The sequence below is a fragment of the Ixodes scapularis genome, unplaced genomic scaffold, assembly GCF_016920785.2.
Source record: "Ixodes scapularis isolate PalLabHiFi unplaced genomic scaffold, ASM1692078v2 PGA_scaffold0__279_contigs__length_252992795, whole genome shotgun sequence".
NCBI lineage: Eukaryota > Metazoa > Arthropoda > Arachnida > Ixodida > Ixodidae > Ixodes > Ixodes scapularis.
The window spans coordinates 27390983-27463071 of record NW_024609835.1 but is presented as its reverse complement, the minus strand read 5'-3'; the positions used below and the strand labels follow the sequence as shown (position 1 = coordinate 27463071).

The following is a 72089-nucleotide window of genomic DNA, read 5'->3' as shown; positions in this document are numbered from 1 at the left end:
TTTTTGCGGTAAAAAAGACCGTGTAAATTTTCTTTTGTGACACCCTGTATATTTAAGATAAGGTACAACAGGCTTCACCTAAACAAGAAGTGTTACGCCTACTGCAGTACGAGTGACGAAGTTTATGAAATTTCTAGTGCTACCAGTGCTACTAATAGAGGTGCCGAGTCACTCCAATCGCAACACGTGCAAGAATCAGCAACGTCATAACAATCGTGCACTCTTCCAGTCAAAGATTCGACGGTAAAAAATTTTTCTGTTTTCTTTACAGATATCCGAAGCGTAATAAAGAAACGCGATGAATTGTGCTCCGCTTTTGATTCTGCTTCTGCCGACATCATTGTGTTGACCGAAACATGGTTCTCTAGTAAAATACGTAACGATGAACTTTTTTTTTTTTTTTTTTTGTGATAAGCAGTACAAATTCTATCGGCATGATAGGGATTCGCGGACGGGCGGAGGCGTGCTAGTTGCAGTTACTGATTCCATTGAGTCATTTCATATTAACTTAGCATCTAGCTTAGAAATTGGATGTGTACGTTTCCAACTAAGTCACAGAAACATTGTTGTCTGTGCATGTTACCGCCCACCTAACTTTACTATGAATTTTGTGGAGTTATTACATGACACACTTAGCAGGATTGTATCAAGGTTTCCCAACTCGCAGCTATTTATTTTTGGCGATTTTAACTACCCAAATATTAACTGGTCACAAGATATTTCTATTTGCGTGCCTTATTCTTCTGAAAGCAACGATTTCCTAAATCTCTGTGCAGATTTTAATCTTTCGCAATTAGTAACGGAGCCCACGAGAATTACGTCCTCAACAGCCAACGTTCTTGATCTTATTTTAACTACGTCTAAGGACCTCGTAGAGCCGATCTCTTATCTTCCAGGTCTTAGTGACCATTTAGCCTTGCTTTGTTTCCTAAAAATTCCCAAGAACAATTCTGCTGGGTGTGTCAAACACATCCGTGATTACGCCAGAGCCAACTTTGAATCCATAAACCGCGAGCTATGTACATTCATGGACTCTTATATGCAGAATTTTTCAGAGCGATCGGTTGAAGGCAATTGGTGTCTGTTCAAAGATAAAATTATTTCACTGATCACCAACTACATTCCCTCTCGTGTTGTCAAATCAAACTCGAAATCACCTTGGTATAATACGACTTTAAAAAGGCTGTCTAATAAGAAAAAGCGTTTCGAACAGCTAAAGCATCAATGTCTCCTGATCGCTGGGCCGCGTACCATTCGGCAGCTGAAGTATACAAATTGGCCGTCGATGAAACTAAAAATAACTTCTTCAGCATAAAATTACCTTCAATGCTCACTAACGATCCAAGGCAGTTTTGGAACTTAGTCAACCCTGCCTACAAACATTTAATACAACTTAAAAATTCAGGCGGAGAGGTGATTTCCGGTGAAGATTGCGCTATGACTTTCAACGAATGTTTCATCAGTGTCTTTAGTGGTCTCTTAAGTGCCGACCATCCCATACTACCATCTTCTGATTTTTGCCCATGTTACCAATTGTGTTTGTTCCACCCGGTATTGTTAAAATTATTGAAAACCTCAAGCTGTCGTCGGCATCAGGTGTCGACGAGATAAACGCGAAATTTCTAAACAATACCAAAATGTACTCATCGATCATCTTGTCATCTTTGTTTCAACAATCACTTGATCATGGCGTCTTACCTGAGGACTGGAAAGTAGGGAAGGTTGTTCCAATTTACAAAGCTGGTGACCGTTTCTCCCCTTTAAATTACAGGCCAATATCTCTTACTAGCGTACCCTGCAAAATTATGGAGCACATAATTTCTTCACAGCTCTCGCGTTTCCTGGAGTACAACTCCTTCTTTAGCCCTTTTCAACATGGATTCCGCAAATCTTTCTCATGTGATACTCAGCTCTTGGTTTTCACCCACAACCTCCACTCGGCTCTGGACCGTGGATCTCAAACTGACTGCATCTTTCTGGACTTTGCAAAGGCTTTCGATAAGGTAAGGCATAAACGACTACTATACAAACTTAGCCTACTCAGTATTGATCCATATATCTTATCTTGGTTAGAGTGTTTCCACACTAACAGATCGCAATTTGTAACTGTCAATAACAAAAACTCGTCATCGTCCCTCGTTGAGTCCGGTGTACCACAAGGTTCTGTCCTGGGCCCCCTCTTATTGTTAATATATATAAATGACCTACCTACTAGCATTTCCTCCTCCGTAAGCGTAGTTGCGGATGATTGCGTTTACCGTGAAATTACTAATGACTCTGACGTACACATAATTCAATCTGATTTAAATGCAATTTCTTCCTGGTGGCATGCTTGGCACATGAAACTAAACTTACAAATATCTAGGTGTTCATATCTCTTCTGACCTATCATGGAAAACACCTACGAATGTAGGTGTTTTCCATGATAGCACCTACGAATGTCAGCCATTGACACTGGCGAAATTCGGGGTGCAGCTTCGTACATAAGCTCATGAAAGGTTTAATTAATAACGGGAGATCATATACCAAAATAAAAATGACGTTTGTCTATATGAAGGCTCCCTCGATGTAACGAGCGCAACAACTTAAGTACTTCCGGTTTTGACCGGACAATCCCTTTAACGAGTTGAAATAAACCGGGCCCATCGTGTGGAGTGGGCCCTCTGACCCCGATATGCCTAATAATGTCGGTTAACGTAATTTGGCCTGCAAAACACTGTCGGCTAAAGATTAACTATACTGGCAATAATCAAACACTATCAAATCAATTAATGGGTGTGTCCATACATATACTACGTTTGTCGTTTCCTACTACTTTCAGCACGTTGCTTGACGATTTCATTAGAAACCGTGGAATGGACGACCGCGCGAGCGATTACTTTAACGCACATCTCGAGCTATAAACGCGGTAAAACAACGCACGAAAGAGACCATCGGGCCAGCATGTCACTGTTGCATAGTGGGGGTGGATCTGTCTGAAAAAACATACACAAACTCGATTCTATCACACATACGTGCGCATGGCGACTTTCGTTTTTGCGGCATTGGCTAAACAACCCCTTATACGGAAACTCGAATGTATAACAATTTGTGGCTCCACTATACTTCGCATCACTAGAACACTGTAGTATCACCTTAGCATATAATTATTGTGAGCCGCACATGCTAAAAGCGCGAGCTATAGTTGCTTTGGATGAAGGCTCGGCGGCTGCACGAGCGCTCCTGCAGCGGCTGCTCCAGTCAAGGCAGTCAAGGCTATCCGCGCTCGCGCTTGCAGTGCCTTCGCAATTAGTTCATGCCACGGTGTAAGATACACTCTTTAAGGGGTATTCACACGAGGGAGAAATCCCGGGGATTTCTCCACGGCACGCGCATCCTGCGACTAAAATGTCAGGCTTTGCGATGTGCAAAAGCCTCGCGTTGTCGTCTCGTGATGCGCGCGCGCCGGGGAGAAATCCCCGGGATTTCTCCCTCGTGTGAGTACCCCTTTAGGTGAGGACATGGCGGGGCTGAATGCACGGCGCGAGGAATCAGATAGTGTTCGTTCGACGGGCATCCGAAAGGCTGCATCATCCCGCGGCCACCGTGCCCGCGGCTGACAGTGTCGCCGGTGGCCAAACGGCGAAGCTGTGTGAGAGCGAAAAAGTTATCTCGTTGCCATGACACCCCCGTGCACCGCGGTCTTTCTGCACGTGCGACAACCTCGCTGGAGCTCTGCGCGTGTGGAGCATGAGGCGGCACGAGCCGTCTTTGCCGTGCCCGCGGGTCGACGAGTCATCGGCCGGCGCCGCTTGAAACCATAGTGTGAGAGAGAAAGAGGGAGAGTAAAAAGCGAACTTTATCTGCTCTGCGCGAAAACCGCGCTGTCCTCACCTGAAGAGTATTATCTTACACCGTGGTTCATGCTAAGGTAAGACGAAGTATAGACTCCCCTTCCTATAAAATGTATGAGGTGGTTTTTATGCATTCACTGTTTTTCTCTGTTTGGGTGAACTAATTACGCCTGGATTTATTGCCAGCGAAACCCGAAAGCTTCTTTTAAAGCATTTAATTATAAGAAATGACACAGCCAGCCCTTATTTGCTGTTGGAAATTGTATTCAGCAAAGTAGATATGTTAATCTGCACTTATCACTTTTTGCAGTCTCCTGCGTGACATTTAAATAGAATGCTTCGTTTTTTTTGTGTTTTTTTTCTGGTAATGTTTTATTTTCTTTTTAGTAACAGCTGTCGCTTGGCACATGTGGCGTCGAGCAAAAATGTCCCTTTTGAATCCTTTTTCAATTTTACTAGCCTATATATAACTGAAAGTCAACAAAAAAAGTTACGAAAAAATTCCAATTTTTACGGTTGGATATCAAAAGGATGGTTGGTATCTTATTAATATAATAGGCAGCACTAAAAGTTGTGACAAATGTAAATACGTTGCTATTTTCTAAAGAAAATGCTGATAAAGCCAGATATATGTTCGTGCGATTTTGATGTTGATCCTATTTGTTTCCTGATATTGCATAGCAAAAAGAATTGACTTCTCGGGATAAAAGTGAGAAATAATTAAAAACTTTTGGTTTATTTTATGATGTAACTTCGGCATAGAAGCAGTAGGTACATTTTACAGAAACATGAACCGGGCCCTCGTAACTGTTAATATGGCCCTGTTTGCCATACCTATTGCTTTCACTGTCAGGTACCACTCTTTGTAATATCAGATATTCCTCTTTGGTGTTTTCCACGTGGCACTTTTCGGTAACGCATCTTCTACGACATCATTGCCATAAGTCAAGAGAACTTTAACATCGGCAAACAATGAGTACTCCTGATTTTATGAAAATAGTTTAAACCACCGAGTGGTCAATCTCACTTCTTTTAATCTCAATGACATGTTTTACATTGTGAGCGGCCTCCAAGACTTCATATATTACGTATGGTTTAGCAGCGTTCGCTTTACTTTTGCATTTTTGAATGGCCAGGGAATTTAATTTAAATAGTCAAGAAAAACCCGCCGAGTCGGGAAATATCAAATGTAATTCAATAGACACCCGCATCAGAAGCAAACTGCGGTGAGGCGGTAAGAGGTGCCTTGTGTCATTCTGGGTTTAGTGCTCAAGTTTCGACACACTGCTTACCCTGCCTTGGCTGGGAGTGGTTTATATTTTCGCACTCTGGACCAAGCCCAATCCATCGCCTCATTGTGTTACCAGCTCTTACCTTTATTCGCCGGTTGGAAAACTATCTGGAGAAGTTGGGACAAAATAGACAAAGGTTCTGTTTGCCGCGATTGTGATCAAATCGTACGGACAAAGGAATCAGTGTGACCTCGAATCTAGGTAGTAATCGAAATAACTTTTGGCGCTGCAAAAAATAATAAAAAAAAAATAAAAAAAGCTGAATGTTTTAGGCATGCTTTATTTCGCTCGAAAAACATTCCACAAAAAAAAAGTGTGTGCGTGCGCATGTGCCTGTGCGTGCGAGTGTGTGCACGGGCGCACGCATGTGCTTGTGTGTGTGTGCGCGCGCGTGCGTGTATGTGTGTGTGTGAGAAAGAGAAGGGTGATTGGCACATGTAAAAAGTCTCCTGTATGAACACAATCGCAATCTTCCAAGTGCGGCCTGAACTGAACAGCCATACAAACTGGGGGCGCGGCTCCCATAGGAACCGTGCGGATCTAATTCAAGCCCCGACCAGGGCGCCCCTAGCGGCAAACGGGTCCGTTGCATCAAGCATCTTCTGCCAGTCGCTGCGTTGGTTGTGCGTTGTAGTGGGATAGCGCTGTAATTTCTGAGATGGCTATTCCGCACCAAGAAAGCCGCAACAATTGCTGCGTGGTCGGCAAGATCGTGGCACGGCACGAAGTACTACATCGTCCCTTCGAAGCCGTACGAGACGGAGTACTGCGCGACCAGGGTACGACTTGTGCGTCCATACAGGTTAGTGGTGTTTCTTACCTTCCAGTTCGCGCTTTGTTTAAGCTGCTGACGAATAATACAGTTAACTTCTTTTTCTCTTCTAGCGACGATGGAACAGCATCGACACCGACGGCAAACTCTAAAGTATGCAGCAAATACTTCACCGGAATCGAGAAGCGGAATGCGGTCGACCTCCTAAGCCTACCGTTGGATGTTTCCATCAGCCTACAGGAAGATAGTAAAGAGAATCGCGGAACGGCGCGAAAAAAAAACCGCCCAGTTATTGTCACGTTGATTCAGAAATAAACGTACATAATTACCGCAGTCCACTCAACGCCAACAAAAAATTTTTGCGGGCGCGCTTAATTTTGTTTGCAGAGTACGGCGCTCCGTGATATCCACTTGTCCGTCGAAACGGATCTCCTTCACGTCGCACACGCGGCCAGATTCATGAAACAGTTTTCTCTTGGTCATATTGGCACCACGGAAGAAGCTTTCTGGATTCGTAACCGCCTTAAACCCCGTCGTAATCACCCCGGGAACACTGTCCGCTGTGCTGCTAATCGCCACTGCTTCCCCCCGATGATTCTGTACCGGCTACCGAAGAAGCTTTCCGGATTCTTAGTCGCCCACTGTCCTCTGTGCTGTTCGTTGCTATTACTTCGCGATGATTCTGAGCCGGCGGCACCGGCTTCCGAAGGAACTTTCCGAACTCGTAACTGCCTTAAATTTCGTCGTAATCACGACGGGGACACTGTCCGCCGTGCTGTTCGTCGCCATTGCTGCCCGATGCTTCTGCGGCGGCTACCGCCAGGTCGCGGCGAACAATAGGCGACCGCCGCGACACGGCCGGCTTGCTCGCTTCCTATAGAGTTCCGGCTACCCGGACCAGCCGGCCCTGTTTCGGCGGCCGAGCGGTGGCCATGCAAGAGCGCCATGCCACGGGCACCTCGCGTGCATCACCTTGAAACTAATTACCGCCGAATTCAGAAACCTCACTCAAACTACATTCAAACTGAAGGGCCCCTTCACTTCCTCAAGGAAGGCGCGGGGGCCAGCGCTAGCCAATCGCGACGGCGGATCTGTCCTCGCGATTGGCCAGCGCCGGCCCTCGCGCCTTCCTCGCGGAACTGGAGGGGCCATTGAGTTTGAGTGCAGTTTGAGTGAGGTTTCTGAATTCGGCGGTAAAGCCCCTCGATGTGTTTGAGTTTGTCTTTCAAGTATATAGCGTCCAATGCGCCTATGAACGAGTCCCGTGTCTCGAGCGGCGCTTGGAAGTAAATGGCTGCGCAGCGCTGAAATGAGCGGTCCTTGGAAGCGATTGGCGGCAGAGCACCTCTCGTGGCGCGTGTCTTGCGCGTTTCCACAACAATGGTTGGCGGTACTTTTAATAAACGCCTTTATCGAGGCGATTTTCTCGAAACGACAGAGCTGGCGCGCAGACACGCGGGGACTGACTGCGAAGTGGCAAGGTCACGTTGTTACCCGATTCGTCGATGTCTAATTAAATGCAGTTCCTCGTTGCGGAGACCGTTTTCTCTGCGCTATTCTTCCGGGTCGGGTGTGCAGCAACGCAAACCGGCTACAAAACGCATAGAATGTCCTTGACCTAATCAACGCGATACTCGTGTCTTTGTTTATTTTTTATTCATTTGCTCGTTTGCTTAGGCGAAGTCTAAGAATGTCGTGTGTTTCTGTAACTTTTTTTTTTGTACGTTTCGCTTTTGAAAGTATATCTCGAAGACGGACCTTCGTCAGGAGTGGCAGCCGATATTTCAGATTGAGTTCCTTTGGGCTCAATGAACTAATGCTGGCTGTCACGAGGCTTTCTACAAAGTTTATTTTCGACTCAAAATGACAAGCAGTGATGCGAATATTTTCGACTGAACTCTGTCGACAGGTGACGACGACAGGTGACGGCGGAGTAAGTATATTTTAGGCCCACCTATGACGACAGCTGAGCTCAGATCGAGCAGCCCGAGCTCAGGCGTTCAGGAATGAAGCATCCAAAGAAATCCGAAAGAAAACGAGTAGAGAGGAAGAGCATCTCGGCGTACCTCGCACTGTAAAGACTGTACGTTCCGTGTCAATATAATTCGCGAAACGTGAGAGGGAAGCGCACACCTGTCAAGCAGTGCCACGTGCCACGCTCCGCCGCTGTTATCAGACAGTGCTATAACGGGCGTAAACTTTGCCATGCTACGTTGTCGAGGCTATAGCGTAGTTTCGGCAAAACTGTCAAGGCTATAACTTGCCTGAGCGCTCGTGAATAAGACAATACTAAGCCACGTGCTCGCACAGCAGTGCGGGTAGGGACAGCGCAGTGGAAATTAAGTAGCGCAGCAATATTAGAAGCCGAGTTCTTATAAGGCCGTAGCTTTGACAGTTGGCCACTTCATCTTGAAACGTAGTAGGGTGGCGTCGTTCGGTTCCAGTCAGTGTTCGCGCGCCCCGACTTAATTTGAGTAATTGCATTGCTTACCTCAGGCGTACGATGTGATGACACGTTATACTGTCCCGACTCCAGAAAATGCAGAGCTCACAAGTTTCTGCGGCAGTTGACGCGTCTTAAGCTGCTCGTATCTTGTTTGGAAACGAAGACGAGTGTGGTGCCTCGATATCTTCGAGTACTGGCGGAGATATCAGGGGACAAGGAACGTGGCTTGGTATCCGCTGCTCAGCGAAGGCATCGGTGGCTCCTTGTTGCCATCTCTGCTGGAGTTCTTCTCCTATCTCTCCAGACACGTCACTTTTAACAACAACAGCAAAATACTACTACTACAACTACTACTACTACAACAACAACTACTACTACTGCTACTACCGCTACTATACTACAACAACAACAAACTACTATTACTACTACAACAACAACAACAACGACATACTACTCCTAGTACTGCTTCTACAACAACTACTACTACTACAACTTCAAATACTACAGCTACTACAACAACAACAGCAACTACTAAAACAACTCCTACAACAACTACTACTACTACCACAAACACTGCTACTACAACTACTACTACTAAATAATAATAAGGCTTTTATTTTCCTTTTTTGGTTTATAAAATATTAAAGATAGGACATAAAGCTGCATCTTGACGAGGTCCTGGCGCTCTGACACACTTTGGTGGGAATGCAGGATCATAAACAAATTCCCCCCCCCCCCCCCCAATCTACAATAGAAACATAAGCAAAACTACACAAATTATTGCACTAATAGACACTTGCAAGGCAGAGAAGATACACTTCATAGACAAGAGGCAAAAGCTAAAACCGAAACACAAGAACAACTATGCTCATAATATTACACGGATAGAATGCTTGCAAAGACGAAAACAATTGCAGCATCCATACAGATATACACTGCAGGTGACACATGAAACATTATATTGTCTATAATGCAATTTTAGTTAACACTCGATTTGATTTCCCGAAAGTGTTTATATTATTGACTTTCAGATGGCAAGGAGTATTTTAATTATGTCCTATTTACCTTTCATCCCGCTTCGCAGTCAATGCAATCTCCAAATCCCTGCTCCTGGCTAGATGAAACATTTTACGAATGCCTTACTTGGCAGTCTATATGGTAAGTGGAAAGCAACGTAAAGCTCCAGGCCCTGTAGTCGAGAATGGCGGTATAATCTGCGTCTAAGTTGATGCCATGATAGTGACTTTCCAGCTTGTTGTTCTATGATTCATTCATAATACCGCTTCAGACCATGCTTGTGCCATCTCCTGATACACATCTTTCAATAAAAACATGATTAAAAAATAATTGTAATCACAGCGTTCGAGAGACACAGGTTATTGCCGCCACACGCAAGATTTGAATGTGACCGCGCTTCCAAGCAAACCCTAAGAGCTATGCCCCAAGGATTGTCGAATATTAAAAAAAGAAGTGGGTACACACACACACAAAAAAAAAAAAGTTATAAGTACGGATCAGGTGTTTTCGGATAAATCCGAAAAACACTCGCTCGTAAAATTTTCGTCAATATAGACTTCGCCAGCCGGTTTCGATACGCCACCGCTGCCGCAATGCATTGCGGGAACTTGTAGTCTCTCTGCACGTGCCACAACCTCACTGGAGCTCTGCGCGTGGTCGAGCAATGCCGTCTGCCTCTCGTGAACTAAAATTATGACGGCTTCACGTATCCGTCAATTGTCCTGACAAAAATGACATTCCAGTTCACACTTAAACTCTCAGATCATTGACAAAGGGGTTTTTACTGATTTTCTCGTCGAGGTTCATTCAGGAGTCAGGACAACAGCTCATTCTATACCTGGATCACGACAAAAGCCACTGTTACGTTTCCCGGTTTGGACCAAACTATTTGTGATTCTTAGAAGAAGGAGGGATTGTATTTCTATAACAGGTGTAAGCCATGAACCATAAAGATTTCTTAGAATGGCGAAAAAAAAAGGAGGGGGGGGGGGGTTGAAGCTTCTATATGACAGTCTTCAGTTAGCACCGTGCAGCCGCGCAGGGTACGGTTGTGGAATAAGACGATGGAAATGGGTTTCCCAGCGACTACATCCAGGAGGTTAGAGATTTTAACTTATCGACGTTCATCGAAGCAGCACTTGTTTGCATGTTTTGTACAAATTAGTATTGCCAATGGCAAAGGTGCCAACGCAAAATCCAGCTGAAGGAATATTGTTCGATACGAGCGCGTTCTTTTGAATCTAGCATAACTTTATACCAAGTTGTTTTATGTTTTTATTTTTGAAAAATAGAAGACACTGAAAAATTAATCTCCGGATTTCGGAGCATTGTTAATCTAAGAAAAATAAACTCCGATAAGCTCGGAATTTCCGGCAAAAAAAACTAAACTAAAAAACAAAACGGGCGGCGGGCCATTCGTCAAAAGATAATTCGTAACTTGGCAACTCGTAGCGGGCAGTTGGTCCCATAGGACAATTCTCCACTTGGTCAACTGGTCCAAAACCGGAAAGGAGGAGCATGGAACATGTATGGGTAGAAGATAAAGTTTTAAAGACCCCTTTGTTGGAGCGTTTTTTTTTTTTTTTTTTTTTTTTTTTGGGTTTTGGAGCGATCAGTCGCTTTTGTTTTCTAGGTTCCGTGTTGAACCCTGTTTAGGAAGTTCACGATGCTTTGTTGCGTTCAAAAGCTTTGAAGACTCGTTGTTGCCTACATCTTTTTTGGCTCTTGTCTGCGGCCGGTTTTCTCTGTTTTATCCAAAGACTTCCTGGGGTGGTGTCTACAGGCCGTTCGCCGAAAGACAATTCGAAGCAGGGCAGTTTGTCACTTAGGGCATTTTATCATAGAGCAATTGTTCACGGTAGCCGTTCGCCAGACTATTGAAAGAACTTTGATGATAATGCAAATAATGCAGAGGGGCAAGCGCTGGACAAGAATGACGATAATAATTGTTTTGGTCGCGCACCAGTCATTCGGCTGTGTTTGGAGATTTGTGATTGTCCTTTGTCCCCCTTTAAGGATTATTATCGTCGAAAGAACTTTGTTTTTCCGTGCCTCACGAACATCTGGTGGACTAGTTGGTTGATCATTATGTCGAATTAACAGCGCAAATACGAGGAGGAAGGGTAAACGAGAGAGACAGGATAGAGCACTGACTAACAACGGACTTTTAATGAAAAAGAGAAAGAGGAAAAAGAACCTCAGAATGCTTTTAAAACATGCATAATGAAAACCCGCAAAAACATAGCTACGGTACTCCCATACGCTGCCTAAAAATTGAATTTCTAGGGATACTAGGCTTTAAGCGGCGCGCTTAAAAGACTCCCTCTTTCTTTTCGATAGCGAAAAGAAAGAGGGAGTTTACGACTAAAATATTCACAGTAGCCAAAGATCTTTAAAGATCGCGACTTAAGAAATAAAGTTATTTTGGTGATAAGGCCACGGACGGCGCGCTTACGCCGGCATTCCCACTGGACAGAATAATCTGTGCCTCGTAGAGCTCGCGAGTTCGTCGTGCTCCGAAACGTTTCAGGATTTTTCTTTTAGACCTGAATAAGGCGGCGCACTAACAGTCCCATACATGTGTGGCAAAGCGGCCTGCTGGCGACGACTTTTAGTGACAGGGCATGTTCTCTTAGACGATCGTTGACACACCGTCCTGTCTGTCGTACATACACATTTCCACAAGTAAACGGTATCTCGTATACGACTGCACATTGGCAATTGACGTATTTTTGTTCATGTTGAACTCCGCAATCGCCGTGTTGCTGCTGCTTGTTGTTAATTTTAGGACATAACTTCTTTAGTTTGTCCGGTGCGGATAACACGACCTTGACGTGAAACTTCGATACAATCTTCTTAAGGTTGTGGGAAATGCGGTGAAGTATGGAAGCACAGCCGGTCAGATATTTGTCTCTTTTTTATCTTTTGTCGTCCGCGTGAGGTGATAATGGACTCGGCGACGTCATACAAGATGGAATTTGGTTAGCCAGAATCCTGAAGACGCTGCACTTGATCATAAAAGCTGTCCCCCGCTGAATGTACAGGATTTCTTAGTGCCGCATGCATTTAGGGAGTTTTCTGCAAGTCCTCTTTTAATAATCTTCGAATGTGCCGAATCACGTTGCAGGAGGCCTTTTTTGGAATTTGGGGCGTACTTCCAACAAGTATGATGTTCAAAGAACGACAGTCGTAGATCCAAGAATTGAAGGACGGTATTCACCAGTGACTCATGTGTGAACTTGAGCCCTTGTCCTTTTTTTTTTTTTTCTCAAGAAGGTGGATTGTCTGCAGGACCAGGAGAATCAGGCAGTCGTCTACGTACCTAAAAATGCGGGAGACTTGACCGGTGGGCATGTGCATTTACTATTGCCCGATCACACTGCGATAGAAAAATATCGCGGTGGACTGGAGCCACGCACGACCCTGTACAAATTCTTTTCTTTTGCAAGTAAGTCTTGCCCTCAAACGCAACGACCGTTGCAGAAAGGTAGAATTGCAAAAGTTCTAGAAATGATTCTTTCGAAATTCCACCATCGTTTTGAAAGGACGTAGTTTCCTTTTCCTTAATACACTTTTTGACAGCTGCAATAAATCTTGAATGTGGGATCAAATAAAACAGGTCTTCCACATCAAGCGAAAATCCATGCCATTTTCTCTGGTGCCGAACATATTGCTCCCAAATAAAAAAACGTCGGGTGTTTGGAATTTATTATATGAATAGCTGGTTGAATTGCTGTTACTTTCGCAATAGACGCTGTCTGATTTCCCGGGACTCCAACACAATCCGGGAACGAGTCGTCCCTGTAAATAATTGAAAGACAGCGGCAAATATGCAAGTTTGTTCAAAGGAATTTAATTAGAAATGATAACTGTATACCCTATAGACACATCTACTCATAGTGAAATGTTTCGGGCGGACGTCTCCAGGATGTCTGTGCTGTCGGTTCCGTCATAGCGTTGAAGAATTGCTTGAAGGCGCTTGTTCCAAAATTCTTGCTTCCTCGACACCCTTGTCGAGACGACTGCACCTGCGGCTTCGCTTAACTTCCTTTCGGCCAGTGCCTGCTCTCTGTTGAGCGATGCACAACCAACGTTGCTCTGCAAAATTATAATAGGGCCATATACGCCTCCACACGCTGAAGAACGGGATCGTAGATTCCATGGTGTACGGTATACTGCCCAACAAAACCGAGGAAACATGCCGCAGGAAAGTGACTTTATTTTTTACTTTAATAGCAGTGATTTCAACGTCTACCGTATGGTGGTACAAATTGTACTCATTACTTCATAATGTTTGCTTTTCTTTGTTTAATTATTACCATACGTGTAGCCGCTCGTTTAAAAAGATTTATCTGAGCTACAAATTGTTCTTAAACATCAACTGGGGATACAGTTAGTAAAAAAGAATTCCTGTCATGCTCCGTTTTTAGTTTATAAAAGAGCCTAGGGTCCACAATCGAAGTCTTTATCAAAGACGATAGAAGTCGAAGTATTAGGTTGTGATAAAGAGTAACAAACAAAATAATGATCGACAAGTTTAGTTTCTATTAATGCCCAATGTACTATGAAGTTCTGTGCTCGAACATTTATATGGTCGATTCTGGATATCACCACTTTTCCAGATAAGAATTCTTCGCCTGTGACTTTGCTGATTGTAGTTATGAATCCCCACTTAGACAAAACGTACAGATAGTCCAGATATGTTTTTTACTCCAATTCCTGCGTATATACTCAATTGGTGATTATGTAATGGTTCTCATATAATTTTGCAGAGCAACGTCGGTTGCGCATCCCCGAATATCTGGATGTTCCTGCCGCGAGCGTCCGGAGGAGGGTGTCGAGAAAGTAAGAAGCACGGGACAAGCGCCTTCAAGCAATTCTTCGTCACTACGACGGAACCGACAGCGCACAAACCCTCGTAGAGTAAGCCAGAAACATTTCACTGTGAAGAGATGTATCTGTAGGGTATACAGTGATATTTTTTTTTCCTTTTGACAAGCTAGCATATTTACCGCTATCTTCCGATTAGTTACCGGGGCGACTGGTACCCGGATTGTGTTGGAGTCCCAGGTAATCAAACGGCGTATATTTCGAAAGTAATTACCGCGATTTAACCAGCTATTATTAGAGACTCCAAACATTTGTGTCGATAGGGGCCTCGCCCGAGGTTTTTCATTTTGAAGAAATATGCTCGGCGCGAACAAAATGGCGCGAAAAAGACAAATTTTTTAATAGTCCTACGAACTGTTACAGCGACGAATTGCCCTATAGTGAAATGCCCTATGTAACGAACTGACCTGCTACGAATTGTCTTTCGACGAACAGTCCTACAGCCATATAAAACATACGCACTTTATACCTTACTCTAATCTATTTTAACATATGTGGTGTTTTTGTCAGTATTTTGACCTCAAAAATGTTTTTAAGTGAACTCAGAAAGGCAGGCGTGTAAGGAACAACGTAGCTGTTCACCATAGTAAAAAAAGGGAAACTAAGCACTGGTTCTTTTTTCTTAGTATGTACAGACGTTCAGGTATAGGTGAATCATTTAACACAAATGCGCAAGGATTGCTCTTTCTTTATGTTTCTTTCGCAGCTGTAGGTCTCGCATCAAAACAACTAGCTGCCGTAGTTGGATGTGCTCATGTGGAGTTGCTCCTATGACGTTTTCTGGTCCGAAGCCCGACAACAGATCAATATATTCTACAACACCATATTTAGATACGTTCATAACATGGATGTTGAGGTTTCCTGCAAGAACCAGCTGTCTGTTATTGACAAATCCGTTCAGAAAATATTCCTATTTGTCGTAAAATAAAGGAAGATTTGAGCTCGGTGATCTCTAAATAGCTCAAATTATAAATGACGCTGCAGGTTTGAAAATTGTAACAGCCAAAACCTCAGCATGACTAGGGGAGACTGCAACCTGCTCGGAGAGCCAGCTTTTTTTAATGACCATAAGTATTCCGCCTCCCCTTTGACTTTCTCTGCATAAGGAAAATGCGTGAAAACCATCCGAATAAAACAAGTTACAGGCCTCTATGTCAATATTTGTTTCTGTTAGTATTAAAACATCCAGACCATCTAGTCGATCTGTTAAATAAACCAGTATTTGGTTCCAATGCTTGTGTAAACTTTTTACATTAATGCCCACCAAGTTTAGGGCCACTTTAGTTTCAACAGACTGCCAAGGTATCCTTCCGGTACTCGTCCCACTGTGAAAACGATTCGAGCGAGGTTGTTAACATTGGGACACTTCTTTGATTTCCGCTTCATTAGGAGATTTTTAACAGATCACCGTCATTTTCAATATGAAAAGTGGCTCTGTGCTTGTTCTAACAGACAAAGATTTTTCCTTTCTTTACCCACACGAAATTGTAACACTTTTTTCTAGCACGCTGCTTTGCACTCCGGAGCAGTTGCCTCAGTTCCCTGGTCAAGTTCTCAACAACAAAGATACGATCGTCCCTGTGCGCCGCGCGTTTAGCAGCCCCACGGTCACGCACAGAACGGTCCCTAACTGCTGGGATTTTTCCTTCGCGAGGACCCAACCTGTGCACTGCCTCGATAGCATCAGCTGTTGGCAAGCTGCAGTTGTAGTTTGGTGGCTAGGCACTTAATGATCTCAAACAGGTTCTCATTTTAATTCCCGTGGACACCAAGTATTTCAATGTTCTTCCTTCCGGTGTACTGATCCATGCTGTCCCCAGATGTCTTTATGTACCGAATCTCCGAGTCCTGCTTCGAGATCATCGACCCAATTTCTGCGTTTTCTTTTTTAGGTCCATGTTTTTCTGAGTTTTTACGTCTTTTTTTTTATATTTCGTCATACAGGGAGCTTAGCATCGCCAACGACGCCTCAATGGCCGGGATTCTCTTTTCTTAATCTGCTTTTCAATAAAGGCAATCGTACTTGACAGACTGCACTCCCATCACCTTGTTTTGTAGCGTTAGCTACACTGGCCGAGGTTGAGCAGTTTCGCGTCACCCTCATAATGAGCCATGAGCACGGCTCGCATAATAAGCACGGCTCATTATGAGAGCCACACGAAGCCGCCGCCACGCGCTCCGCCGCCGCCGCGCCCACCTCGCCCGCCTCGCCGGTCTGGGCATTCCAGAGGAGTGGCGTCATAGCCGCCGCAGACGCACTGGCGCCGCCGCGTGCCCAGCTGTGCGCCTCCGTTGCGCAGTAGTCAACTCTGACGCTGCACCGGAGCCGCTTGATAGCGCCTCTCATTTTGTGCGCATAAGCTCACGCTACGTATATTCTGGCATAGCCGAGCTAAGCCAACGCAATTTTTATAAAGTCGCTTCGGTTGAGCACTTCAGTTAGCATCTTGCTCGTACTCAGAATGTGCGTCATTATTTTTTCGAGCTCCAGTTCACCAAGGCTCTTTCCTGCCTGGGAGGGCTCTTTTGCCTCCTGATCAGAAGAATGCTGCGTGAAGCGCAGTCTGCATGCTACGCACTGAAGCGAGTACATCGCTGTCTAAAAATCTCTCGAAAGAAGCCTTATTAACCCCGCAAGACTTTCCCACATGATACCAGAGATCACAGGCGAAGCACTTAAACCCTTGACCATCAAGCTTTGCCTACAATTACACACACGTGCTGCACTGCCTTTCATCCCCAAAGGTTCTAGCCGAGCCGGGAAAACAAAGGGGCCAGTATTAAAACGATGGAGCAACACTCCTTCAAATATAGTTCCTTACCAGCACAGTATACAACCCCGCTTGGACGCTTGAACTCCACTCCACTGCGTAAAACCGCAGACTCAGTGTGGGGTGTCCGCGTGAATGCCGCGAGAGTGAGAGACGACGGAACCAACACGAATCCGTCGTGCTGGAAGGAGGGGCCAATGTCGCTATAGAGGGAGCAGCGCGGCAGACAGTAGCAGAGACACCATAGTGGGAATGGACGTAACCCGATGACACAAACCGTGCAGGCACACTTGATCCACCGCGATGCTGGGAGGGACGGCGACTCCGAAGCGAGCCCGTCTAGTGGTGAGGCATATACCCATGGTGACATAATAGAAACTTTGCAACAAAATATAAAGAACAAATCGGCAAACGCACCAGCAATCAAAATCACAAACTGACACTAAGCCAAACAAAAAGCTGTGCAGAACCAAAAAAGAAAAAAAAAAAAGAGACCAAACTGGCAAAGAGGCAATTTCATCTGGTAGGCTATTCCATTCGTTTACAATAGACCGATCTCACAGGTAGTTTGAGTACGCCACCGCAGCCGACATGCATCGTGGGAGCTGGAGTCTTTCTGCACGCGCGACAACCCTGCCGGAGGTCTGCGCGAGCAGAGCACGAGGCGGCATGAGCTATCTCGTGAACTGGCGTCTGCCTCCTACGAACTACAGTTATGGCGGCGTCACGCATGCGTAGAACGCTTGGTGGGATCGCTCTATTCTCGGGGGGAAGAGATGCGTATTGAGATATATTTATTTTGCTCCTGTACTCGCGGACTCTTAGATGATGATCGGTACGGGGCGACACATAACTTGGATATTTTATGTATTGTTCCTTATGAATGGCTATTTCGGCCATTGAATATGTTGTAAAACAAGGGCAATCTCAGGGCTTCCGCCGGTCAGCAAGCAATGGGTGCCCTAACTCCTTACAAATGGCATACGAGCTTCGGGTAGTGGCTCGTGCTTCGGATGCATGCGGGTTGTGGCTTGAGTCCAATAGACCAACCTCACCGGGCGTTCGGCGCATGCGTGACGCCACCATAACTTTAGTTCGCAGGAGGCAGGCAGCAGTGCACAAGACGGCTCGTGTCGCCTCATGCTCCACACGCACATAGTTCCAGCGAGGTTGTCGCACGTGCAGAAAGACTAAAGCTCCCTCCATGCATTGCGGCAACGGTGGCGTAGTCAAACTGGCTGGTGAGATCGGTCTATTGTTGGGACAACGGGAGTAGCCGAACCTTAAAAATGCGTGGAACTCCAGCGCGCGTCCTGTGTTCTTCCAACCCCAGCGCGTGGCTATGTTAAAGACATTGGCTGCATTTACATGGACCACGTTTACATTAATGTTATCGTAGCGCATTGAATCGAGCAGGTACCGGTAGCGCAGTCTGTCTTTCCACTTCTTCCTCTTCTACCCATATGCCACAAACCAAAATAGTCAAATCTTGATTTGACGCGCTACGATCGCATCCATAGAGTTAGTACAATAAACGCTAGAGGCTCAGCTGGCGCTAGTGTCTACGGGACTTCCGGTTGCAAATTGAAGCAGACAGCATGCAGTCTACTTTTCCAGTCTTCCTGTGTATTCCTATGGGAAAACGCGCGTAAATTTGGTCTCGTCGCCGGAAAATAACATGAATAACTTTTGTTATTTTGGTTGCACCGGATAGTATGTACCTTCATTAATATTGTGAAAGTGTAATTGACTCCGTAAGTGTGACGGTATGGGTCCAAACAAACCGTTGCTAGGGTCGTTGTTATGGACAAATACATGTGGCTACGTTTCACTACTGAAACCCGACCGTTCGAAAATCGGGAGAAGGTTTTAGAGTTCTAAAAATCACAGATATAGAAAGCTTCAATGTCATATATGTTGCGACAGAAGTGTGCCGGTAATCGCTTGTTTCTGAAATATTTACGACTGCAACTTCCGGTCATCAGGATGCCTGCAGCAGACGACGAATGCAAGAAGAATGCCGTCTGTCACAAGCCCGCCGGCCAAGCCGGCGCCGGCGTCTGAATCGGGTGAATAAAGACGATATTCTGATATTGCACTTGTTTGAAATATAATAAGTTTCAGACACTTATAAGAATTCATAGTCGGGTGCGATGCAAAATATGGTTTATCGAAAGTCCGGGCGTCGCTCGAGATGATCGTCTGCTAAAAGATCGCAATGCACCCGTAAGAAAAGCACTTCAGGCGATCGGTAGAGATCCCAAATTTTGTTTGCGGACTCGCGCTATGGGACGGTGCTTCGTATCTGATTGTAACCATCGCGTGGACAATGGTTCTTGTAGTTTCTTCAGATTTCCGTAAAATCCATTAAACGCGAAAGAACTGGATAAAAAAACGTAAGGTGAGTTTATTACAGATTGTACTCTCATCGCGGGTTCGATGGAGATCTTTACCGAAAAAGCACATCCACTAAATTTAATGTATAAAAAAAAAAAAATTGCAAAATTGCGATAGACATGCAATATTTTAATAACCTGACAACCTCAATAATAATAATAATAATAAACGACTTACCTCGACGACGTACGATTTGTTCCTCATGCTGGCCTGCACTTCGCCGGTATAATGCACTTCAGGTCATCGTCGTAACTGATCTGTATGACGTGGTTTGATTTTACAAAATTTTCGCCCCTCTGAACTAAGCTGGATTCTTCACAGAAAAAACAGCACATTGCGGAGGCCTCTGCGACCATGGCGACGCACCTGCTTGTGTTGCTCGTTTATTGACGCAATTCAATGAAGACGCCCGCTGCAACAGAGGCCAGCAAATCTATCGTGTCGTCTGCTACCAAAGCAAAGCGGAGTGGAAACTTCAGAAATGGCTTTCGTCGTTGCAATACGACGCTGAGATGACAAGAACATCTTCATAATTATATATCAAGAAGTTAGGTTGCTTACAAAAATTTATTTACTTATTTATAAGCAAAAATCTAGCCTCGTGTGGAATCTCCATGCATTAGTCTGTAGCAAAGTCCCTAGCAACGGTTTGTTTGGACCCAGACGCCAAGTTGTGACGTCATCACTTACGGGGTCCATTGCTTTAGTTACAGCGTTTTTTCCTTTACGAACGAACAATGCTAAACTTCGCTATATTATTTCAGTCCCAAACCTCTGTTCCATGGCAGGTATGTAGAAACGAGCGACAATTCTAAGCAAAAAAAAAAAAAAAAAAAAACGATCGAAAGGAATGTAGAGTGTATTCAAAGTTCGCCAGCATTCCGTTGGTGCTTATATATCTTGCTAATATGCCTGTCCTCTCACTATATAAAAATGACCCCGTCGTGCATCTTTACGAGTGGTTAAAAAAACGTTCGAAACGTAAAGAATAAAGTACGTGGGCTACGAAAGGTGTGTTTTCTTATTATTTCCTATGTTTGGCAGTTTTTATCCCGCACCTGTTCTCTGGCTTCCCCCTATTTGCTAAGATTTGGAGCGTGCGGGTGATGATTTCAACACAGAACAAGCATCTTCGCACATATTCATGAGCAGAAAGAATAAAGCAGTACTTTTTTTATCGCAAATCGGACTATATTACGTGACTTTATCTTGATCGTCTGCAAGAACGAGGAGTTACTTATCCAGTGTTACTGCGTAGTTCTTGCCGTCTCTCTTGGTTTTCCACATGTCCTTCGTTCGTTTGGCACGTATATCCCCAATGCTGGAAAGCGTCGGCGCCGTGTTCGCGCTAACAGTGTCCGACCGACAGTGCACATAAATACACGTACGAAGCTGTCTTAACACCGTTTTTCATGCCGCGAATTTCAAATAAAAATGCTGTAACTAACCAATTATTTCGTCTGCGTGACTGAGAAATGTTCCAATGTGCCTAGTAAATACAAATTATTCATGATATTTGCTCTTATAATCGAGCGCAGACAGAAAATGCACTCGCTTTTTCCCATAGAAATGCATTACAGGAAGTCAATTTCTGACTGCTTGCTGTCTGCTTCAAAATGCAACAGCGCACTAGCGCCAGCTGAGCCTCTAGCGTTTATTTTAATAACTCTATGGTCGCATCTATGTAAACGCAGCCATGGGCTGCATTTACATGGATGCGACCGTAGCGCATCGAGTCGAGATTTCACGATTTTGATTGGTAGCAGTTGGGTAGAAGAGGAAGAAGCAGGAAGACAGGCTGCGTGTCATTGGTCCCTCCTCGATTCGATGCGCTACAATCGCATTCATGTAAACGTAGCCATGGATGCGACCGTAGCGCATGGAATCGAGATTTGACAATATTGATTGGTAGCAGATAGATAGGAGAGGAAGAAGTGGGAAGACAGGCCGCAAGCGATTGGCCCTTGCTCGATTCCATAAGCTACGGAGGGATTGGTGGCCGAGTGGGCTATCGCACACCAGGGTAGCTAAACTCGTCGAGCACAACTTTGTGCCTGAAAGTTGCGGAACGCGCTGATTGGACTCTCGCGACGCTGACGTCAAGCCGAGCGAGGTGTCAATCATCCAAGCTCTCTCGGTGCTCAAATTCCAGCGAGAATGTAAAACATAAAGTCGTAGCGAGCTCCATCGAAGCGCGTGCGAGAAACACCGTGGTGCCAGCCGATTGAACGGCTGTACTGATGACGTCTCGCCCGAGTGTCCCTACATCCCTACGCCGCGTTAGAGTCAATGATGCGTAGATTGTACCTAGGCGGCCGGAAAATACTCTGAACTTTCTCGTCGCAAGATCGTCGTTTCTGGAAGTTATTGGTGACGACAAAGTGACGTTTCACAACTTTGGGAAGGAGTTATTCGAGGCCAAAATCTTCGCTTCGGAATCGAGGCGAAGATTGAACTTTGTGATGTTGTGGAGCCGTACGCGGGCGGCTTTATAGAGCTCATCTTCCGCCACCGTCAACAACGCCACCGGGGTCACCCACAGGCGGTTTGTGTAGAGACCTCGGTAATGTCTGAGAGATGAGAAAAAACGAAGGATAACAAAAAAAAAAAAAAAAAGCCGAAGAAAGGGAAATAAAAAAATTAAAGACGTTTACAAATCTTTGCGATGCGAAATTAGAGCTCAACTTTTGAGGAGGAATAAGGGAGGGTACGGAGCGGAGCGTATGCCCCTCCTCCTCCCCTCTTCCTCTCCTCCTCTCCTCCTCCCATTCAGTTTCTCCGCTAAATTTAGCAGGGAAAAGGACATCGCATGACAGTCTAGTGGAGAAGTGAATGGCGTTGAAGTCACGTAGCTGGGAATTGAATTGGTGTTGAAGTCATGTGACGTCAATTTTGCGCTAAATGTAGCGGGCTGTTACGCCGACGGCGACGCCCACGCCGCGAAACCCTGAAACGGGCGCCGAAGAGCTGCGCTCTAAAGAAAGAATTAAGGTACGACCAACACAAAAACACACACACACACACACACACACACACACAAAAAAAAAAAAAAAAAAAATAGGAGTCTCAAGAGGGGCCGTAGAAATTGTTCGGGAGAGAGAGAGAGAAAGGAGGTGATGGTGGTGAAGAAGGGTAATATTCCTTTCCCCTTATATTTTATTATAGCTCTGAAATGCTATGATGGTTCGGGGCTGGGGCGATACCCCCCCCCCCCCCCCCCCCTTCCACCCTTATGCCCCTTGCCCCCTCTTTCAACGCAACTAGGGGAGGGGGGCTAAATCCCCCCCTCCCCATTCTCCTGTTTCGATGACCCTGCTTAGAGGTGGTCCAATGAGCAATGACCAGGAACAGCACAGCCTGCAATTTTCGAAATAACGGTTCAAGAGATTGTGGAATTAAAACGGCTCGCGTTCCATGAACTCAAGAGTGGCCATGACAGACTTTCAAGCGAAAGACTCGTGCCAGGGCACGTATATAGTGTGCGGGCGCGTTCAGTGACGTCATTTTATAGTTGATACCTTTGACGATGGAGTCAGGATTATCAGTTGTGAACGACAAATTTGATGGTGCGTGTTCAAATCGTCGATGCAAATTTAGTGTCCTTGCGTTCTTGAAGCATCACCGCCAATATTGACAACTTGACATTACTTTTATTTCCTTATTTCCGTTGATAAACATACTTAATCCCAAACTGACTGATCTTCGAATGTCTACCATAATATGATTTTATCCCGCCGATGAAGAGACAACTGCCCGGAGGCGAAATTTGCCCGAAAGTGGACAACGGTAGTCGGCTGGTTGTGACCTAGCCACGTCGGGCTACACTTTGGCCCCGAGATAAATCAAAAGAACGGCAGGGACGCTTTTTAGTAAATTCTGCTTTATCGGCGGAAATAAGAACGATACCAGACTATCAACTTCGACGGTGTTGATTTTAAAATGCAATTCCCAAGAATCCATCGTGCTTTTTAGAGACCATCAAACATGACGGTCGCAGCTGATAATCTTTGTTGTGACGTCACATGTATGAGCCACGGTCGTCTCCGCGCGCTTTCTAGTGCTGCTCTTGTTCGGTGCCTAGGGAGGCGTAGGGATTTTTCGCCCCCTCAACCAAAAACGTCACGAAGACAGACGGATCTGCGGGTTTGTGAGAAAAGAAAACTTCGCAGCAATCTTTCGGCTCCTCCCCCCACTATGTCATAACACAAAGAATATCTTTGTTGACGAGTTTAGCGACCCAGCTCGGAGCACGTGGAACGAAAGCTCGCGCTGCAGAACCCAGGGATCCTGGGTTCCCTTTCCGGAATTCAGTGCCATCTGGTGACTCAAATGGCAGTTAATCTTTTACTATACTAATGGCGGCAATCTCTCTCTCTCTTTCCTCTCTATTCCTCCCATTCCCCAAAAGCTAGGTAGCGACTTGCCCCTGTATTGGAGGCCCACATTTCTCCTAGCTGCCCCCCTTCCCGACACCCCACAATAAACAAACAAACAAACAAACCACGTGAACCTGTGGTCTGCAGTCTTTTATGGGGCGCCGTATTTTTTAAAGGTCAACGGTAAACGAGAATGTGCACTTCACTACAATTATTTTTCAATCTCTTTTAGTGTCGATGGCGAAACAAATGCAGCCAGTCGGAACGAAGAGCCAATCCACATAGACGCCTTGAAAAAGTTCTATACATCAAGGGGCTTTGAAGCCAACTGAGTACTACTAACAGATTGACTCGGACTGATTTAGAAATGAACGCTTACGCAGCTCTTGCATCCAATTCCTGCTTCACGTCGCGCTAACATCTAGAATGTATAGGCCTCGAATCATCTGCTTGGGAGCATCTTCAACTTCTTCCTTCACCAGTAAACAGAAGTCCGCCATTAGTATAGCACATATACGGTTTTCAGATTATGATGATGATAGTCATAAAAGTGGCCAGACTGAATTCCGGAAAGGGTGTATCCCCGCCCCTGCTCGTTTCGATCTGGATGAGCATCGTACCGGCGTGCGGTCGTGTATCACTACTGCGTGACGCACGTTAAAGACCCCAGGCTAGCAGTCATACTGCACTGGCTAAATTGCTCATCTACAGTGGGTAACAATGCCGCCATGTTCCGGCAGACTAACCTCCTGCTGTATTAACAACTAATTTGACCTTTTTTTTTTTGTTATACGTTACGATCGCATTTATGTGAATGTAGCCATCGACGGGCTTGCTCTCGCTGCGAGTTGCGGGAATTAAACGGTGTTCGTTTTTCTCTTTTTCTGCAACTGCCGTTGCGTGGAGAAAGACATAACGTGTGTTTCATAGGCCATAAACGTCAAGGAATAATTATAAGCTGTATTTATTGAACGTACAAAAATCGCTGCATCGCATTTTTTCCCTACAAAATTATACCGAATTATATTTGTTATAGCGTAGGCAGATATTAGTTAATAGAACGATCTCACCCATAGAGTTATTGTAATGAACACTAGAAGCTCAGCAGGCGCTAGTGTCTAAGATACTTCCAGTTGCAAATTGAAGCTGACAGCGAACCGTCTACTTTTCCAGTCTTCCCGTGTATTCCTTAGGAAAACGTACGTGAAATTTTTCTCTTCGCCAGGGAATAGAAATCAGCGTAGTTTCTTTACTCGTAACCGGTACCATGTAGCTTAATTCACATTATAAAAGTGTCATTTATTTAGTTGATCTTTTTTTTTATTACTGAGCAATCTTTAAGTTATCAAAATTGAGGCCCATGTCTATGTTGTACAGCGTGAAATGTCAATACAAGCTATCAATTGAAGCAAAAAACATGAATGATGCTTACAATTCTCTGTAACGCCGAATTGGAGCGCAGCTCTTGAGGAGGAGGAGGGGAGGGTACGGAGGGAAGGGTGTGTGCCTCCTCTTTCCCCGCTAAATTTCGCGGAAAGATTGTGTAACAGGACCCCTGGGTCCTGTTACACAAGCACTCTCAACATTGAACCAACGTCGACAATTGACTCAATCATGATCGGTCGGAGTGCGTGGCGGCGCACTGTCATTGAGCCGCTAATAATAGTTGAATTCAACTGATGTTATCTAAAGCTAAAATTATAATGAAAATTTAAGCATGTTATTATTATTCCTATTACTACTACTACTACTACTACTACTACTACTACTACTTCTTCTTACTACTACTACTATTCCGTATTACTACTGCTAAAACTGCCTTTCACTGTTGAACCTACGTGACACGCAGAATCAACGGTTGACACCAAAGCAGAGAGAACGCTCTGTGGCATTCTTTCATGCGCTGCTGCAGCGAAAGGCACTCCTCCGACGTCCTCTGTACATGCCGTAGACCAGCCGGTTCCTGTAGAACGAGAAAATGTTGCTTCACCAGAACGCGATTTGCCGATGAACAAGCTGACGTCACAACGCCCGAAAGGTCGGACCACTGCGCGGAACGGAGCGTCCGAAACCTGCGAACTGAGCGTTGCCCCTCCGTCAAGGTGCCGAACTCCGTTGTTTCATGACCCAGCTGGCCCCGGACACCACCTGGGGAGACGTGATCTGTCATCTGCCTTCAGCCGGTCTGCAGCTGATTCTTCGTTCGACACACTGATCCTTCATTCTACGTGTCTGTGGCTCCCGAGGGCACGGGTAAGCGCTCAGACCCTGCTTCGTGACCGAAATATTGTCATTTTCACACATTTTAGGGACACTCTTCGAAAAGATCTCTACGAATTCAAAGAAGCCTCCACGCTCACAGAAAAGAATACCGACGAGTAACGTTGAATTGTTCTATCAAACCGTCCACGGTCTACGAGCGAGAACAGAATGTTTTTTTGTTTTGTTTTTCGTACATTACCTTACCAAATTACTTTACTGTTTGTTTAACGAAAACTTAATTATGCTGGCGCATTAGTTCTTCGGATTATATTCCACCACATCTTGAGGTGTATCGCGCCGCTGCGATTTGACTGCAAGGTGTAAGGCAACAGGTGGTGTGCTGGTCACAGTTGGCAAGCGTTACAGGTCTCGTGAGGAGTTAGAAAGTTTCTCTGAGAGTGTATGTATGGTTCGAGGCCCGAGTGGGCAATGAAGGCGCGTTGTAATCGATTTGTTTTATCTGCTTCCCCGAATGACACCAGATGATTTTCACATGTGTCTTGTAAGCATTGACTCATCTAGACAATTAATGAGTTAGGCGTGTGCAAACTCTTAATAATGGGGCATTTTAATGCTCTAGGCATCAGCTGAACGTACTTGAACATATTACTGATAACTTTTATGGTAAGCAAAAAAGCAACCCTCTAAACTTAGTCACAAGCGCTTTTTAAACCAAAGGCGTTGCATAGATACGTTAACAGCGGAAATTCCACCTGTCTTGAAAAGGCGTCTAACGTTTTTGAACGTAAAGGGGCGGCTTATACACCTTTCCATAAAAGCGTATTTGCGTGTTATTTGTGCGTGTGCTGTTTGTGTGTTATGCACTGTGATTTTGCACGTGTGGACTGTGATTTTTCTAAACAGTGGAAATATCTAAACTCGGCGTCAACTATTTTGTGCAACATGTCAAGGCTAGAGCAGCTTCCATAGCGCCGCTGCCCCGCCCTGCCGCGACAGCACGCGTGACTTCGTCATGCGTCCTAGAGCCACTAAATAGGCTCTTAGAGTATCGGCACCTCACTCCCTGATTCTCCCTTGCGCCACCATCTTGGTGCTTAGTGCAGGGTGGGCGCAACTGACCGTTTCGAAAATGCGACTTCCTGAGCTCGGTATTTTGCTCGGTTGCGGACGGCTTTCACATTTCCATAGAATAAAACACCCATTATCCACGATTTTCGATAAAGCTCCGGACGACTGCCAACAAAAATGTTAAGCTCTAAGATGGATCAGTTGTCGTTACTCTTAAGCGTAGCTTATTTAGTGGTACTATTGCGTCCCATTCACGTGGGCTCGCAAAACTGATTTTGACAGAGTTCTGCAGTTTAAGCAAAGGGACAGGCACGAGCTCGTAGCTTTAGAAAGTATCTCCTATGCACAAGTTCTCGTAACAACAAAAACATTCTGCTGAGCTATAGGCTCACGCACCATTGCTTTTGGCTTTACTGCAGGCATTTCGCCTTCTGTTTTGCTTTGTTTTATTGTGCGGTACAAAGTCTACGCCCTCGCCTGACCTAGAATTTGGCAAGTAGTAGTAGTAGTAGGCAACCTTTAATTGCGCTCAGAAAGACCAAGCGATTGGTCGGAGACCCATCTACGAGTCCCCTCCTAATCACCCCTTAGGCGACGGCCAGAATCCCTTGAACTCCAGCGGCGTCCTCGGCTTGTCGGACGACTTGTTTCCGTACCTTAAGGTCGGTGTAGAAAAGAAGAGCTTCCCAGCTCTCTTGGTTGTGGATCTTTTTTAGTAGCGGCTGGGCTTTGCTGTCCAGCCGGCTGCACTCCCAAACAATGTGGCGAAGAGTCGCTCTTGCAACGCATAGCTGGCAGTCTCCCTTGTAGCAATCCGGATACCATCGGCTGAGCTGGGCAGGACGGGGGTAGGCGCCTGTCTGTAGTCGCCGCCACGCTACCATTTGTCTTTTGTCCAGTGAGGGATGCGCCGGAGGGTAGCGCATCCATTCGCAGGCGTAATAATCGAGGATGTCTCGGAACGTAACCAGTCTGTCGCCCCCCGTCAACGATTCAATGGAGAGGTCCGACGTTGCTCCGGTATGGCGAGTGAGACCTCGGGTCGCGTCGTGAGCCTCCTCGTTGCCGGGGAGCGACGAGTGTGCTGGAGTCCAGATCAGCTTCACCTTCGCAGTCTTTTCAGGATCACCCAGTACGCGAAGCGTAACCGGCGAGATCCGTCTCTGGGTGTATTGGCGAATCGCTACTGTGAATCGCTGACAACAATCTTCGCGTCTAGCAGCTTGAGTGCCAGAGCGATGGCCACTTCCTCGGCTACCTCCGGTTCTGTCGTCCAGACACTACAGCTCGCAACGATGTTCCCTTGCTTGTCAACCACGGCCGCGGCCATGGCATCTCTGTCGTACCTCGCAGCGTTCGTGTAGTAGACGCCCTCTTCTTTCTCTAGTAGTCTTCGAAGGGCCTTGGCTCTCGCCGTTCGTCGCTCCACATGGTGCACAGCGTTGCATGTGACGCGGCCGGTTCGGAATGGTAAGCTTGTCCCGGACCCGCCTCGGCACGTCTATTTTCTCGCCCGTTCGTCTTTCGTAGCGGATACCCAGTTTTTCGAGGATGTGACGGCCGGTCGCGCTCTTCGTCAGCAATTCGAGCTGAGACGTCTGTTGCACCTCGACGATCTCTTCCACGTTGTTGTGTAGGCCCAGCGCCGCTAGCTTTTCATTTGACGTAGACTCCGGGATGCCAAGTGCTCGCTTGTATGCCTTCCTAATCAAGCAGTCTCGTCTGGCTTTCTCCGCCACCCCGAGCCGTAGGAAGGGAAGGACGTATGCCAGCCGGCTCACGACGAAAACGCGGACGTGGCGTACCCGAATATTTTCCTTCATTCCGAACTGACGGCCCGAGATGCGTGAAATAAGCCGGGTGATCTGGTAAGTTGACGCCTTGAGCGACTCGATCATCTCATAGTTGTTGCCATCCGCTTGGACCCGCAGACCCAGGATGCGAATGCTCTTCACCGACGGGATACGCAGTCCTTGCGAGTAGAGCGCGATGCCCGGCGGCAGCTGGCGGGACCGAACAGGTCTGAGAAGGAGGAGCTCCGTCTTTTGCGGAGAGCAAGTTAGGCCCCTCGGAGTGACGTACTCCTCAATCGTGCGAATCGTATCTTGTAGCGTGTCTTGGATGAACCCGTCTCTGCCGCCCGGTCATCCAGAGCGTGATGTCGTCTCCGTATATACTGTGGTGCAGCCCCTCGATCTTGCTGAGCTTCGCAGGCAACTGAAGCAGCGCCACGTTAAATAGGTATGGCGGCAGGATCGAGCCATGAGCTGTGCCTCGCCCGCCTAGATTGATGTCGTCGGACGTGACGCCACCGATGGAGATTTGCGCTGTCCGGTCGCTGAGGAAGTCTTGAATGTTGTTGAACGTGCGTCGCCCCACGCCCAGCTTCTCCAGGTTCTCAAGGACCGGGTCATGCCTGAGAGTGTCAAATGATTCGTAAGGTCGAGGCCCAGGATCACCCTATTGTCTAGATGAAAGCTTTTTTCGGCATCTATGATTTGGTGCTTGAGCCGATCAGCATCACGTCTTGGGTAGACAGGTGTGGCCGGAATCCAACCATGGTGTGAGGGAACAATTGGTTTCCCTCCATGAAGTCGTTGATTCTCCGTATATAGTACGACGTGCTCCATTATCTTGCCGTGAGCGAGATTGGGCGCAGAGCGTCGAGCTGAGGTTTCTTGTCCGGTTTCCAACCACTTTGGCCGTTTTCCACTGCCGTGTTAGCTGGCCTTGCCTCCACCACTCGTTGATGTACTTCGTGATGCCGGTTATGGCTTCGTTGCTCAGGTTCCGCAGCATCTTGTTTGTGACGCCGTCCGGTCCCGGAGCAGACTTGGTCTTCAAGTCACGCAGTGTCTCGGCAACTTCAAACTCAGAAATGTCCGCGTCTAGCACCTCGTTGTCCGCACCGCCATATGTCATGGGTCTCCTCGGCGGGTTGTCACCAATGTATCGCTTACGGATCTCCTCTACTAGGTCGTCCTTGTCACCCTTGTGACTTCAGATGATCTCGCACATCTTGCTACGCTGAGCCGTCTTACAACCGTCCGGATCCAGTAGGTGCCGCAGTATGTTCCAAGCTTTGGGTACATTGGGCTGACCGTCGAAACCATCGCAGGTATCCTGCCACTGTTGCCGCGTAACCTGGTCAGCGTACCTCTCGGTCGTTCTGCTGAGTCGAGCGATCGTTCTTCGAAGGCTCCGATTATTACGTTGCGTGCGCTGCCGCTCCTGCAGACTAGCCTTAGTCTTCCATAAGTGTAAGAGTTGGCTATCCGCAGCGGCCACGTCCGCTTCTTCCGGAATCACCTTGGTTGTCCGCTCGGCAGTAGCCAGCAGGCATTCCATCCACTCGCCAATGTTCATGACGTCTTCAGTCTTATATTTGCCTAGCAGCTCTCGGAACCTGTTCCATTCCGTGATCTCGCGCTTTCTGCCCCGCGGCTTTCCAGGGCCCGCGCGGTTCGTTGTCTTTAGCACATAGTGGTCGCGGTCTTCCCACGTGTTTGTCTACTCTGCATCCTTTGCGTAGCGCACAATCGTGAGGTCTGGCGTAGTGTCTTGTTGTCGAGCGGCTCCTCTCCTCGTCGGATGATCCGGATAGGTGATCAGAGATAGTCCGCATTCGTGAGAGTCGATCCACAGTTTTCGGCCCTTGAGTTGTTCGATCTTGTATCTCCAGTTCAGATATTGCGCGTTGAAGTCCCCAACCACGGCCAGTGTCTGGCATCTGGCGATGTTTTGGGTCGCTTCGAAGAGGGAAGCGAATCTGTGCCGTCTCGCCGGGCTGCTGTAGGTGTTCAGCAGGAAGGTGCTGTGCTGGCCTTTCTTCTTCCCCGAAATGATCTCGATTAGTAAGTGTTCTACTGTTGAAACGCCTGTGTCATAAACGACGACCGGTATGTTCCTTTTGACCAATGGGACCACTTGAGTCTTTTCCTTGGTATCCTTGACGTATGACTTGTAAACGCGACAGATAGGCCAGTTGTTAATTTCGCCTCTTGTAAGTCAATCAAATCCGGTCGTTCTTTTTCGTCTTTGTTATTCACGTACTGCTGTAGGTTGCCCCTCTTTTTGCCAAACCCGCGGCGATTCCACTGCCAAATTATGTACTTTTTACTGTTCACCATCCTGATTTCTAACGACTTGTGCCGTACGTAGTTGTTCCATGTGCCTAGCCAGCTGCGTCAGTCACTCGGGGGTGCACATCAGCTCGACCACCTGCTTGTTAACTTCCTGTTGCAGCGGCACCTCGGCCTTGTCCAATGCGACCGTCTCTTGCCCCGGTCTTACGATCACCTTCCTCTTCGCGGGTGGCGAAGCCTTCTTCGATTCCTCCTCGCGGTCTCGTTGCTTTTCTGCTGAAGCTGTGTCCTCAGCCAGGCGTTCTCCTTCTCGGTCTTTTCTACCATCACGCGTAGAGCCTTGTTTTCTTTCTGGAGTTGTCGCATCATGACGAGGATCTCGTCTAACTTGTCCTTCTGCGTCTTGTCCTCCTTGATCTTCTTCTCCGAGGCCTTGTGGTCGGTCACTCCGGCCCAGCTGACTCGCTGTCAGGAGCTGGACCTCCTCCTGGACTTCGATCTCCGCCGCGAGACGGAATGCTGCCGCGAGGTCGACCGCACGGATGCTCGGTTCCGTGACCGCGACCGTCCTTTGGGTATACGGCGGGAAGTCCTCTTCCTTGAACCTGCTCTCTTCTTGTTTCTCCTTCTTCTCCCACTGCCGCTGTTACAGGATGTACGGCCTCTTTAAACGCTGCTTGCATCGTGTGTCACCCGTGGGGTGAGCCTTACCACAGATGCCGCACGACGGCGAGCACGCGTGGCCATCTGTCGGGTTTAGAGCGTTGCAAATCTTGCACCGTTGCTCTTTCGGCCGTGCGCACACGTCGGTCCGATGTCCGACTCCGCCGCACGTACCGCATACTTCGATATTTTTCGTGTACAGGTTGCATTTGTACTCCATGTTGCCGTACATGATCCAGAACGGCACCTTCTGGCCCTTGAAAAGCACGACCACCAACTTGGAACGGCCCATCGGTCTGGCGTGGAGCACGTTTGGGTTCCTCGCCATGACTAGGTTGCTTAGAACGTCTTGCTCGGAGTCTTCGTCCGGTATCCCGTGAATTACACCCTTGATAATGTCGTCTGGCGGTATTGTGTACGCTACAACTTCGTGGGTTTGTCCCTTGAGGCATATAGAGTGCACTCCTCCGTATTTGACGGCGCTTTCGAGTGCCGGAATGCTCACGACGAGCGTATTTTGTTCCTCGTTGAAGCGAAAAGCGTCGTGTCTTGCGTTCTCCGATGAGAGCTGCACTGCGGCGTTGAATGCTGCGTTGGACCAAGACTCTGTCTTCTTTCCGCACATTTAGTCCTCCTCGAAGTCGAAAAACGATCTGAAAAACGAAACGAAAAAGTGCGGTTTGGCTGGGAACCGGCCGTTATGTTTAGCGCTCTCTTTTCTGCTCGGACCTTGAGTAAGACCGGCATCCAACATCCCCTGGCAGAGCGAAACTCCTCCGGAGTGATTTCTTCTCCTTCTACCTCGGCCGCTCCGTTTCCGGGGGTAAAAAGAGGTATTCCGCAGCTTTGAGTGTCCATCTTGTCATTGGTGCGGCGGCTGCGGCCGCCCTTCATTCGTCTTTTAATGGCACGCAAGGCTGAGCGAGGCGGCGCCTCGTTTTGTCGAGAAAAATAGTAAAAACTCGAGGAAAAAAAAAAAAAACGGCCCGCTCACCCTTGATGTCCGGGGGATTCTCTCGCGTTCCGCCGCATGTTGGTGGTGAAGATTTGGGACTATACTGGCAGTGGTTCGCTGAAAACTTGTAAAGTTCACGAAGCCGATGCGAGATGCGTGCGGCCCAGATCACTTCGTCGTCGTCCCTCCAGAAGTTGGCAAGGAGCGAAAGCTGCGGCAGCTTTCCTGCCAATCAGAGAGGCAGGGTAGAACATCTGCAGGCTCTTCAGAGGGCACCCCGACAATATTATGTGACGTGTCTCGCTTCAACGTGCTGATTGACTCACTGGATTCGTAGCCTTTGCCGTTCGCCAAGACTGTTCGAAGAGTAGTCCCGCACATATGGTGTCGGGTTGAACCTCTTCTCGTGTTTGAGCCTCGAGCACGAAGCATGTGTGCGGGTTTGTTCACTTTAGACTCGCTTCCAGGAGGGTGCTCTCCAGCAAAAGAAGGGGAGGGCTACACTCAAAGCTTCACTGGCGACTCGTCTTTTCGCTTTGTTGATCTGCCACTCTAGGACAGCCGAGGAACTGCAGTACAGTCTCTACGGCAACCATGCCACCGAAAGCGTGTCTCTTAAATTGTCCGACATCGTTCTGGAGCGCCGGCGAGACACAGGTACGAAATACCATGGTGAAAGAGCTTACCTCTTCATTTTCGTGGGACATTTGACTTGCCAACAACGTTGTCCAACACGCATTCGTCTATTTATTGCTTGCACCGCCGTCGCCACCTCAGCGGTCATCGTGAATGATCTTGCTGCGCGCGAACCTTCTGCAGTGTAGACCAACTCAACTCAATGACGTCAGACCACTGCGGTGGCGCTGCAGTCGGTACTGCGCATGCGCAGACGCTTTACACCTCCCGAATTCGGTTTCTGCGCACTCACAGTGCCCACACCTGATGAGGGTAAAGCGGGCTTGTTTGTAAACACTGCGTTGGTGTATACATCGTCGCACCTCCGGATTTGTTTCTAGGCAAGAGTAAGTAAATGACCATCGGTACAGTGCGATGACATAACATGCAAGTCATGTATAGACCATTTAAAAATTTCTTATTCTTTGCGTTACCATGTTTCTTCACTGGGCTGTCGAACACACTCTGAGCATGCGCAGTAGTTCTCTTCTGCGGAGTATCGTAAGCGCTGGAAAGATGTATACGCAGGCCGTATACATCTTTCCAGCGTACAGAGGGCGTCAAAGGTCAACGTTGATTGCGCAATGATTCGTTCCTCGGCGCTCTTATCGGTTGATTCCGCAATCTCATTGACTGTGGAGCAATAATAAAATACTCGGGACTCACCACGCCCTGCCTTTCTTAAGCTGTCGCTTTCCCATTCCTCATTATGTTATCGTAACTGGCCTCTTTCTATCAGTGCAAGCTTTATGAGGGGAAAAATAAACCGCTCACAGCACCAGTCAGTATATCACCCGTTACGGGTGATGACGGCCCAGTGTTGTTGGGTGTGCTGCTCGCCGATCTCCTGTCCAGCTGGGGCCCTAATCTACACGGCGGGACGAACTTGCAGACTTGTACGTAGTTCAACTACTCTACTCAAGTTACTCTTACTACTTTTCTGAGTAGTTTAGTAACTTTCAATTGCATTTTTATTACGGTAGTTAGCAGTTTATTTTAATTACTTTTTCTGAGTAACTTCTACTCAAATTACAAATTACTTGAGAATTTTAGAGGTTGTTTTGCCTATCAACAAACATTCCTGCACAAAGGAGATAAAATGTTGGAAGATCTGCTGATATTTGCAAAGAGGGGAAGCATGTGGCTTAGGAAGGGGAGGGGGCAAGAAAATGGTTTGGAGAGCCCGAAACCCTCCAAAAATTTCACGAGCCCCCCCCCCCCCCCCCCCCCCCCCCTGCAACAACATTGCTGTGGGGAGCGACCATACACGACGCAAGAGAGGCCGAGTAACTGTGGGATCGGCGGCAGCATCTCGCTAAGGCCGATAGTCGCATTACGGCCGAGAGGGGCGAAAGGGCCGGGGGTGGCTTTGAGCCGAATAGGGCATAACGGCCAAGAACTGCATTAAGGCTGATAGTCTCTGAATGAGCTGGTGTGGCCGCCGTCTCAGGGGTCGCGTTGTGGTTGACGACTTTAGTTGCCACTAAATAAGACAGTTGGCGCCACATTGAGCATGGTGGATGAAATTCACATATTTTCAGTCTCGTCGATCGCCGTGGTCTCTTCTCAGATTACAATGATTTGCTCTCCGAATAGTGTAAACTACTTAATTTTCCAGAGGGCCTAATTTTCGCCAATCGCCCACAATTCGCAAAAAATAGGTCCCGCGAATAATTCCGTTATAATGTAAACACATGAGAATCTACAGGCTGATTCAAGGAGAGGCCAGGCTCTTTAAATCGACCGCAAAATTCGGTTTCTTGACCTATCGCGCTACGACTTTGTGCAGCGTTGCCCACAGATGATGCATCTTTTTTGTAAAATTTGCAAAGAGCGAACTTACCTGAGAAAAAAAGTAAAGAAAGAAAAAAGCTTAGCTCCTATGGAAACGCAGCGAAGCAACCGGTCTTTAAACAACACGGCGCCGTTTCGCACGGGAGACAAGAGATGGCGCAAGCGGTCGCGACGCCAACTTCCGCCAACCAACGAGCATACGACGCCGAGAGCCGGCGTGTTTAGCAGGCAAGGAAATGCAGTTCCTTGTTTTTACCGCGCCTGTTTTTGTTTCTGCGACTGACGCAGAAACGACGCGCGACGCTTTTGAGTTGAGAAGATCGTCTGCTAAAGACGCCGGCTCTTGGTGCCGTATGCTCGTTCGTTGGCGGCGTTCATTGCGCCATCTCTTGTCTCTTGTACGAAACGGCGCCGTGTTGTTTGAAGACCGGTGGCGTCGTTGCGTTCCCATAGGAGCTAAGCCTTTTTCTTTCTTTACTTCTTTCTCAGGTATATTCGCTCTTCGCAAATCTTACAAAAAAAAAATGCACCATGTGTGGGCAACGCTGCACAAAGTCGTAACGCGATACGTTAAGAAACCGAATTTTGCGGTCGATTTATAAAGAGCCTGGCCTCTCCTTGAATCACCCTGTTTATAGAGGTCTTAACGCGTCGCAAAAATAATAACCCGCAAATTATTCCAAAACTCCAGCTTTGACCTAATCGCGAATAATAAGTCGTTCACAGTATTCTGCGGGAAAGTAAACTTATGACGTTTTTAAGAGAGTATCTGTCGGTAACTCCACATATTGCGGTTTTGGGCTTGTTTTCACCCTCCACGGCCGGCACAAGTCAATACGCCGGCCTTGCCTATCCGAATTTGTCATTTATTTATTTGCTTTTCTGCGCTTTATGATTTCTTATTCGTTTGATCAGTAGTTCCTTCAGCTGCATCTGCACGTATTTCCAAATAAATGCCATGAATCTATGGCGCCTTTTTGGTATAACGTTCTTATATTTTAATCATTGGCTTTTTAAGGGTTCAGTGAAACATTTATTGTGTCTTTTCAATTTTCAGCACTTTAACTAAATCAGTTACGTCTCTGATTCTACCGGGCGGCTACGGAAACGATGAGTGAGGTTGATTTTAAAATTTTATTTTCAATCTTTTTTACAGCGAAATGGTGAAGAAAACACATACTAGGAAATATGAGAAACACATGGACCATCAGAATGTCAGAACATTGCAAATAACTCACCGTCAGAGTGCATTCTTGCCTTGAAGAAGTATCACGTGTTTCGTTCCGTCTCTCTAATTGGCTCACGAGGGCATAGCCTTCGCCCTTTGCTAAAAAATGTTGACACGGAGTGTAGGAAAAAATGACCGCATCTCCACGTGGTGAATGATGTTGATTGAGGCGAAGCTCTGGTGGTGCTGATGATACTGATTCTGTTCATAAGTAGTGCTGATTTGTTTATTGCTTGTTTCATGCAACCAGGAATGGGCAGTATTTGAAATACAAGTATTTGAAATACGTATTTCAAATACTTTGTGTATTTTGCATTTGTATTTAATTACAAATGTGGTAATGTATTTGACCTGTGTATTTAACTACTAAAACGTGGGTATTTCAAATACAATTGTAATTAAATACAATTTTGGGGGCGAAAATACATCCCTCAAATTTATTATCACTGTCCAGAGCAGTAAAAAAACTACGCTCTGCACCGAATGCAGTGTCTCTCAATCAAGCACAAGCGTTTAGTGACTTTGTGATTACGGTGCTAGTCCAGGGCAAGAATTATGACGAAATCGACGTTCGCAGGCAGACTGGCTAAATAAGTGCCTGTGACAACTTGTGATGTTTTCCAGCCTGATTTCCATCCATATTTTTGCCTGGAACATTCTAAATGCGCGGGTCGTCCAGATTTTCGTAGCTGGTGCGAGTTGCTACAATAAGACATTCTTTAGCAAGTGCTGCGCGTCTTGGTCGTCTCGGTTCTTTGTTGGTCTATACCAAAATGTAATCGACACAAAAAGCTGCTTGAAGCTCTGTACTTTTTTCACCTATTACGTCCAAGCTGATTACATTTTTTTTTTTGTGATTATATTTCTATTACGTTACTAGAGCCTCGCACACTAACTCCCGAGTGTGCGATGCAAAGTTAAAATGAGATACCCAGAAACCCGTTGCAGGTGCCCTGAAGTCGCTGACACAAATTTTGAGGAATGTATTTGGAAAAGTATTTGGAGGAGACAAAATACATTTGGTTGTATTTGTATCTTGTACTTAAATGCGTTTTTGAAAATGTAATTAGATTTGTAATTAAATACATTTTTGACTAAGTATTTTGTATTTGAATTTCGATACATATTTGCATGTATTTTGCCCACCCATGCATGCAACGTTTCATTCATGCCATCCCCCGGCTCTTGAGTTACTACCACATCTCAGAGCCCCCTACTCGTCCCGCAGTCGTGGCCGTGTGGTTAAAGCGATGGACTAGAAATCCATTGGGGTCTCCCCACACAGGTTCGAATACTGTCGACAGCGCAAATTTTTTTTTTCTTCTTTTAAGAAGACATATGGGATGGCAATCGATGTGAGCACGGACGCCGGACGGATCAGGCTAGACCCTAAGGAGCTTCGCCCCTAAAAAAGAAAAGCTAGTCGAAACAGTCAAAGCGCTACATGTTTAATTAATCGTAAAGGATGAAGCAATACAACCGAAAACGCAGTATTTGCCGTCACCGAGAGATACAATGTGCACTGACAAATAAAAGAAGTATGTGGCGACATCTATCTTATTTGGTGGGAACTAAAGTCATCAACCACAACGCGACCCCCGAGAAGGCGATTGGCACCGAAGACTGGCGTTTCTTTGTGTCCCGAAGCTCGAGGAGACTTGGCCCATTTGAAGAAAGGGCTGGTCCCCGCTTCTACCCCACGTAGAAACTCTCGCCCACTACAGGAGCTGCACACTCTGCATCCTCACTCAAAGAAGGCAACAAAAAGCAGCACCTGCTCTGAAGCTGATTTGGTGCTCCCGTAGTCTGTGCTGTTCTCGAAGAATCGCATGCTAAAGGGCAATGCAAAGGAGACTTTTTGCGTTGCCTTTTCACCCAAAACTCAGAATATGCAGATATTCAAAGATTCGAAGGTCGTTCGAGAAACCCTACTAAATCCCCCAACGTTTTTATATAAAAAATAATAAACAAGCAATGTTGGGAAGTACTTTAAGTACATGGTGCTCAAAGTACTACTGTTTAGAAAACTTGTACTTTACTTGAAGTACATTCTCTCAGCATGTACTTGTACTTTCCGAGGAAAGCAAAACTCCTGACTTCAATGTACATTCCCCGAATTCGAAAACGAAAAATGGCGATATCGTCGTGTGAAAACGTGCTCTTTCGAGACGTCATCTGGTCATTTCTCTGAGTGAAGTGAAGGCGGCTATAAGGACCGACACAAATAAGTGCCTTATAAGTTGATTGTGTTAAATAGCTTGTCAGCGAGAGTAAAACAACTACTCTTTGGCAACTTGACTTTATACAATATTTCCTGCGATTTCCGTAAAAAACTGATGCACCTCCGATTACCCCTGGAGCAATGCATACCGGTTAAAAACACTGTATAGGGAATGAAAGGGCATCATGAAAGATTGTGTTAAAAGTGATTGTACTTTACCTTGAAATATATTGTATTTGTAGTACGTTACTTCAAGTACATTGCACCCGCTGTACCTACTAATTTACTTGAAGTACATAACCTCTCATTTACTTTGCACTTCAAGCACTTTTTAGATGTACCTTACGCCACACTGTAAAGAAGCAAACACTTTCTAAAAAATCAAGCTCAGGCAGCGCTCAACCTCAATTTAAAAAAAATGATACATTCGTAGTACATCATTGATCAAACAAACCAGAAAGTACAAAACAATTAGGCACACAGAAGCAGAACCAGCTATTAAAGCATTTCTGTGAAAAAACCAAGGCGATTCATATTAGGCTAGGAAAATTTCGCTAACGGATCAAAACCTATGTACTTTCTTTTTACCATAAAACACAAATGAAAGCAGCTTCAAAAGTAACTTCAAAAGTAATTCGCTACTTTTTTACGGTAATTACTACTTTTCTCAATTACCTTCCATTTGAGTAATTTCTACCCCACTCAAGCTACTTTTGACGTCAATACTCAGTAACTTAATTACTTTTTTGTGTAACTTGTACATGTCTGGGACGAAGGGACTGGGACATCGCCGCCTGCTGCGATTAATCAGCGCCACGCCGCTGACCAATCACAGCAGGCGGCGAAGTCCAGGCCCCTTCGTCCCGCTTCGTCCCGCCGTGTAGATTAGGGCCCCATCTCCCAGGGCTGACGAAATTGTTGGTGGGCACCAATGAGATGCCCTGACTGAGCCCAAAGACGTTTCCGACCGAGGGCAACTGCAACGGCTCGCGACGTGCGGGTTGCTATGGCAACAGCTGCATCGGCTCCAACAAAACCGGTTTTTACCCCATTTTGTGTGAGCCAACCCAGCTGTTGCCATAGCAACCCTCAAATTCCGTCGGACTAAACGAACGTGTGTGAATCGCCCTTTAGGGTAGTGTCCGGAGGCTTCACCGTGCGTTGAGGTGAACCCCTGAGGCCCTGAAGGTCCCACTTCAGTCCGTCCCAATTCCCTCTCCGTGACGGGCGTCCCACGTCTCGTACCTGTCTTGTGGCCTGGTTACCACTGCAGAGTGCAGCCTAACGCTCCCGGCTCACGGACAATTTAGGAAGCGCAGGACACAGAGGAGCCGATGGTACAAGTTAACCGGCCTATAGCGTCTATACAGTGTATTTGCATCCGTCTGTCTGTGACCGTAATTTCTGATCGGTGCATGACGCGCCGGACATGGACAGATTAGACTCCATAGCCATGTTGGCTGCAAGTCTGAGTCTCCAGTCAGGCACCATCGCCTTATGCATTTATAATCGTCCTTGCTTGGGAGGTTCTCCACATTTCTTCCCCCTCGCAGAGTATCCAATCGGGACAATGCCCCAGGTCAAACTTGCCGTCTTCCTGTTCTGTGCTTCAACCCTTCCTTTGTTAGGTTCTCCGGGAGCCACCCTAATTTTTACCCCCCTCCCCATCTTTTGTTCAGGAACAATGAAAGTCGTCGAAGACCCAAGTAAGCTGGACGATATTTCATCGAGGTACTCGCACATCTTCCGAAGGAAGGCCACCTGGGAGCTAGTCCTCCTTAGTGGCGCCGTGTGCGGGATCGAGCTCTGTATCGCTGCCGAAACAGCATTCATCGGCCCCATCCTCCTGGAGCTCGGCCTGCCCATCTCCGCTTTCGCCCTGACCATGTGCCTGGGCTCCTCACTGGGGTTCTTCGTCACCCCGCTCCTGGGCTCTCTCAGCGACACCTGCAAATGGCGCATCGGGCGCCGACGTCCCTTCATCATCCTGCTCTCCGCCGGAATGTTCGCCGGACTGCTGTTCGTTTCGAACGGGAAGGAAATCGGCATCGCCCTCGGCGACTCGTACATACCCCGCAACTTGAGCCTGACCAACGAAGAAGGTAGTGTCCAGCCGGCGAACTGGGGCATCGCCTCCATCGTGGTCGGGTTCGTGCTTCTGGACATCTGCTGTGACGCCTGCCACTCTCCGTCCAGGAGCTACGTCCTTGACGTCACCATTGCGACAGATCACGTGAGGGCCCTGACCACGCTCACGGTGCTTTCTGGTCTTGGCGGCTGCTTGGGCTACGTCCTGGGTGGTATCAACTGGGAAAAAACCGCTTTGGGAGCGAGCATGGGAGGCCACGTCAGAACCGTGTTCGCCATTGTCGGTGTGATGTTCATCATCTGCGTCTTTGGTACGTTGACCAGTTTCAGGGAGATGCCGTTGCACATTGCGAAGCAAGCGGAATCTGCGAGCTTTTTCGGGGGTCAGGGCGGCCACTATACAGGATTCCAGGACGATGATTTTGATGGCGAGAGCGTAGAACTGACGAAGTTGAGGCCGAGTGCCAAGCTCGAACAATCGGATGGCTCGGGCCCGACACTGAAAAGCTACCTCAGGTCTATCATTTTTATGCCCAAGTCGCTGCGGATCTTGTGCATAACCAACCTTTTTTCTTGGATGTCGCTCGGGAGCTTCTCCTTGTTCCTCACCGAGTTTGTCGGTGCCGTCGTGTACGAGGGCGACCCCGTGGCACCCAAGGAGTCCGTGTCTTTCGAACTGTACCAGGAAGGCGTGCGGCTCGGATGCTTCGGCCTCGCCTTGTACTCCGTGTCCTGCGCCTCCTACTCGCCCTTCATTGAGGGACTTGTGCTCAGGTTCGGTGAGTGTCTATTGTCCTTTTCTGCTTTGAAAGCAACGAATTAAAACTATCATAAATAGATTGTATTTAGCTCAGTGGAAATAGCTGGTAGTGCATGACGACCCTTTAGTGCGGAAGTTACTAAAGAGAGTGCAGTATTTTTGGGTCACTTACATTTAAAAAAAATCTAAAGCGTTTGTTGTTGTTTTTTTTACCGCAAATAGCTTAAAATTTTAATCACTGCTATATGTATATATATATATATGTATATAACGGGCATGGTGGCGGGAGGCCGAAGGCGTGGGTATAAAACTGAGAAGAAAAAAACCCTTAGTGAAAAACAGCAACAACGGACGATTTAATCTTCGACGTTTCGGCCGGAGTCCGGCCTTCGTCAGGAAGCTATATATATATATATATATATATATATATATATATATATATATATATATATATATATATATATATATATATATATATATATATATATATATATATATATATATATATATATATATATATATATATATATATATATATATAGGTAAAATAAGGTAAATATAAAAACAATGGACCGGGAAAAGTTAATAAGTGAAAGATGCGTACTGTCGGAGTTACTAATTCGAAGTTTATTACGACGTTTCGAGCGGGGACCCCTCTTCATCAGGGAGCGAGTGTACAGCCCGCGAATGTTTATATACCCCTAAGAAGAAATTAGAGGGAGTAAGGTGCAGTAGGAAATAGAAACAGCGTTGACAAAACAGAGCGGTCCCCGCTCGAAACGTCATAATAAACTTCGAATTAGTAACTCCGACAGTACGCATCTTTCACTTATATATATATATATATATATATATATATATATACGAAAGTAACTCTGCAAATGAAGAGGCTGAGTGTGTAAGACCTAAAAAACAGTCTGTGCTGGGGCAATGTGCATGACGCTTCAACATGCTACATGCCAAAAAAAAAGTTTTGTTTTTAGACTTAGACGTACATTTAGTTTCGTTGTTCGCCGAGCTCGCTCCGTATATTGCAGCGACTGGCTCTCTCAAGTGCTTTGGGCGTGCAGGCCAAAATCGCTCGTTATCAGTGCGGTTATGAAGATCACGCTGTTTCACGATGGGCATTAATTAGCGAGAAAAGCTTAGACTCTCCGTGTTGCTCTCGCCCTCAGTGTTCTCACGGGTGACGAGCCATTTAGCTGCGCCCAAGTGGACAGTCTGGATCAATTTCGATCTTGGTGGCACAACACCCACATCTTGCTGATGTAAAATCATTGCGGCAGGTTGATAGGTCACTGTAAAATCTATACTGAGCCAGGGTCGCAAGAATCTGTGTGGAAGGGCGTCAAAGCTTATTTTTGTTTCTTTTAACGCAATTTGAATTAAGAAAATAGTAAATACTATAAAAAGAAGGATGATTTACGTGAGCATTGTTTATAAGAAGCGTAATCTTTCAGGGAACTCGCGACTTATCATTTTTAATAGGAATCAGACATGGACGAAGTAAACGCTATAGTGCGAGTTATGCACAAGTTTAAAAAAATAACTTTTTGTTTCGTTAAAATTTTATTGTGCGGACTATGCACCATCTGTTTGGGTTATAGTTATAGTCCGAAGAAAAATACGATTTATATATTTCGTTAGAACATATTACTATAGGTTGCCCAGTGGGCTAGCGCACACTGAAGTCATTGGATTAGCGGATGGTGAAAGCAATTAAGAACTTGAAGCTGTCTTCCAGCTCAGGGGATGACCAGATCAATTCGAAGGTTCTAATAAACACGAAACACACTTCCGCAGCTTTTTTTGTGACATATTTTTCCAGTCAATTAAACTTTCTGAAATTCAGAGGGATTGAAAAACTGGAAACATAACCCCTGTGTTCAAATCTGGTGACCGCCACCTAATTACAAACTATCGGCCCATCTCCCTAACTAGCGTATCATCTAAGCTCATGGAACACGTACTTTACTCCAATATAATCGATTATTTAGAAATAACAACCTCCTTTCTAATCACCAACATAGTTTTCGGAAAGTGTACTCTTGCGAAACCCAACTAACGGCGTTTCTTCATGACATTCACGCAGGTTTTAATACCAACATTCAGACTGACACCATTTTTCTCGACTTTTTTAAAGCGTTTGATAGGGTCCCTCATCAACGTCTTAAAATAAAACGTAACAAATTTAAGATCCATCCCCCTATCGTAAATTGGATATCCGAATTCTTGACTAACCGCACCCAGTACACCACCATTAATAACTCTAAACCCCCCTCGTGCCCGGTAACCTCAGGCGTCCCTCAGGGTAGTGTACTCGTGCCTTTACTCGTTTTAATCTACATCAATTATATTCATGAGCACATCTCGTCATCAGTTCGGTTATTTGCAGACCACTGCGTAATTTACAGGCCCATTCTCTCGCTCGACGATCACCATACCTTGCAAACAGAAATTTCGCAAGTTGTTCAATGGTGCAATAAATGGCAGATGACTCCCAATTTCGACAAATGTAAATCCCTTTCGATTTCTCGTCGTGCTCTTCAACCTTTTTCTTACCATTTTGACGCGTCCCCCATCACTATTTGCAGTTCATATAAATATCTCGGTATTCATTTAACATCTGACCTTTCATGGACGTCTCACATCAGTAATATAGTAGCAAACGCAAACCGTACCCTCAGTTTTTTGCGCCGAAACCTGAAACCCGCTACACCCAGAGATAAAACAACTAGCATACTCAACTTTAGTTCGGTTTAAGCTTGAATTCGCTTCTTCTGTGTGGTGCCTTTGGCAATCTTACCTATCTAACGAACTTGAATCCATCCAAAACAGGGCTCTTCGTTTTATTTTTTTCTGATTACGTGACCATTCACGAGCATGTCTGGATTGCGCAAAGCAGCTAACCTTCATACGCTTTCATTGAGGCGCCGAGTGTCCTTGTCTCTCTCCCCTTCACCGAATCTTTCACCATAACATGCCTCTTCGTGAATCACTGCTTTTACCGCCGTGGCAGATTTTCCCCCGCTTTGACCACTCCTGCAAGCTGCGGCACATTTTTTCGTCAACTACTTCATACAGTAATTCAACTTTGCCTTTGGCAATAAACGATTGGAACATACTACCAAATGACATTGTTTACCATAGCTGACACAGATAAATTTGCCGCCTCTGTAACACTTTCATTTCTGCTTTATCCTACTAGTTCCCTCTTCCATTGTGTTAAAATTGCGTGCGGAAGTGTTCGATTAAGGAAAAAAAATAAAAATGTACCACTCCTTTGTGTAATGCCCGTAAGGGCCTTCAAGGATAATAAATGATGATGATGATGATGATTAGCGCACACCAGCTCAGAGCGCGTGGAGCGAAAGCTCGCGCTGCAGAACCCAGAAATTGACCCCGTAAGTGATGACGTCACAACATGGCGTCTGGGTCCAAACAAACCGTTGCTAGGGACGTTGCTATGGACTAATACATGTAGACTCCACACGAGGCTAGATTTTCGCTTATGAGAAAGTAAATAATTTTTTGTAAGCAATCTAACTTCTTGATATCTAATTATGGACACGTTCTTGTCATCTCAGCGTCGTATTGCAACGATGAAAGCCTTTTCTGAAGTATTCCACTCCGCTTTGCTTTGGTAGCAGACGACACGATAGGTTCGCTGGCCTCTGTTGCAGCGGGCGTCTTCATTGAATTGCGTCGGTAAACCAGCAACACAAGCCAGTGCATCGCGAAGGCCGCAGAGGCCTCTGCGATGTGCGTTTTTTTCTGTGAAAAACCCAGCTTAGTTCAGAGGAGCGAAAATTCCGTAAAGTCAAACCACGTCATGTTACGACGACGACCTGAAATGCATTACCGGCGTAGTGCATGAGAAACAAATCGTACGCCGTTGAGATAAGTCGTTTGTTATTATTATTGAGGCTGTCAGGTTATTAAAATATTGCATGTCTACCGCAATTTCGCAATTATTATTATTTTCTTTTGTATAAATTAAATTTAGTGGATGTGCTCTTTCAGTGAAGATCTCCATCGAACCCGCGATGAGAGTACAATCTGTAATAAACTCACCTTATGTTTTTTATCCAGTTCTTTCGCATTTTGGGGTTCTGCGGAGATCTGAAGAAACTGCAAGAATCTTTCTCCACTCGGTACGAAGCACCCTCCCATAGCGCGAGTCCGCAAACAAAATTTGTGATCTCAACGGATCGCCTGAAGTGCTTTTCTCACGGGTGCAATGCGATCCTTCAGCAGACGATCATCTCGATCGACGCACGGACTTTCGATAAACCTATCGGCGAACCCCACTATAAAATCTTAAAAGTGTCAGAAACTCAATATATTTCAAACAAATGCAATATGAGAATATCGTTTTTATTCACACGATTATCCACACGCCCGCCGGCTTGGCCGGCGGGCGTGTGGCAGACGGCGTACGACTTGCATTCGTCGTCTGCTGCAGGCATCTTGAGGACCGGAAGTCTCAGTCCTAAATATTTCAGAAACAAGCGATTTCCGGCAAACTTCTGTCGAAACATATATGGCATTCAAGCTTTCTTTATCTGCGATTCTTAGAAGTTTAAATCCTACTCCTGATTTTTGAACGGTTGGGTTTTCGTAGCGAAACCTAGCCACATGTGTTTGTCCATAACAACGACCCTAGCAACGGTTTGTTTGGACCCATGACGTCACACTTACGGAGTCAATTCTGGGTTCAGTCCCCCCCCCCCCCCCCCCCTACCCGTTTCGATTTGGATATGAGAATCGCATCGGCGTGCGGTCATGTGTCACTACTACGTGGTGCACACTAAAGATCGCAGGCCAGCGGTTGTACTGCACTGGCTAAATTTCTCATCTGCAGCTGAGACGCCAGACGCCCAGTGAAGCTGTCTAGCTTCAGGATGTACGAACATACACACAGCATGAGGATGATGATGACGAATATTTTCATTCTTTGTTAATTCCCTCTGTATTAAGGCTTTTATATGAAATTATTTTTATATAGCACAGTAAAGCTGGAGGAATTCACGCCAGCATATAAAAAGCTCAAACTTTCACAGAATGTGCCTATAGGTAGTGCGTTTAACCCAGTGAAACTTTAAGGAGTGACCTCTTTCTTGTAAAAACTGGGACCAACAGACTTCTCGAAGTCAACCGCGGACGTGTTCCACGACCGCCGTGCAAACGACAGAGTACGTCGACTTGCCGCGCCTATCGGAAGATGGCGCCACAAGTTCCAACCATCGATAATTTGGTCATCTGCGAACACGTCCGCCGTAAACTTTGGTAAGTTTGTTGGTCTTATTTTTCAGAGGACGAAAGCTAAGTTTTGTAATTTCACCAGGTAAAATGCACCACCTAAATTCACATTCGGTTAAAGTTCGAGCTTTTTACGTGCAGAAGCCTTTTTTTTTTTTTGGAAAATTTCAAAGCGATAGCATTCATTAATTGTGGACACTCTACATCAGGGGTGGCCAGAACCCGGCCTAAGAGCCGCAAACAAAACCATTAATCTTCCAAGAGCCGCCTGAAAGAGAAAAGGCAGCAAGGAAGGGGGGGAGGGGCAAACTTTTGCCCAGAGCAGTAAATGAAACTTAAAATACTTTAGATCTATCCGGGTCAAAAGCAGTCTAACTGTGCGTAAAGTAAGCAGTATGGCAGAAGATCGACTACCAAACCGCCGGATGTCTTTCAATTTAAAACGCGTTCCATTTCTCTTTTTGGGGAAGTGCTCGTGTGGGGAGGGCGGGAGGGTTAGGTTTATCTGGGAGGCCACGAGCGGCACTTTAACACGCAAAAATGCGTATGCGGCTCGCAAGCCGCAGCTTGGCCGCCCCTACCCTATATATTTGTGGTTTTATTTTCCCCAGTTTTGAGGAACGTAAAGAAAAGTCGTTGGTGCGCTTCTCCTTCGCGGTCAACGATGTCATTGGTGCAGGTGCCAAGCGGGTGTACGTGTGTGGCCAGCTGGCGTACACCGTCGGGGTGGCGCTCATGGCCCTGAGTCGTACCAGGGCTGCCGTGCTGCTGTTGTCGCCCACCGCGGGTCTCATGTACGCCACCCAGTACACCATGCCCTTCATCCTGGTGGCGCACTACCACGGCTCGCACATGGTGAGTGCATGCCTTTGCAGAAAATCCACCCGAACGACAGTGCCTGAACCGCATGTTCCTTCATGTGAGAGTCTCGGGCTCAGGTGATAATTTTCTGTCACGTGACGCTTCTTTCTCATATCCGCTTTCGAGGATACGTCAAAGAACGCCGGCCAGTTCGAGCCGCTAGCCGCTCGAGTCCTTGCCGTGGCGAGGAATTCTCCGCAATTTTTAATCGGGGTATATACAGCGTGCAAGTTGGTGTGCTCCTTGGGCACACCGTGCGTTTGTTTACCCCCGACCTCAACATATGACGGCGCGAGCTTTCCTGCTTCGTCATCTCGCGTTCTCTAAGCGTTCTTTGTGTTGTTTTTTGATTGGCGTGCCCCTTTTCACGCTTGATGCGCCAAAGACGACTTTTAGTACACTTGCTCGCCGTATATCTCGCATTTTGCCCTTTGATGGCGTGCTGTCTGTATCGGGCGCTACAAAGAGTTACACCACTGGACGAATCATCGAGTTCGCTCGCATGGCGCTAAATATAGCTCACACTTCCTTTCTCTTTACGTCTGGGTGCAGCCGGATCCGGAGGAAGCCAATCAAGAGCACCTAAAGTGCATCCTCGTGGCTCTTGTTGTTTGCTGTCATCGGCTAAACCAATCACGTACAGTAAATGTGCCGCGAATGTGCGCTTTTTTTTTTTTTTCAATGCGAGATTGGTTTAATTGGCGACAGAAAGCCCACAACAAGAACGAGAGCCGGGAGGATGCGGTTTCGGCGCTAGCTGCGGTAGGACTTAAAGTAAATCGGAGCATAAGCATACCCGGGCCGGCAATCTGAGTGAAAACAAAGACTGTGTGATGTAGCAAAATTACTTAAGACTAGAGTAAAAATAAATGCAAAAAAAAAAAAAAAATTGATATCAAAGGAAAAAGCCCCGGAAAGGGGAACGTCCTTTTTTGGTGGCTTTTTCGGTTGTTGAGTTGTTTAGTATTACATCCTTAAATTTCGTTTTGCTGTTGTTTTTTTTTTTCTTTTTTTATATACATTTGAGTAACTACAAAAAGGTGTATGGGCTGTTTAGACAGGTTTTTAATAATAGAAGGAAAAAAAAGAAAGACGCATAGAAAAAAAAAAGTCGTCTTATTTAAACTAAAAACCAATCGTATGTCAATTCTGTACTTTTTTAACGTTCGTTTTAACCGCTCAGGGAGTTATCTGCAGGAATCGGCTATCTTCGTGCATTTTTGTATCTCTCCGCAACCAGCGACGTTGCGGCCGCTGACAAGGCCGAAGACAGAATCAGGAAGCATAAACGTGAACATAATGAACCCCGCGTTTCTCAAGCAGTGAGTGACAGAAATAAATCTCCGAATCTATGTTGTGGCTAGGGTGCCTACATGTCTGTCTGCCTGAGGGTGAAGACTTCTATTGTTGCCCTGGATGTGCCAGCGCGTGACGCTCTCGCGCACTCGGTGCGTGACTTGGGCGGTAAAATGCCGTCCCTGCATTAGCCAAAGCTACGCGCTCGACCTGAGTGACACCAGATTGCGCGCGCTTCAATAAGCATAAAAAAAAAAACGATTTGGCGGAAAAATGGTTGAGATGTCACCACTCAAGCAAAAGGGCGCGTGTGTATGATGGCACTCTAGTTGGTGGCACGAGTTGGAGCCACGTGTATGGTTGATCGACCAAGCTATAGGGCCATGCTCGCACATTATCGCGCCAGGCTTATTGATCGTATTAATGCGTCAGCATTATTACCCGCATGACAGGGAAAAGCTGACTGCATCCGTCTGTCTACAAACCGCTGGAAAGGGAAGCTGTAAAGAGGAGGAGTGTAGTGAAAGACAAAGGCGAGGGGGAAGTGACGTCACGGCGCGGAAGCCAATGAGCGGATGCTGGGGCGCGTCTGAACTGCGGAGCGCGTATGCCTTGGGCCGGTATTCCAAACTTTACTCGATCTTACTCCAGGGTAAGAGTTTTGTACCTTGAAGTTCCAAAGCCTACCCTCGTTCAGAGTTCTTCAATCTATTTCGTCACGTGACACCACCCGCCGGAGTATCTCGGATCCATCTGGGTAAGATTTGGAACACAACATTGGTTTGTATTACAAAATGAAGTGTAAACCAAGTGCTAGCGTTGGTGAAGTAGGCGGGAACAAATATAAAGCAAGATCCATTGGGGGACCCTTAAAGGGGCGATGCAACAATTTTTGTACTTTGCGCAAATACCGCTTAGAACGGATCCTTGACGTTAATGACCTATGAAACACGCGTTAGTTTTTCACCCCACGCAATAGAAGTCCCAGAAAAAATGAAAGAAAAACGAGCAGCGTTCACCCCCTCAACTCGCAGCCAGAACAAGCGGCCACGTGATCTGGAGCCGATTATGTGCCGCCAATGTTGATCATAGCCACGCGCTGGGGTTGGCAAAGCACAGGACACGCGCTGAGTTCCAGACATTGTTATGGCTCGGCTATTGTCGTCGTTGCAGCGATTGGACACGGGCCACTACCCGAATGCTTCTCTATCTAGTAATTATCACGAGCCCAAATCGAGTGCCCACGCAATGCTCGGGTCCAATCTATGAACCGTATTCAAATATCGTCATTGGGGTGTACTGCGATCCCCACGTTACGTCATCAAATTTTGCAAAGGAAAGATTGAATGAAAATGACCGCTTTTGTCCTTGAAATTACACCGCAACAAAGGAGCTTCTTGGCCAGTGGCGTTGCGTGCGAGTATCCTTGAGCCCCACTAGTGTCAGTAAGCTCGTGTAAAGTGAAGAACATTCCAATTGAATATCGTTGCACCGATCCTTTAAAGGGGGCGATGAAACGATGTTTGTACTTTGCGCAAATGCCGCTCAGAACGGATCCCTGACGTATGAAACACGCGTTCGTTTTTCACCCCACGAAATATAAGACACAGAAAACAGTTAAAGAAAGACGAGCAGCGTGTACTCTCTCAACTCGCAGTCAGAACAAGCGGCCACGTGATCTAGAGCCGATTATATGCCGCCAATGTTGAACATAGCCACGCGCTGGGATTGGCAAAGCACAGGACACGCGCTGAGTTCCAGACTTTGTTATGGTTCGGATACTGTCGTCATTGCAGCGATTGGACAAGGGCCATTACCCGAATGCTTCTCAAGCTATCGATTATCACGTTCCCCAAATCGAGTGCCCAAGCAATGCCCAGGTCCAATTTATGAGCCACATTCAAATATCGTCATTGGGGGGGTACTGGAATCCCCCAGTTACGTCATCAAGTTTCCCGAAAAAGAGATTGAATGAAAACGCTCGTTTTTGTCCTTCAAATTACACCGCAACAAAGGAGTTTCTTGGTCATTGGCGTTGCATACGAGTATCATTGAGCCCCACTAGTGCCAGTAAGCTCGTCTAAAGGAAAAAAAACAAAAAAAAACATTCCAATTGAATTTCGGCCCCGTCACACTGCTTATCCGTCGTACAAAAGACAGTCTGCAAACAGATTCGAACACGAGTCACCGTGAGATCCATGGCAATGCATTCAAGGAGAACACTTGGCACGCGGCATTCGAACCACGGATATTTTGGCGACGCGTGTTTGCAGGCTGCCTTTTGTGCTGCGTATGAGCAGTGTGACTCCGGGTTTAGGGAATGCCTTAGCATGACTCCTAGAGAACTCCAAACTCATGTCCCCCTTAGGGAAACGCCAACACGGACCCCAACGAAGCCAAGAAGAAGCAGCAAAAAATAGAGGAAGCAAAAGAGAAAGCCAAAACAGGAAAGTGAAGGGGCCACCGTTAGCGTTCCCGAAAGGGGGACGTCTGTGGCGTTTCCGAAGGGTTATGCTAATGTATTCTCTAAAGATCCACTAATGAACCTCCCCTTTTCTTGTTTTACAGTGCCAACTTTAAAAAAAAAGTAGAAAAAAAAAACGGTTTTTACAGTGTTAGCTGTTCTCGACGTATGCGCAGGCACTTCTCTTCTCACGAAACTAGATTTGGGCATGCGCAGTGCCCACACCAAACGCAGACTTGTTTGTAAACAACGTGTCGGTTTATATAGCCGCTTGCTGTGTCATCTGCAAACAGTACGCGTCCCTGTAATACGCCAGAGGCATATATATTGTCACGAACACAAACAAAGCGCCGACGGGTGACTGAAAATTAAAAATTAAAGCAGTAAGACCGTACAATCTGTGTCGGTGAAACAAGAGCGACTGCCTTGAAGCAGCGCCTTAAAGCTGCTTTTATTGCACGCGGCACGTTCAGGAACGTACTGGACCAGAACACGCGATGGCAGCCGAGACTACGCTGAAACTTCCCAGAAAAGCGAAGATTGATAAGTACCGGGCCAAGTCAACACCATCTAGAAAGAGAAAATTCTTTGTGGATCCGCGTTTGTTTCTGGCTTGAGCGGCGTCGCCGTCGCCTTCGGCGTCGGCGTCGGCGTAACCGCGCGGTGAATTATGGGTAAATTTTTCCGCTAAATTTAGCGAAAAATTTTTCCCGCTAAATCTAGCAGAAAATTTCCCCGCTAAATTTAGCAGAAAATTTCCCCGCTAAATTTAGCGGAATGTTTTCCCCACTAGATTTAGCGGAAAAATTCCCCGCTAAATCTAGCGGAAAAGTTTTCCCGCCAATTTAGCGGAATATTTTTCCAGCCCAATTTAGTGGAAGAAATTTCCCCGCTAAATTTAGCCGAAAAAATTCACCCCTAAATTTAGCGGAAAACTTTCCCCGTCAAATTTAGCGGAAAAGTTTCCCCTAAATGGGAGGAAAGGAGGAGAGCATAGCCTCCTCTCTGTACCTTTCCCTCCTCCTCAAGAGCTGCGCTCTAATTCGGCGTTACAAAGAATTGTAAACGTCTTTCTTTTTTTTTTTTTTTGCTGCCTCTTTTTGGCTTAGTTACGGGGTCAGTGTAAGCGTTTCCCAAAGGGGGACGCGTGTGGCGTTTCCCAAGGGTCATGCTAACGGATTCCCTAAGGATCCACCAATGGATCTTCCCGGCTTTGTGGGTTTCTTTTGGAAATCTCTTTTGGAAGAGTTTTTTGTAGCAGAAGCACCGCCTAGCCGGGTTGGGCGCTGCTTCCGCTTCTCTCGTTCGCCCGCCTTGCACACTTAGCAGCGGAATCGGCTACCTGACGCTGGTTTCGCTATTCACCGTTTCGGCAACCCGTCTCCTTCGTTCACAACCCGTCTTCTTTTGCCGCCTACTTGTACAGCGCTAGTACTTGGTTCACACGCCGTTTTGTAGCACAAACCAAGGCATACGTGCAGTGGCCTACTAACTTGTATTTGAGTGGGGGGCAAACCAGACTCCCCCTCCCCCCCCCCCCCCCCCCAGGGCCGTGGGGTGGTAAACGGAAATAAACAGCGCGCAAAAAATACAGAAGGACGAAAGGAAGGTGCGAACGACACTAAGCGCTGAACTCACAACTAAACATTTATTGAAAAAATAAACACCAACGAAATAAACCGCACTATCGCTTCAGCACGTGTCAGGATAGGCAATTTCTTTTTTGGGAAGAAAAACCGATGTTTGGCTGACGCAAACAAAGGAGGGGCAAGATGCATGCGTCAGCCAAACATCGATTTTTCTTCACAAAAAAAAAAAAAAAAATTGCCTATCTTGACACGTGCTGAAGCGATAGTGCGGTTTACTTCGTTGGTGTTTTTTCAATAAATGTTTAGTTGTGATTTCTGCGCTTGGGTGTCGTTCGCACCTTCCTTTCGTCCTTGTGTATTTTTTGCGCGCTGTTTATTTCCATTTACCATGAATCAACTCGCCTACATCACGACACTAATCCGTGGGGTGGTGCCCTTGCTATACCCTGGGCGCCGCCGGCCAGTGCTTGCCCTGCCCATTGGCGGCTGTTTCAGGGGGCGGGGGGGCAAAACATTGGCCTTGCACCCCCCCCCCCCCCCCCCCCGCTCTGAGAACTGGGAGGAAGGGGGGCAAGCGCCCCCCTTGCCCCACCCCCCGCTCCCGGTCGGTACGCCCATGCATACGCGCTCCGCGCACCCGCAAATTCAGACTCGCCCAGCATCCGCGCGCGCATTGGCTTCCGCCTCGAGACGTCGCCTCCCTCTCACCTTTGTTCTTTTCTCTACGCGGCGCGCTTCCCTTTCCATTGTTTTGTCCACAGACGGACACCGTCAGCTTCCCCTGTCGTGTAGGGACTAATGCCGACGCTTTAAGTATGAAGGCCTTCGAACGCTCCACTCTTTCTCCGTGGAACATCATCACAGTCGGATGGCGCCAACTCGGTAATTGGACCCGAGCCCGATGGAGCGTTTTTCGACACGCTGATTGGACACGAGGCACAGCCGAGCTCTGACGCAGCACTAGTATCCAGTGTGTGTCTTTCACTTGGTGTCACTGTGATGACGTCGCAATTTTAGTGCACAGGCTTTGGTTATTCTATAGGTGGTGTTGGCCAAGCAGGGTTCGCTCCCCGTTCCCGTGCGTGGGAGCCGCGTGAGTTGTCAACTGCGCTAGATACGCGGCAATGTAATGCAGAAGCTTTCGTACACCCACGAAGTGTATTCCCCGTCGCAGTTGGAACAGTCGGCGGACTGGTCTCATCGTGGCCTGGGCACGGACGTGGCCATCGTGAGCAGCATGATGTTTCCGGCACAGCTGCTGCTCTCCCTGTGCGCGGGGCCGCTGGTGGGCCTGGCAGGAGGCTCGGTCACGGCCATCATGTGCGGTGCGGCCGTGCTCAGCGCCTGCGGAGCTCTTTCGGCCACCTGGGTCACCTACCATAACCTCTGAAGGAACTGACTCCGTGGTGCGATCATTGCGCCAGGCTTCACCAGTGGCAGGGACGCTAACCCGCTTCAAAATGCTTTTGAACACTTCACCACTCGTGGTTGTGAACTGCTATTAGTATTACATGAATGATCGCCCGATTTCTCAACGTCGCTGGCACCAGCAACCTGATCCAAGCGCAAGGCTGCGGTCTCCGAAGTTATTTCATGAGTTCCCAGCTGTAGACTTGCGATAGCTGCGGTATAGGGTAGAGTGCTCGACGTTGTTTTGTTGTCCTACAGCTCAGTATTATGCCTGCTGCGTCAGCTGCCAAGGCGGCCACCATCTTGGCTCTAAACCTTTGTCCAACCCTTCGTCTCTCTGGTGACGTTATGAAAGGCTACGAAGATGGCGATGGGGATATCTCGTCATTTAGTAGCGCTACGTCCGCAGTTGTCTCTGAGTGTTCACAAATTGTAGTCAATAATGATGCAGTTGCTCGTGGCTTTATTGTAAACGAAAGTCGAACGCGTGTTTTAAGCGGTACCGACTCTTGATCTGGTGAGGCTGCATAAGGTTGTCAAGTCGCGTCACGTGCAAGTTCCAAATACAAACATCTATAGTCGGTCACAAGTTAAGTGTAAAGTGGAAGCTCCTTCCACCTGTTTCCACTTTAGCAGAGCGAGCACTGGCGAGGAGGCGACAATTTCTATAGCGTTCGTTCTGCTAAAGTGGAAAGAGGTGGGATGAGCTTCCACTTTGCTCTTGAACTGTCACTGACTAACTACAGCCGAAGGTGCCTTATAGCAGGATTGGGCTGTATCGCGCTACAAATGTATCGCGATAGTATTTCAGAAATACATTTCGTATCTGTATATCTGTATCGCGATACCCTTTTTTCTACGGTATCTGTATTCCTGTATCGAAATACATTTGTAATGTTTCTTTGTATCGCGATACAATCAGGGTGAAATGTATTTCGTTACATTTCTTGAGAGATACTCTCTCCCCCCCCCCCCCCCCCCCCCCCGAAAAAAAAAAAGAAAAACCCGAACGCACTTCTTTTTTTTTTTTTTTACTTTTGAGGGCACTAGGGTCAAGGAGATGCTGGGGCATTGTTACCATGCAGACCAAGGTTCCTTCCGATTCTCCTAATTAGGTTTTATACGTCTTCTTCTCTCTTCTGAGAAGTGTTGCGTAGTCGGGGATTCAAACCAGGTGGCGTGCCAGGAGTGGAATCATAGCATCTTCTTCCGCAGGTCCTTAGGTAGGAATTTCTTGAGTCATTCTTTGCTGGCATCCTATTGCCGCTGCTAACCGCCTCTCTTGCTTTGGCGTGCACAATACACCCAGCCGCCAAAGCTGAGTCAGAGTCCGTTGCAGCACGAGCCTGGCGGTGGTTGACTTGAAATAGTAGGATAACTCACACACTGAAGTTCAACATTTATTCGAATCCTTTTGCGGCTGCACCCGCAATATTACACCCCTCAATGATACGTCATCAGCCGACGTGAACGCCGACCCGCTCCTCTGGTGATCCGAAACCCGGGCGTACACCTGCGAGCGACTCGTCGCGAGCGCGGTGTTTCTCGGAGAGCTCGCTCCTGTGTCGGCAATATCACGTCGCAATCTACGAGATCTCTGTTTGGATTATGCTAGTCGAAACTTGAGGACTGCAATCTATGCGTCGGTGGCGGAGGGTCGGCAGGAAGGACCTTCACAACAGGGATGCCACCGTATCGGTTTTTCAACCGTAACAGAAGATGAGACATGTGTTCCAGAGTGCTTCACGTGGTCCACTATTCTCGAAAATTCCAAATTACACTGCCTGCACGATCTCCAACGAGGTAACTTACAACGAAAGTACGTACTATTCTTTCCTACAGCAGCGTGGTAAAGTTTCATGTTGAAGGCCACACCTACAGATTAAGAAAACTAGTTCATTCCACCGTGACGTCATGTGATCAATGTTGACAGGTTCGTTCTTATTGCACAGGGGCGTGGTGACGTTTTTATAGGATTTAGGATGACATAGAATTTATTTAGAGGTCGTAGTCTTTTCGGATCCCTCGTCAGAAAGACAGGATGTCAGGAGAAGGACCACGGTCAGTCCTTGATAAAACTTTTTTTTTTTTTTTAGCGTTTTGAAGATTCCTCGTCGTCCGAAACCACTACCTTCAAGGCAAAGTGCCAAGACTACGGGAAACTAATATTGGGATCAAAAACTTCCACTTCAAAGTTCAATCTTCATCTCATTTGGCGTCTCAAATAAATTCTGAAAATGTATTGCAGTATCAGTATTTCTGTATTTGTATTTCTGCCCTCCCTAAAATGTATTCCTGTATTTGTGTTTCCAAATACTTTATGTATTTCCGATACGTATCGCCGATACACTTTTACAGATATATTTCAGTATCAGTATTTTAGCTACTATTTTAATGTATCCCAGTATTTGTATTTCCAAATACATTTTTTGAGTATCTCTGCCAACCCTGCCTTATAGATAGGGTTTCGTGTTTTCGGAGTTTATTTTTCGTGAAATTCGGAGGGTGTTGTTCAGAGTTCATTTTTTAGCGAAAATTCGGTGTTTATCGGAGTTTATTTTTCGCGAATCCCGAATTCTCCGAAATTCGTAGATTAATTTCGCAGTGTTTCTTATTAAAAGACAATAAATAATAACCTCATGCCAACGTATGCCAGATAAAAAATAAAACGCGCTCGTACCAATTAAGATTTCTTCAGTTGAATTTGGCGTTGGTGTCATTGGCAATACTAATTTGTCCCACGACAAAAGTCGCACACAAGTGTGGCTTCGATAAACGTCGATACCTTAAAGTCAATAAAATGCCGGAGGGAGCCGCAAGGAAGCTCGTAGTCATCCCATCAATCTATCCCGCGGCCGCGCGAGGTGGAGTGGTTAAGGATGTAATAGAGAAGTTTCAACTGCCCCTCTTCCCTATTTTATACAATTTCTATGGTCCATAGCTTTCACTGTTACCCCCAGAAACATACCTTCTCCTTTCTCTAAATCGCAAATCCCATGGCCCAAACTGGAAACCAAAAGAGTGGCTTTTCTCGTGACACGAACGGTACGATGACCTGTCTCCCTGAACGAACCTTGACGAGACAAGCCGTAAGACCCCCTTTTGACAACGGCCCGAGGCTTGAAAGATAATTATGGTGTCATTTTCCTAGGACCATTGACTTCTATGGTCACCGACATCTTAAAGGGGCCTTGCAACAACTTTTTGACTGGTTTTTAATTTGCACCGAACCTGAACGCACTGAACGTAGTAACTTAATGAAACTTTTCTTTTCCCTAATTTCGCTTTATTTTAGAAGTTATAGGCAAATTAAAATTACAAAAACGAGCCAAAAATAACCTCGTTCATGACCTCGTAGATCTTGGCTTGAGTGGCCGTGAAGTAGAGGAGGGGAAGTGAGCTCCTCGAGCGCTCACGGCTGCCGCACTCCGTGTCGACGGCTCGAGAGGGCGCCACTAAAGCATGTGTTGGATAGGCTGTATGAAGCAGGCGGCCAGGGCGGCTCGCATTGCATTTGCTGCGCGATTAAAGACTAATTCGGCGTAACACTTCATTGGCCAGAAACGACCGCAAACACGGGGTAAAGATCAGTTCGCGCTGCCATACCGCCAAATGGCCAAATCGACAGCCAAACCCGCGCCGAAGGCCTTCGGAACGCTCGGAATCGGTGGGATCCTCGAGCCAGTATACGACCGCAGCGCCGCCGCGTACATCCGAGACCTTTCTACGCTCGCCACTCGTGAATGCCTCATCCCACGACCCCTTTCTAGTATGCACCGTTTTTATCGCCGCTTGGTGACGGGTATGTCGACGGGTCATTTCTTGTTTCCGCACTTTATAAACGGCATTTGTTTCTTTTCTGATCTAAAATACTGAACAAATGCTACTTTCATAACTAATTGAAACGGTTCGCGCCACTTATATTTTGTATTTCGGCTAAAAAATGATGTTAGCGGCTCTGACCAGTAGTAAGGCCAGGACCAAAGACGCGCGCTTTTGGTACCGCGGGTCGCCCTCGTAGTTGGAGGAGGTTTCCGCGTCGTCCGGTTAAAATATGGCGCACTGATATTTAGTCACTCTCTCCTTGCCCGCTGGCTTGCCTGAACCTCAAGAGACGTGGAAACCGCAAAAAAGGTAGAAGCTTAAAAATGATTGCAGGGCCCATTTAAGAAAGGCAAGGCGTGGCGAGTTTCGATCATCTTATACCGCTCTAGGTTGCTGCATTCGCCGATAAAAACGCCCATGTCACGAAGTAAAAAGTGTGGATAACGAGCCACGCCCAGCGTTTCTTCAGTTGTCAGCGACTATAGTCTGGTATACATCGATTGAAGAACCTGGGAGCCATTCTGTAACATACAGAAATCTGAACACTCATAGAGTAAAAGAAAGTAATGAAAGAAACAATGTTCACGCTCCTACTGCATTGCCTTTTTTTTTGGGGGGGGGGGGGGGGGGAAGAGGGGGGGGGGCATTTGCTTTATGGGGCTATCACATTGACTGCGAATCGATAATGAACAACGTTTTGACGGTATGCGACTGACCTCTGGAACCAGTTGTAATATATTTACTTTTTTTATGACGTCATTTGCCTTTTATTACGTTTACGCGGCGTGACACGGTTAGCACGGAAAAAAGGTCGACACTTTTCCTCTTCTTACGTAGACAAGGTATTATTGACCAACATTGAAGTTTCCGCCTAAGTTTGTGCCCCAAATTAGGGGTAGTATTTATGACGGCCTTGATGCCCAGCTTCGTCGATTGAAGACATCGATTTTCATCGGTGCTCTTTCCCGGCTACTTTGGCTTCATCGTCACTGACATCAACACTCCCGCACCCCATAAAGCACGGACCGTCTTCCTCGAACTTCAGTGGGCATGTGCAAGCGGCAGGAATGCAGAGTCGTCGAACCCTCATGTATTTCCTTTGCAGGTCAGTCCCATCCCTTCGTTGCATCGTAAGCGCACGAACAATGTTAACCTGCTGCTTTTGCCATGTCTAAATGTTCTTCTTGGTACTATTTGGGATTGCCTTTATGTTGTTGAACTATTGCTTTTGGGGGTGATATCGAACAGAATCCAGGCCCGCTTAAGGAGGACCCCAGCAAAAGCTCTAACGATTTAATATCGATGCTGAGGGCCCCAGCAAAAGCTCTAACGATTTAGTATCGATGCTGAGGGCACTACATTGCAAAATGGACAAAAATCACGTTGAGGTCTTGTCTCAGATAAATGAAGTGAAAGAAATTCACCTGAATCTTGAGAGACAAATGACCAGCATAAACAATCGGCTTACTGTCGTAGAAGAAAAAATAGCTGCCTCGGACATTTTTGTGGCTAGCGCGGTGTTTAACGCAGACTGTGCCTATCTCAAATGCTCTACTCAAGATACTGTATTTTAAATACTTTTTGAAGTATCTTCGTATCTTGCAAATACTTTTGATCGAGAGTATTTAATACTCTATCTTAATTACATTTCTGAGTATAAGGTACTCATTATCTCAAATACATTTTTGACATTCCGCCATTTTTCTAGTTGTTCGGTGGGAAGTGGCGTGGGCGTGGCACGATCAAACGTGAACATTCTTTCGAGCAACCAAATCCCGTTGCTAGCTCTGACTTGCTACGGTGACTTTGGTTGAGCTCGTGAAAAAAACATGGCTTTTTTGCCGATTGTGACTCATATTTCAGACAAAAGTTCGTACAATGAAGGTTTTCCCCTCGCCTTCCCAAAAGCGCCTTTTGTTTCCTAGAGTTTTCTCCCAAAAAATCCCCGAACAAAACGGGTGGTTTTACGGAAGTTAGCATTGCCACGATGGGGCGCAACGCAGACCGAGAAACGACCTACGATAACAGTGCAGACTTGGTTGTCAAGAAAATAATAAATAAAAGAAAATAAAAGGTGGACAGAAAATTTTTTGTTGTTCTTTTGCTTGTATGTTTGACTTTCCTATGGCAAAACGTCTAGGCTTTCTTTTGTTTATTTTCTTTTTGTCTTCAGTCCATCACTTATTGCAATCGCGAATCCACTGTCTAAGCCAGTGGTTCTCAGCCATTGAAGTTTCGTGGACCCCTTGTGGATCGGCGGATAAGGTGGAGGACCCCGCTCGTGCTAAGGGGAAGGGGAACGTATAGGTGAATTATGATAGTGATTTTATAAATGGACATACCTAAGGGCTAGTGTGAGGTACACTTCTCTTACTGATATATACACGAGAAAACTCACCCGAAAAATGGAACATTTTTTCTCAATCTGAGAAAAGACAACTTCTACTGCCGAACTTGACCGATGAGGCTGGGCTTCGCGGACCCCTAGAGTGCCTTCGCAGACCCCAGAGGGTCCGCGGACCCCCATTTGAGAACCACTGGTCTAAGCGAACATTGATAAGCAGAGAACAGGACAGGAAACAAACTAAAAGCTGGATGACCTCTCAAATTCCCTACAAAGCGCCCCCCAACGCTATACATGATGGGGAAAACAGCTCAGGTTTTCCCCATCATGTATAACGTCAGCCAACTGGCCCAGTTCTCCACCTTATTACCCCCCAACGCTGGGTGCCTTTCTAAACACAACCTACTTGAAGAAGGTGCGACCACTGCCGTGGCTATTATGTGGAAGCTTCGTTATCCATTCACTCATATCCGTATCCCTAGTTCGTTTATAGTGAACTCCCCATATTGGGAATATGGATTGTAGGTAAACGATGCGTCTAAGGTGCACCGCAGAACGTAATATTCAGCGATGTCACTTTAGCTAAAGCGACCTCTTTATTTCTGTCACAGAAATGTTTTGTGACATGTATCCGTGATATTGACGCGCGCTTTGCCGAGCGAGCGCGAGGCCAAATGTTACCGCGCTTGGCTCTCGCACGGAGCCTCCGGGTTCGATTCCAGGGAGCAGACTCTTCTTTTACTTGTCCTTTCAACTTGGCATCCTCGTAAGTTCGAGAACCTTGTCGTCTGACCGAGTTACGAATGTTCTACGTGTGGAACGTTCTACGCCGAACGTTCCAGCAACCCACGCGGGTACAAAAGGTGCTCCGCGTGGCGGTAGCGAAAGCTTGCGCTGGAAACCTCCTTGGTTCGATTCCCACCGCCCTCGCCCGTTTCGATCTAGATGGGTTTCGTACCGGCACGCGTTCATGTAATCACTACTGCGTGATGCACGTTAAAAAGCCCAAGTTAGCGGTTGTACTGCACTGGCTAAATTTTTCATCTACAGCTAAGCTACCGGTCACCTGTTAAGGCGTACTAACACCAAGGCTGCATAAACATACACAAGCAAGCCAATTTTTTTTTTTTTGGTTTGGAATTAGTCTTGTTTCGGCGCTTCATCCTGCTCTTTTGCCGACATTGACGCCTCCGACGCTAGCTTTTCTTTATTTTGTTTTGGGCACAAGTTCGCCCCATTAAACGTTTAGGTTCTTCAGTTATTCGCCGCCTCATCATTTGTCATTTGTGACAATATTCTGCTCCTCATAGTTGGAATGCATGAAAAAGCCCTGCGATGTTGTTTCTTTTTTTTGTTTTTTTTTTTGCCGTTTTGTGTTGCGCGCAAATTAACCATTCTGGTAAACCAGATTTGCTCAAATGTATAATTGTTGTTGTCACTGACGTCGATACAAATTACGCAATGCGCGGAAGTATCTTCAAAAAAATTTAACTACATTTCTAAGTATTTGTACTTTACTCAAGATACTTTACAGTGAAAGTAACTTGAGTAGTATTTTAAATACTTTATGAAGCAGGTATTTAGTAACTTAACTTAAATACTTTTATCAAGTATTTTGTCCAACACTGCTGTTCGGAACGAAACAGTAGCTCTAAGTCGTCGTTTAGATGATTATGAAGACAGATCTCGGCGTGAAAACTTAATTTTCCACGGCTTTCCTGACAAACATCAGAATCGTGGGCTGAGTCAGAAAAAACAAAGAATTGAAGTGGTTCCGTCTGCTTTGAACTCGCAACTATCTGATCAAGCGATCTCTCATGCTCATAGGTTGGGCAAGTTCTTTCCCAATAAATGCCGTGCGGTAATTGCAAAGTTATCAAATTCGAAGGACAGGAATTCTATTTTGGCAGCCAGGGCAAAGTTGAAGTCGTTTGGTTTTAGTGTTGGTGAGGACTTCTGCATTTCCGCTCGAACCTCGCGCAAGAAGTTGTAGCTGCTCGAATATGGGAAAGCTGGTAATCAGCAGTTTTCAGTTCGCTACAATAAGTTGTACATCAACAGAAAATTCTTCATCTATTGTCCCTCATCAGACAGTGTCTGTGAATTATACGCCAACAGAGAATCACCTGCTCACGCAAGTCGAAATTCGAGTAAAGTCGTAGACAATGAAATACCATTATCGTAACTATCATGCAACACCGTAATCCCCGTTAGGAAGATTTCTTTTTTCAAACATCCGCAGTGTCGTTAACAAACGAGAGGAACTGTCAGCATTAATCGACACGTGTAGCGCCGATGTAATAATACTTACTGAAACGTGGCTGTCTGCCAAAATTGATGACAAAGAAGGTTTTGAGTGTGAGAAGCCTTTTAATATTTATCGGTCTGATCGCGTCGTTAGATTGGGAGGAGGTGTATTAATCGCCGTCACAGAAAATCTGCACTCTTTTGTCTCTCATGCATCATGCTTGGAAATGCCGAAATGGTATGCGCGTTAATCACTGTGACATGATCGTTTGTGCCTGTTATTGGCCACCAAACGCTTCCTTAAAGGGGCGGTGCAACGATATTCCATTGAAATGTTTTTTTCACTTTACACGAGCTTACTGGCATTAGTGGGACTCAAGGATACTCGCACGCAACACCATTGACCAAGAAACTCTTTTGTTGCGCTGTAATTTCGAGGACCAAACCGAGTGTTTTCATTCAATCTCTCCTTCGCAAAACCTGATGACGTAGCTGGGCGGTAGCAGTACCGCCCAGTGACGATATTTGAATGCGGCTCATAGATTAGACCCGAGCATGGCGTGGACACTCGATTTGGGCTCGTGATAATCGATAGCTCGAGAAGCATTCGGGTAGTGTCCTGTGTCCAATCGCTGCAATGACGACAACAGCCGGACTATAACAATGTCTTGAACTCAGCGCGTGTCCTGTACCTTGCCAACCCCAGCGCATGGCTATGATCAACATTGGCGGCATAAAATTGGCTCCAGATCACGTGGCCGCTTGTTCTGGCTGCGAACTGAGGGGGTGAACTCTGCTCGTTTTTATTTTTTTTTTTTTTTTTTTTTTTTTTCTGCGACTTCGATTGCGTGTGGTGAAAAACGAACGGGTATTTCACAGGTCATTAACGTCAGGGATCCGTTCTAAGCGATATTTGGGCAAAATACTAAAATCGTTGCATCGCCCCTTTAACTTTCTGTGCACAACTTCATGGCGTTTTAAACAGCCTTGTTGTAAGATGTCCGCACTCGCCAGTTTTTTCATTAGGTGATTTTAACTTTCCAAAAATATTATGGGCTGGTATGTGCCCTGTTTCGTGTGATCTTTCTGGTGAAACATCCGTGTTCATAAATTTGTGCACAGATTTTAATTTCTCCTAGTTAATAACTCAACCAACCAGGGTCACCTCGTCAAGCTCGAACATATTGGATCTCATCCTCACAACTACACCTAACCTCGTTCATTCTCTAAGTCTCTACTGGCAACAACGAAAAAGTGACGTCAGTGGAAGTGCAGCGGTTCACTCTTTGGACTGTAGAATTTGTTCCCAACTGATCCGAAGCAGTTTCATGGTGTCAAATGAATGCTTTGGAAGCTCGCTCCAGTCCCCGCGCTCCAGCAGGGAACAAATGATTGGCATATTCTATTTTTTAGACTGCTCACCCGACTGGCAAGCTTGCCTTCCACTGACGTCACGGCCCTGAAAAGTGCGGGTATATTTGAATGTTGGTTTTTGCATAATTTTCATTTGCCGATTTCGCAATAACTATTCTGAATTTCGCGGTACTAAATAGCATATCGGAAAGGGTAAAGGCTGGGGAGTCAGAAAATATAGTTAGTTGAGGTAGCTAAAAAAAATCGCCGAAGTACTCCTTAAAGAGTATGCCCAAACGTATACGGGATTACAGCAAAGCTAACTACCCTGCCATGAATGATGAATCGGCAAAATTTCTGGACGAATATATGCAGAATTTTTCTAATCACACTATAGAATTCAATTGGTCTATTTTGAAAGTCAAAGTTAATTATCTTATAAACAAATACGTACCCCTACGAACTATCTGGTACAAAAACCGGTCCCCTTGGTTTACTGTTTCTTTAAAGCACCGGCGAAATAAAAAGAGACGACTGTTCCGCAAAGCAAAGCAGTTCAATAAACCTGACTTGTTGTGTGCGTATCGGAATATTGCAAGCTTCTTTAAGAATGGAGTGAAAAAAGCCAAAAACATACTTTTTAATGATGCCCTACCATCCTTATTGACAAGTGACATAAGAAATTTTGGAATATAATTGATGGACAAAAAGAGAGTGTGATATCGCTAGTCGACCATAATGGAGTCTCAGTTCCAAGGTCGGAATGTTCATCGATCTTTACTAAATGATATGTGTTTTCTCAGTCTTTTATGCCACTGTTTTTGTTTTTCTTTTTTTGTGTTTTGCCCTGAATATGATCTTGCAGTTTTTCCACTTATGGATCCTGTTACAATTGATTGCATTGGTGTTTAATAAAAGATTTGAAAGTTTCTTCTTTATCTGGAACTGACGGGATTAATTCTAAATTTCTGAAAAACACTGAAATGCACTCTTCTGTAATGCTATCTGAACTTTACTCGCAGTCCCTAGATCTTTGTTTGTTGCCCAGCGATCTGAATGTGGGTAAAGTGGTGCCTTCGTTTAAATCAGGTGGTGCTCACTCTCCTCTTAATTACAGGCCTATATCTATAACTAGTGTTCCATGTAAAATGTTGGAGCATATCATTTATTCTAACCTGGTTAACTTTCTTGACTCCAACTTATTTTTCACATATCATCTGCATAGTTTTTGTAAATTATTTTCATGTGAAACGCAACTGGTTTGTTTCACGAACGATCCTTTTTCTGCGCTAGACAATAATCTTTCAATCGACTGCATATTTCTTGCAGTCTTTGATTTAGTCCCTCACCAACTGCTCTGCATAAAAAAAAAAAAAAAACTAAACATTGACTCTAACATTTTTGCATGAATCGAAAGTGTTCTCTCCAACAGAACACAGTTTGTATCTGCAAACAACTCAAACTCTCTATCCTGCCCAGTTAGTTCGGGTGTGTCGCAAGGTTCCGTCCTCGACCCCCTTCTTTTCCTCGTATACATAAATGACCTCGTTAACAATGTCCGTTAACAATGTCCAATCATTCATAAGGTGGTTTGCAGATGATTGTGTCATTTATCGTGTAATCCAATCTGATATTGATCCGTCTTTTCTTCAGACTGACCTTGATTTAATTACTAAATGGTGTGACATCTGGAAAATGCGCCTTAATGCCAATAAATGTAAATTAATGAGAATTTTACGGAAAGCTGCCTGGTACTAACCCTCCTCAATATAATTTAACATTGGTTCTGTTCTTGAACAGGTGACCTCGTACAAGTACCTATAGGTGTCCATTTAACATCTGACCTCTCCTGACAAACTCACATTAATTTTATTGCTAACAACGCTAATCGCATGCTAGGTTACTTACGTCGCAACTTCACAAGGGCTACTTCAACATTAAAACTACTACTGTACAATACCCTAGTTAGATCCAAGCTTGAGTATGCGAGTTCGGTGTGGGATCCAGGCCATGAATTTCTTATTAATCAAATTGAATCCGTACAGAATCGTGGCGTACGCATTATTTCGTATAATTTCTCACGTTTTTTTAGTGTATCATCGATAATACAAACTTTACATCTTCCGAATCTTTCTTTGCGTAGAAATTTATCTCGTTTGTCCTTATTTCACAAGATTTATCATCGAACCAGCATCTAAGTGAAGAGCTTTTTTTCTGAACCATCGTATGTATCCCATCGAAATGATCATCACCATAAAGTCAACGTTCCTTTCAGGCGCACGAAGCTCTTTTTTTATTCTTTTATCCAAAATACTACTAATGACTGGAACCACCTGCCCACCTCCATCGCCACAATCATAGACGCTCCTGCATTCAAGTCTGTCATTGAAAACTATTATGTTAACTAATATGTGTTGAATTCTATTTTTTGTACTTTTGTTTTTCCTCCACTCCCTTCTGTAACGCTGTGTGGCATTGAAGGTATTGAAATAAAGAAAAAATATTCTCAGACGCAAACAAACTAACAAATAAATACACTCCATGAACCTCCAGAAAGTAAATAAAATGTAAAAAAAATGGCGAAAAAAAAGACAAAAAACCATAACATGCTTGTAACTTCATTAATTACTCGGATGGTCACCGGCGAAATTCGAGTCTTTCAAACGTCGTGTCCACAAAGAAAGTGATTCCCGTGTCGTGAGTATTTCGTGGTGTCTTTATTTGTCGTTAGTCCACGCAGTGGGTGTTACATGTAAAGCTTGTGAGTGCGTAAAAGGGCAGTCGAAGTTCAGACGTTTCATCGCGTAAAAATAAAACGACGTGAAGTGACATTTATACGTTTCTGAGACGCTGACAGCCGACGCTGCGTGAAACGTTAATGTGTCTCACGCGGGTGGAACAAAGTTGTCATTTCTGTTCCACCACAGAGGCACTCCGTGTCGGGACGGCCCACAGGCACAGCAAAAGCACAGTGGAAGGCAACAAGCGGGTTCTGGGGGCATTCAAAAGGAGCGCCCTGCCCTTCTCACCCTGGCAGTGACTGTACACCAACACGCTAAACCAGACTCGGTGCGAGAGGATGCCTCTGCGCATGCGCGGTACCGACAGCAGCGCCACCGAAGAGGCATGACGTCAGGCACTTTTGTTCTCCGAGTCGTTCACCTCGCTCCCGATACCTTTACTGTATGTACTGCTGCTCCAAGTTACGGTAAAACGAGTCGCAGCCGTCCCTTGCTGCGTGACGGGCGACGGTCTACTGATCGTGGCCATTCTTGTCCGTTTCCAGGCGCCGTAAGTAACACCCTAAGTGGCGTAGCGTACCGCGTGGGGGCGCCTGTCGGGTAGGCTGCGCATTAGCCGCCGCTCATCCCCAGGACCGCGAACTTCGTACGGACCGATCCAAGGAGCCCGGACACCCGACACTCGCTGGCCGCCTCTTGTTTCTCGCGCCGTCGGTGCCTGGGAGCCCTCGTGGGACGACCTCTCCACGAATGCCTTTGCGCTGACGGCTTTTGCCGTGCAGTGAAGTCATTGCATTGACGGTCGGGTCTATAAACTCCCTAACTGGGTACCGATTCAATTACAGTACATGGACTACAATAATTTAATTCTTATTCTGAATATAAGTTACCTTTTTTTCCATGTATAAACCCAAAACTTTTTTTTTTCCTTTGCACCGGGTGCGCTTAAATCTAAAACACGTACTTTTTTTTTTCGGCATTTGTTGTTACATTTTTTGCTTTTAGTTAGAACTGCTTTAGTGGGTTTTCTTTAACCTCTCCCTAATAGCGAGTTTGTTTCACGGCACTCGTGCCCACGCGTGCCCACTCGCAGCGTGGAACGGGTTCGTTTCGGCCGGCACTCCACGAGTGGTTGCACTCTCCGAGTTCGTTACAGCGCTGACACCCCACGCGTGCGTGCACTCGCTGCACCGAGAAAATCGGGAGTGCGCCAAAATGCAATCCCGTCATGCCTCGCTCCGGCGGGGCCGGTGAGGAGCGGGAGCAGACGACGAGGGTTCGTCTGCTACGATGTGTCGCGGAACCGAACGGAAAAAAAGTAGATTTTCTGATAGAAATCGCGTCCCGCGGGCCACGAAATCAAACGCGAGCTTGAATTGTGAGCGTCTGCTATTTCCCGAAGAAAGCAATTGACAACCCGTGATTTATTTGCAGGTTTTAAATCGCTCTGTTGCCGTACAAACGCTGAAATATACCAGTGTGTAAAGGAATGCTCAGAACAAACGTAACAGCGGCCCCCGAGATATCTATCACCATCCGTGTGCGGGGGAAGAATTTAAAATTTGTCGACAAAGCTCCCCCAGCAGAAACCTCCGACTGCTCAATAAGCATCAGAGAAAGCTAAAGATGGTAACTTTACCCGAGGATTGGGCAACATCATCATGTTTAACATTTACCTACGTCAGCTAACTTGCCCCGTCGTATTTTGTTCGAGAATGTTCTCGTTCTCGACGCCCTCACCAAGGCTAATATCTGATCCACCTATAATGACGATCCAAATAGAAAGTCCCAGTTTTGCTGGATATTCCAACAGGCTAGTTTTAAGCCGCACCCTTTCAGCGGTTCACGCGTAATACCATGTTCAAACGGATCATGCTTGTGCTCGGACAGCATCATCAGTTTTCTTCAGTGTAAACGGTTATAAGAATTGAAAGATCGCAACCAGCTGCTTTGTAGACAGCTGGTTGCGGCAATTTACGCCGTCTGTAACTATCTCTACGGCAGCCGAGCTGCTTGAAGTCATCGCAACTATAAACTACAGGTTGCAGCGACCAACGTTTCTAGATAAACGTTGGTAGCGACTGCAATCTCGCATTCCCACGCATCACTCCGATCAGAAAGGCGCTAGTTTCGGTTTAAAGTCGGTACCTTTTCTACAACATAGATGGCGGCAGCGTCAGTCTTCTGCACTCGGTGCATTTGGCGAGTTCGTTTGAGTCCAGTTTTCCGTGCAACACTCTGAGAGTGCGATGCATTCTGGGAGAGAACTCGAACGGTGCCAGTGCGTGTGAAACGAACTCGCCATAAAATAATTGTCACCTGTACAAAAGGATGGGCTTTTCGGATAACCTCCAGCATACGCTCGTTGGCTTTCGCCGTGCTCCGCTGCGCGTGCACGCTCGAGAGACGCCGAAGCCTTGCCGAAGGTTCCGCCTCCGCGCGCGCTGGAGCCACAACACGAGTGACGTAGCCAGAGAAGACTCTTAACCCTGCCATGGACGACCTGGGTTCGTCCACACTGTTTGTACCGCTCCTCCCGAAGACGAGCTGGGCTCGTCCACGTTGATTCGGGCTCCAATACGCTACCATGGACGAACTCTTCAAGGAAAATAAAAACGTGGTAAATTTCTGAATTTGACGGAAAACTGTTCCAACGCAGGCAACGGTGGATTTAAAAATGGCGGCAACATCTTCTGGTAGCTGCGTTTGTAGTGACGATCTTGCATCAAAATTGGGGCAAAAACGGAGACATTGTGACGTCTCTTCAGAGTTGGAAAACGAGGAAATGAATCTTTTATCGGACAAAAAGAGCAATGCAACTGAGTTATGGGGTTTTAGCTCGGACGGCTTTTATTTCGATGAGGACATCGTGTCGGCCTGTCTGCATTAGACTAGAATCTACGTAAATAATCCCCCTCCTGCTCCTCCACGTTTTCCGTTCACATTGCGTGCAAGGTGATGTGAACTGTCTGCAGTATTACACCCGGCCTGAACGTCCATGTGGAAGATGATGTGAACTGTCTGCGGTAATGCAGTGAAGCCTAACTTTAGACCCCTTTTCTTTTGCAGTGGGTTCAAAGATCTCTCATATAATAAATTTTTGGCATTTGTTTTTGTCCTTTGTATTGCATAGTAAATTTATGGGGCGCATAAAAAGAATCGGTCTTTTCAAATCGTTTTTTTTTCCAAATTTTTGCGGTAAGCAAAGGGTCTCGCCGAAATGGAAAAGGTCTCACCGAAATGGAAAAGGTGGAGTGGCAAACAACGGATGAGAGGAGAGCCACGTGACTGGCGCCCCGTTGCGGCGAGACGCCGAAACGCAGCATCTCGCCGCTGCGGTGAGACGCAAGGACCCGAAAGTGTTTTTCGGATCCTCGTCGCTGCAAAAGCTGCGCGCTGACGTCCAGGTTCCCCCAGAGCCCTTGGAATTCCCCAGGGTTCCCCAAGAAAGGGCTCTTTGATGCTCTGTGCTACCAGATCCTCCCGCTCCAATCTGCGACCGGGCACTCTATGGCTTCGTCGTCGAACTGCCAGGCTTTGTGAGCATAGAAGCGGCTATTGCGGTACTTTCTTCCCCCAGTCTCAGCTGAGACAATAAAGTTGGCTGAGGCGCTTACTTTAAACTGCCGCGATTAAAACGCTAACCATCTTGGTGATTATGCGAAATAATAAAGCATTATTATTGATTACGGGTAGCTCACCAAAAAAGTAATTTAATTCACTTCTTTGGTAACGATAATTAATTTTTTGTGCATAGCCATGCTACTGTAATTAACTACTTTGGGAACAAAGACTGTGATTAAATTACATTTCAGAAGTAATTTACCCAACTATACACGTTTGCAAGAAAGGCTCCTGTGCGCTGCCATTTTGAGCGATGCTGGCGCCCCGTACCGTTTCCGCCATGCTGGGGTGCGCCAGGGGCACGTCAGTGGGGTGCGCGATGATAAGATGGTGCCGTTTGCTGCATCGCCGATGGCTAACGTTAGCGGCACACTTACTGTCTCGGAACGCAGGAGGAGGTATCCACACAGAATCGTAGCATCACATATTGTAGGGTGGGGCATTTTTAAGGGTTGGAGCTGACTCTATAACGATCGCAGCCTCTGTTCCTGCATGTTGTGGAAGCCAGAGCTGCCGCGAGCGCAGCCATCGTTGATGCAAAGGCCATGCGACTTGTGGCGCATTCTGAAGAGCGCCTTGAGACTTTAGATATTTTTAAAAAATTTTCGATTTGTTACCGGTTTAGGCATTTTATTTAATTATCCGTGCTCTTTCGCGATCGAAGACGACACGTGTACGTTTTGTAGTTATTTTTTCAATTTCTTTCTGCGCTCAGTGGTGTATGCTTCGGCGAGAGACGCTTGGCAACATTGTACGACAACCAGCGAACGTCCTGGCTGGAGAGTAGGTCCGCCTCACCTTGGCGCGCGGTTCGAGGTTAAGCCGGGATCCCACTTGCAAAGGGGTATAGTGTGCGATTATCTTCGTATGATTAAAATCGGACGTTTCTAGAAATACCTAAATTGCTAAAAAAAAAAACACACAAGAAAACATGTCCAGTTGCGGACACTGATTTCCACTAGAGGGGGCTGGATGGCGCATTGAGCTAGAGTGCCTTCATACACACGCGCGCTTTTGCTTGAGTGGTGACATCTCGGCCATTTTTCCGCCCAATCGTTCTTTCTATGCATTTTGAAGTGCGCGCAATCCGGTGTCACTCAGCACGAGCGCGTAGCTTTGGCTAATGCATAGACGCCATTTTACCGCCCAAGTCACGCACCAAGTGCGCGAGAGCGTCACGCGATGGCACATTCAGGGCAACAATGGATGTCTTCACCCTGAGACAGACAGACATGTAGGCACCCTACATTGAGCATGCAGGTATGAAGCCACCGGAAGTAAGTGGCTTGTCCCGGAAGTGCTTGACAGGCTTTTCAATTCTTCCGAGTGCTGAATTGAACAGCGTTCAGGGCGCTGGATTTTTCCTGGTCATCCCTAAAAAGCCTGCTTATGGCGGAGTAACGGCGCATGCGGACCCGAGAAGACTCTTGGGAAGCCATTCGATGTGAACATTCTAGTTGATCAAGTGTGAGATGTCCTAAGCTCAAATGCCCTATTCTCAGGATTTAATTTAGAACTG

The 72089-nt window shown here is 46.3% G+C and overlaps 2 protein-coding genes across 2 annotated transcripts in view; both read left to right on the top strand.

Annotated features, from left to right (window-relative positions):
* LOC120846133 overlaps positions 1–238 on the top strand; it is a 1355-nt gene extending 1117 nt beyond the window's left edge. The window contains exon 2 of the mRNA XM_040217810.3: positions 47–238. Within this exon, the coding sequence (XP_040073744.1) occupies positions 47–210 (164 nt within the window). The 3' untranslated portion in view covers positions 211–238. The remainder of the gene's footprint in view (positions 1–46) is intronic.
* Positions 239–40390: 40152 nt separating this feature from the next.
* On the top strand, positions 40391–54491 carry LOC115309308 (proton-associated sugar transporter A-like). The gene is made up of 3 exons (XM_029967516.2): positions 40391–41573; positions 47496–47671; positions 54201–54491. Exons 1-3 carry the CDS (start codon positions 40391–40393, stop codon positions 54414–54416), a joined length of 1575 nt encoding a protein of 524 aa, XP_029823376.2. The 3' UTR covers positions 54417–54491.
* Positions 54492–72089: the final 17598 nt, after the last annotated feature.

Bases quoted from the DNA above. Each gene is read 5' to 3' on its own strand.
- LOC115309308 (XM_029967516.2), top strand. From the start codon at position 40,391: ATGAAAGTCGTCGAAGACCCAAGTAAGCTGGACGATATTTCATCGAGG. The intron at 41,574-47,495 runs GTGAGTGTCTAT...TCATTGGTGCAG, and splicing joins GGGACTTGTGCTCAGGTTCG to GTGCCAAGCGGGTGTACGTG. The intron at 47,672-54,200 runs GTGAGTGCATGC...TCCCCGTCGCAG, and splicing joins ACTACCACGGCTCGCACATG to TTGGAACAGTCGGCGGACTG.